This window comes from Bos taurus, chromosome 3 (assembly GCF_002263795.3).
Source record: "Bos taurus isolate L1 Dominette 01449 registration number 42190680 breed Hereford chromosome 3, ARS-UCD2.0, whole genome shotgun sequence".
Lineage (NCBI taxonomy): Eukaryota > Metazoa > Chordata > Mammalia > Artiodactyla > Bovidae > Bos > Bos taurus.
Window position 1 is genome coordinate 19,316,484 of NC_037330.1, and position 72,089 is coordinate 19,388,572.

At 40.8% G+C, this 72,089-nt stretch overlaps 2 protein-coding genes across 8 annotated transcripts; one reads left to right on the forward strand and one right to left on the reverse strand.

The window, feature by feature from the left end:
• Positions 1–6,104: 6,104 nt before the first annotated feature.
• Positions 6,105–53,150, forward strand: POGZ (pogo transposable element derived with ZNF domain). Of its 7 annotated transcripts, none has more exons than XM_059884710.1 (19): positions 6,105–7,629; positions 22,258–22,382; positions 23,357–23,515; positions 31,828–32,003; positions 32,904–33,012; positions 34,169–34,459; positions 34,540–34,758; positions 37,518–37,624; positions 38,306–38,643; positions 39,038–39,192; positions 43,674–43,774; positions 44,457–44,603; positions 47,453–47,587; positions 47,704–47,876; positions 48,033–48,173; positions 48,652–48,708; positions 48,903–49,015; positions 49,266–49,290; positions 49,421–53,150. In XM_059884710.1, the coding sequence occupies exons 2-19, from the start codon at positions 22,259–22,261 to the stop codon at positions 51,090–51,092; spliced, it is 4,242 nt and encodes a 1,413-aa protein (XP_059740693.1). In that variant the 5' UTR covers positions 6,105–7,629; position 22,258; the 3' UTR covers positions 51,093–53,150. The 7 variants fall into 7 exon arrangements, with proteins under 7 accessions (XP_059740693.1, XP_005203970.1, XP_005203975.1 ...); XM_005203913.5 differs by having other exon boundaries at positions 6,105–6,132; XM_005203918.5 differs by lacking the exon at positions 34,540–34,758 and having other exon boundaries at positions 6,105–6,132.
• A 1,394-nt stretch (positions 53,151–54,544) lies between these two features.
• Positions 54,545–56,902, reverse strand: PSMB4 (proteasome 20S subunit beta 4). The gene is given in 7 exon segments (NM_001034266.2): positions 54,545–54,667; positions 54,854–54,942; positions 55,151–55,267; positions 55,638–55,719; positions 55,896–56,042; positions 56,287–56,493; positions 56,738–56,902. Coding segments are annotated over 7 exon segments (795 nt in total). The 5' UTR covers positions 56,878–56,902; the 3' UTR covers positions 54,545–54,654.
• Positions 56,903–72,089: the final 15,187 nt, after the last annotated feature.

A 72,089-nucleotide genomic window follows, 5' to 3' on the forward strand; every position in this document is an offset into this window, starting at 1 on the left:
GTGAATCAGAGATAACCTCCTCAGTTCCAGTGGTATCAAGTTCAGCTGGCTGAGGTAGTTAGACTATCTGATCATCTTTCAGGTTTTAGAGGTGCTTGGACTTTCACAGATACAGAAGAACATTTGGGGCAAAGGTAAAGGAAGACATAAAATCACAGTAACAACAACAATAATAATAAGCCACTTAGAATAAGAAGGAACTCTATAATAGTTCTTTGGGCACACGTGTTCATATAATTATCGAGAGGCTATCATTTCTCTGGGAAGATAGGACGTGAAGCATCTTGTCCAACGAACCCTGGACCTGAGGTGCTTTCCCTGGGGACCATGTACAGACATGGGAATGGGCTTTAAACCTCAAAGTGTTTGCAGAATTTTGTGTATATGCACAAATGTGTGTTTTTCTGGTAGAGATTATCCATAGCTTTCATAGAGATTTTCAATAGTTTCATAATACATAAAACATTAACATTTACTTTTCTAGACTAGGAATAGGATTTCTAAATAGGAGAAGCAGAGATCAGAGGCTGTCAGGAAGCAGGTGCATAGGAAAGAGGAAATTCATATTCCCACCTGACTCATAGTACTAACACACCAATGCATTTACATGCAAACCTAGAAGTGAGAATTATTTCCTGGCTGAATGAAGGTTAAATAATTTTCCTCCTTTAAAATGATTTTAAATTGGTGAATCTTGGCACTTTCACATTTTCAAATTTTATTACCTTTATGTTTCAGGCAATGGGAAAGGCATTAAAAATGCCTCTTTGGCTATCACAGGAGATGGTCTCCTTGCTATCTCTAACTCTTACTGTATATAACCAACAACTAGAAGATACCCAAAAAAATCTGACCACTTATCTACACCAGAAAATTTTTAAACTTAATTCTGGAGGCTACCTCAGTCTCCTCAACTGTAAAACAATGATTTTAATCCTCATGTCAAAAAAAAAAAAAAAAATCCTCATGTCCTTCAAAAGGATGACTCAAGTTTTTTTTTAACATCCACAGTTGTGTCTGGAAATTATTACAACTATAATAAAAAACATACACTGCTAAATTAGAAAAATAATGTATCTTAGACCAAAAACATTTTTAAATTAAATTTTGCTTTGCAACCTTTTATAATGAACAAGCCACATAACAAGTGTGTCCATAAAGTGGAGAAGGAGATGGCAACCCACTCCAGTATTCTTGCCTGGGAAAGTCCACGGACAGAGGAGCCTGGCGGGTTGCAGTCCATGGGGTTACATGACTGAGCATGTGTGCATGAGGGTGGAGGGAGATGGGTTGGTAGCAATAAACTGGTAAAACTAAAAAAACAAACAAAAAAAACCAAGTGTGTCCATAAAGTAATCCAATTCATTTTGCCATGAAGTTTTATAGAATCAGTTTAATTACTCAATTCTTAGACCTGCTCACCTCCATAGCAACAACCTAGATGCAACAAGTATAGGTTTGCTTCTTGGTATCTCTTAACTAATGTTAATTTAATTCTAAATTTAACTAAGTTATTATCTTCCATGAAATCATATAGCAGCTCACAGAGAAGTCTTCATGACTGATGCAGTTACTGCTCATGCATGTCTTGAGAACTATATTTTGAAGACAGAGACATTCCATTGCTTCTTGTTGGAAGAGAATGAGGAATTCTGCTTGGAGAAACCCAATATGAAAACTTCCTCCAGCTATTTCTCACCTCCTGAGAATTTTCTGAGCCCCTAGGAAAGACCTCAGAGCCTATAAACATAAGGAATTACCAAACAATATTCATAAGTACAATCTATAGCAGCCTCCAGGTTCCCCATTTTTTATTTGACACCGGTCAGATATAGCTCTTCACTTGCCCTTTATTTCACGATGATTTCCCTGTCAAGCTAGACATTTCGTGTCTCCTTCTCCTCCTACATGTTGACTTCTTTAGACTTCCAGGTTCAGTGCAATCAGTTGTCAATCTTTTCAAGCTGGGAGATGCTCTGCTGCTGCTGCTAAGTCGCTTCAGTCGTGTCCGATTCTGTGCGACCCCATAGATGGCAGCCTACCAGGCTCCTCCGTCCATGGGATTTTCCAAGCAAGAGTACTGGAGTGGGGTGCCATTGCCTTTTCCGGGAGATGCTCAGATGGTGAAAAATGTTGCTACTGTTTTCCAAAATGAGTCGCTCCCTTTGAGTTCTTGGCTTTGACGACCCTGAGTGTGTTCTATAAGAATGGGATGCTCATTTTTAAGGAAACTAGCATTGGTCCCCACGAAGCTGCTTTCTGCCTGGACTGACCTCACAGTCCTCTCCAATCCCCACCCTGACACGTACCGGTCACCCACACACTGAACCTGAGCAGTCAGTACATTAACAGAATGACAGCAGAGGGGCACCCAAGGCTCACTACTTCTGAAGACATGTTGAAATCATTTGTATCTCTGCCTTGACACGCTCCAAGTTACAGGTGTTTCCAATTTTCAACTCGTGGCAGAAACCATAAGCCAAGGAAGCAAATAAGTGTTTCCAAAAACTGTTGAAAAGAAACACCCTCCTGCTACCTAACTGTGAAATGCCCAACTTGGGACTTCCATTAACTTTTGACCTTCTTTCTTAGAAACCCATATGGAGAGGATTCAATTTTTCTAAGTTGGTTACTGAAGACTGGGATAGCTTTTTAGCAGCAGTATTAGGGTCCCAATTTCTTCAATACAGAAAACTGGGCTGGCTTTCAGACCCATCCCCAATATGTTATAGAGGCCTACGTGAATTCATTCTTAAGGATTTGATCCAGGCTATTTGTTCTGCTGCTTTGGTTTTTCCCGTAATCATCAAGATGGTTCAAATATAGGAGAATGATAAGTATCAATTATATTATTAATATTTCACTCTAGAAACTTGTGTGTTAGCTGATGACACAATGTTCCAAGACTGTCCAAATTAATACAGGTTTTCCCTCTTTAGCTAGGGGAATACATTTCTGGAAATGGAAATGCTAACTATATAGTTTTTTTCGAGATGCTGCTCTGCTGTTGCAAGGTTTAGAGTTTTCTTCAAATGCTCTGAGGTTATAGATGCCTCTACCTCTGATTTCTTCCAACTATAAGTCATTCAACTGTTGATCAATCCCCCCAGGCTGTGGCAGAGCTAGAATATCTTTTCCGGTGTCAAAGAACTTACTCCATCCTGTGATGATCTGTTGATCTTTATCCTTGTTTCCTGAATTCTTTCCTCAAAGGTGTCCCCAGCCCCTGCAAAACTCCCATTTTATCATTCAGCAGAATGTTCTTCCTTTATTTCTTTGTGGCAGGCATAGTACCATCACTCACACACATTTTGTTAGCCATTATGGGTCAAAACTGTCTCCCAGGGCGCAAACTAAATTACAGAAAAATAGGTCACTGAGAAGTAAACAACATACTCCAGAACTTACTCAACTGAAGCACAGCTCCACAGTTCCACCCTGATCCAGGCCACCATCATCTCTTACCTGCAAATTGCAATAGCTCGCTAACCTTGCCCCTACCAGTTATTCTCTCCAAGTGGCCAGAGTGGTCCTTTAAAAATGTTAGTCAGGCCATGTCACTCCTTGGCTCAAAATCCTCCCATGACTTCACTTTCACTAAGAATAAAACCTGAACTTGAATTCACCTTCTTCAGGTCTGTGCTCAAATGTCACTTTAATGACGAAGCCTCCTCCAACCACCCCTACCGTTGCACTACACCCCCAGTTCCTTGTCTTCCTTTTTCCTCACCCCTAGCACTTACACCATATCACTATTATATATTCATTTATTTGTGTGGTAGATTGTATTCTTCAAGATGACCACAACAAGATTTCACATTCCACACACTTTTCTTACAATGTGATGCTTCTACTACTTCCTTTGAGAGATGTTTCCCATCCCTCTTGAACCAAGGTGGGTCTGTAACCGTGATGGAAGTGATGCTAGCCTCAGTGACCTCTGAGGCTAGGTCACAAAAACCCATACACCTTCTGCCTGGTCCTCTTGGGACCCTCAATCTTGGAACTCAGCCATTATGATATGAGGAAGCCTAGGCCACGTGGAGAGGCCAACTGGTGACTGTTCTGACCAACAGCCCTACATGCAGTCCAAGCCAACAGTCATTATCAACTTCTGAACTTTTGAGGAAGCTTTTGGGATGACTTCAGCCTCAGCCACTGCATGAGACTCCAAGTGAGAACTGTTTAGCTTAGTCTAATGACCTCCCAGAACTGTGAGGGATAATAATAAAACTGTTGTGCTAAGCCACCAAGTTTTGCAACCATTTGTTATTCTATAATAGATATTGGAACAATTTACATGTATATTGTATGTCTCTCCTCACTAAAGTTTCATGAATTCAAGGATTTTCTTTGTTATTGCATTCCCAGCACCTAGAACAGTGCCTGGCATATAGCAGGTACTCAATAAATATTTGCTGAATAAATGAATGGATGCATAGATGCATTTTCAGTAAGGTGCTCTAATGGTTACTGATCAGTGGGAGAGGGTACAATCTGCTGGGTTAGACCTCATTGGCATAGATCATAAGTTGGCACTTGAAAGCATGGCAAAATATTTTTCAGCAAGAATATTTCAGAGGCAAATGACATTATAATGAATTATAATAATTTTTGGAGGAAAACATAAAATAGGATTAGAGCTTCATGCAGAATCTCTTTTGACAATTCATTCCATAATCCCACCATGGGCCTTTCCAGATCGGGTCTGGAAAAGCTTCAGAAGCATTTTGAGAAGGCTCAGTGATTCTTACAATTCAAAGAATAAAATTCTTCCTATGAATGACTGGTTGAAATCACTCACATGTTTCTGGTGTGAAATGGGTGATGAAAATGGGTGGTGGTGCACACATGTGCATGGGTGCACAATCTGGGATGCTTCCTTCCACTGCCTATTTTCATAGTCTGGTGGTTTGGAGTGTGTACAAGAGAAGGAATAAATATGGTTCTGCATCCTCCAGTCTTGGACCAAGTACTTTGATTTAGCATTTGGTTTGGAACAAATATTTGTGTATTGCTTAAAGAGCAATAATATCCTCAAATATCCAAGGGAAATACTAAAATCTTATCACCTCAGGAGGTCATAAAGGAAAAAATCTCTTAAGTTACTTGGGAAAGAGGTTAAGTTTTTGTTTGAGCTAGAATAACAGGAGGATAATCTTGAATGGACAAAACAATGTCTTTAGGCCAATCCATCTCAGCCTTGATTGGAGCAAAAAGCTATTGGGGAGTCTACAGTTTCTTTGAAGATCTACGACGAGTCTATTCATCTCAAAGTACTTTCCATACATGAATCACCTTGATAAGCAATCACGTGTGGCTTCCAGAATCTAGAAAGGTTTAGGGTAAAAATAGCTTTTAAAAGCTTTTCACTTAATGCTACTTGACTGAAATGTCTCTTGAGGTACAGTGAGTGCCATTTTGATGCCTTTGTTCCAATGACAGTCGTTGGTGCCATTGGGCCTCACCATCTGGCCTATAGAATGAGGTTATCCTCTTGATTAGGTATAAGCCTTGGGTGCAAAGTGTGGAGACTCTCAAAATTTTCCTAGGAAGTCCAGGGAAGTATTTCCTTTGGAAACCCCATCGTTCTCACCAAAATTTAGAGATTGCTTCTAAAGCTAATTATTTTTCATTTCATTTTTAAAATTATTTATTTATTTGCAGGCCCAGACAAACTTGACTAGAAAAGAAGCCCGGGCAAGAGTTAGGATGAGTCCATGACGTGCCACGCACTCCAACCAATCGAAAAACCACAAAAGGGGGAGGGCGGAAGTGACGAGCCGTATCCCTCCGCGGAGCGAGAGGGTCGGTGGGGGGAGTCGGCGTCTCTCTCCCCCGCGCCAGCTCCCGTACACGGAGCCGCATTCCTTGGCCCCCCCGCCCCCCTCCCTCGGGGCCCCCCCCCGCCCCCCTCGGGAAAAAAATCCACCCCAAATCACTCGAACCCGAGGGAGGTTTCCTTTCACCCTCGCGGAGACGAGATTTCAACGGTTGCCTCTTCTCCGTCTCCCCCCAAGCCCCCGTCCCCTCCCCTGCTCCCACCCCCTTCTCCCGGCGCCGGGTGCAAGGTCCCTTTAAGGCGACGGCGCCTTCCTCGGGTCAGACTACCGGCGGCGACGACCACGGGAGGTGAGTGAGCGAGCGAGCCTTCCCTCTCCCCACCCCCTTCTCCCGGGGGTTCCGTTATCTTTTTGCTCGGCGAGACGTTCCGAGGCGAGACAATGAGAGGGGGATGGGGCGGGAACGCGAGAAGTGGGGGCGGGGGCCCGGTGGCGCGCGCCCCCGCCCCCCTCGAGTGGCGGCGCGGTCCGCGGTGGCAGCCGGCGTGGGGTGCGGCGCGCGGGCGCGTGTGTGAGTGCGTGCGCCCCGGGAGCCGCGGGAGTCGCGCGGCGGGCCGGGCCGGGGAGGCCCCTGTCTGCCTGCCGGCCGCCCCCGCCCCCCGGCGCCCGCCGCGGCGCGCGCGCGCACTCGCGCCCCACGGTCCCGCACACACCCGACGTCCACACGCACACCCGGCGCGAGGCGTCTCGGAGGAGTGGGCGGGCGCGGGCGCGGGCGGCGGCCCGCTGGGGAAGGGGCGGAGGCGCGGGCGGTGGCGAGACGGCGAGGCGCGGCGGGAGGGGCGGGCGAGGGGGCGAGGCCGCGCCGGGGAGGCCGGCGGGCCGACGTCCCCCGGGGGTGGGGGTGGTGCTCGGCCCTCCCGCGCCACCCCCGCCGGGGAACTAGTGGGGCGCTCTTTTTGAGCGCGGGGAGGAAAATGAGTGAGTGCTTAGCCGCTCCCTTGTGTTATGTAATCCCGCCTATAGTACATCCGAAGCCTTAGTGCGCTGCAGTTAGTTTACAAAGTCTCCTCCCCTGGCTCTAAAATTTCTTCGGGATGGCGCCGTGATTTATAAAATGGGATGGGGCGGAAAAAGCTTATTTTCGTATGGTTATATCCTGCCGCGGTGGGCGCCATGTTTATCCCAGGGACTATTTTCTCCAGATTCTTAGCACCTTCTGAAAAGGAGGGATATTGTTGATCCACCTGCTTTTTCTGTTTTCGCAAGTTGTCCTGCTTTCTTTCCCGTCAGACGCCGGATTCCTTCAAACTGTTAATAATACTGAGCGTTTCTTTGCTTGTCTAGGACATTTTCAGCTCAGAAAAAGGTAGAGCTGGAAGGAGTCTTGTTAGACATTTAGTCCAAATTTCTTTTTCGAGATGGAAACTGAGATACAGGTGTCCTGTCTCGGAATAGCCGTCATTCTATTGCAGACTGTGGCCCAGCCCTCTGCACTCCTTTAGACACCTCCCACCTCCGCGCAAAACCCCACAGACGTGCAGTTTGACTTTCAAAGGAATTTTTCCATCTAGATGAAGGGAAACGGCGGGGGCGGAGGGCTGCTGCTTGGCAAACGGCGTTAAATTTTGAGATCCGTTGCTTTTGGCTCTGGGATTTGGATTCTGAGTTTGAACTACTTAGCACAGTCGGTCTCAACTTCAAGATGCATAAAAAGTACCTTGCAGGTCGCTAGAAGTGCTGTTTGCTGGATACCTCAGCTCCAAGCTTATTTGGATGGGATGCTGAGGGGGGTATATCGTCTCTACATTTTTAATCTGCAGTCCTTCAGCTGAGATAGATTAAGGTAACCACCATATTAAGAGTTATGGTTCTAGCATAAAGGTGCTCAAACTATCATCTTCGAACAATTAAGTGGCAATCTATGCTCTTGATTTCCTCCCCTTTCTATATTATGGTTGTAATGTACCAGCTATGCTGAAGTATCTAAAGCTAAAGGAACTGACAGAATAGAGTCTCTTGGGATGAACATGATTTTGTGTTCACCCCACCTTGAACCAGTGGTAAAATCTGGAAAAGCAGTTCGCAAAATGTGGCCTGCTAATTCCTGGGGTTCCCCTCAGGCCCTCTCAGGAGAGCTACGAGGTGGTAACTGTTTTCAAAATAATACTAAGACCCTGGTTAGCTTTTTCACTGGCATTTGCACTGATGGTCCAAAGGCAACACTTGATCAAACTACTGTGGGAAACAACTACCATACTTACTTGAGAATGTCTTTGATGAAGCAATAAATTACATTTCAACCCTTCGGTACATGTATTTTTAACTTGTAAGAATCCGTGACCAAATGGGAGATGTACATAAACCACTGATACTGCCTGCTTAGGTAAATCTTTGTCATAAGGAAAGGCACTTATGAGATTTAGCTGCGAGTTGCTCGTTTCCTGGACCAGCATTTTTACTTGGAAAGAACGACTGACAAACTACAGTTTTTCACACATGAGTTTTCTTGAAAGCAAATGAAGTGAGCTTGTCACTTCAGGGAAAACAATTGACAGTATTTGTTCTCAGTGATAAAAATTTGAGAGTGAAAATTAGAATTTTTAAAAATTTGATATCAGGTTTAACAACTTCTGGTACTTAAAAGACTTTCCTTGCAAGTCATTGTTAATGACTGGTTTTTTAAAATATATTTTATGGTGGAATGTGTCAAGATTTGGCAGGCATAACTCAGTAAATCTGTATTTTCAAATGACTTTTGCATAACTCAAGTCACTGTGAGTAATCTTCAAAATTCAACATACACTGATGGAATTTAACATAACTTTCATCAGTAGGGTTTCAGATTCCAATATCCAACTATTGTTTAAGAGACTGTTATTTGTCTAGTTTTAGTACTGTCTCCATACACACAACTATCTGAAAAGGTTTTTAGAATGCTTTTCCCTTTTTCTGTCTCTGTGACAGCAGATCTTCATTATATACACAACCAAAACAACATAGAACAGCAGGCTGAAGGCAGAAGCAGCTTTGAGAGTCAAACTGCCTTCTATTAACCTAGACGTGAGAGATTTCCAAAAGTAAAACAACATCATTTCACTGTTTTGGGGAAAAATAGTCATTTTTAATTGAAAAAATGTTATATATTTTAATTATGTTATCATGTAATGGGTTTGTTGTTTTTTATTGTACTGATAAATATTTAAACTTTTTACGTTTTAATTTCTAAAGTAAGTATCAAAAGATCTTTTCCACATTAATAAAAGCTCTTTAAGATCTTTAATAATTTTAAGAATGTGAAGGGGTTCTGAGACCAGAAAATGGGTCTGTCCTATCCTGTGCTCCTGAGATCATCCAAATCTGTCTCCCATTTAGAAACTTCTGGAGAATTCAGAAATGTTAGTTGGAGTTAATAGTGGAAGAGGCAGTGAATTGGGAGAGTTGCAGACCAAAAAAGCTTAGTAAATTTACCAGACCAGCTGTAACCTTGGGCAAGTTACTTAAACTCTCTAAACCTCATTTGACCTCATCTATAAAGTGTATTGCTGCTGCTGCTGCTAAGTCGCTTTAGTCGTGTCCGACTCTGTGCGACCCCATAGATGGCAGCCCACCAGGCTCCCCCGTCCCTGGGATTCTCCAGGCAAGAACACTGGAGTAGGTTGCCATTTCCTTCTGCAGTGCGTGAAAGTGAAAAGTGAAAGTGAAGTCGCTCAGTCGGGTCCGACTCCTAGCCACCCCACGGATTGCAGCCTACCAGGCTCCTCCATCCATGGGGTTTGCCAGGCAAGAGTACTGGAGTGCAATCCCAGGGACGGGGGAGCCTGGTGGGCTGCCGTCTATGGGGTCACACAGAGTCAGACACGACTGAAGCAACTTAGCAGCAGCAGCATAAAGTATATTACTTAGGACATAGTTAGGAGAATTCGTTGTGGTAATGAATGTAAAGTGCATAATAATGCCTGGTATTATATGACAGTAAAATAAAATGTATTCCAAATGGTGTTTCGTCTTTTTTCTCCATATATGTCTTTTTGTTGTAAGTGGAGATCTCTGATTTAAATTGCAAATCCTAGAACTGGTGGTGTCTTTGTCATAGTATCAGTATGATAAGACTTTGATAGATTCTTTGGCAGTGTGGTTTGTGATAATAAACCATATCCACAAAAACATTTTTACATGTAACTCGCGAGGAGAGGAGAAGAAAATAACATTTTGCTAGCTTTGGCAGAGTTAAATTGAGTAGAAATGGAATTTAGACAACAGACATGTCAATGAAGAATTTTTCTTGGGAGAGAAACTGAATATTGAACCCTTTAAAAATAGGAAACTTAACTGCTCACTTTAGTTGTTCAGTAGAGAGCTTATAATGAATATATATGGATTCTTCTTGATAGGAAGTTTGCTGCCAGATAAGTGGGAAGTATTTTATGTTTAGGAATATTAGATTATTAAAGAGTATTTAAGAACTCATTGTGAAAGTTATATGTGAGGTTCCACAATAGTTCCTGTGAGGGATGGACTGGGTAGATAAAAGCTGCTTGCTACAAGTTCAACAATAATTTGTTTCGTAGCCATACTAAGTATTCAGCCCTATAGATTTTCTGGAATTAATCCCTTTTAAAGGAAAAAATTGAGGTAACTTGACGTTTTTTGTTTTCAGCCACTAAGTTGTGTCCGTATTCTTTGCAACCCCATAGTGATGGCATCCCACTCCAGTACTCTTGCCTGGAAAATCCCATGGACGGAGGAGCCTGGTGGGCTGCAGTCCATGGGTTCAGTAGGAGTCAGACATGACTGAGTGACTTCACTTTCACTTTCATGCATTGGAGAAGGAAGTGGCAGCCCACTCCAGTGTTCTTGCCTGGAGAATCCCAGGGACTGGGGAGCCTGGTGGGCTGCCATCTATGGGGTCGCACAGAGTCGGACATGACTGAAGCGACTTAGCAGCAGCAGCAGACTGCAGCACGCCAGATTCCCCTGTTCTTCACTGTTTTGTAGAGTTAGCTCAAATTCATGTCCATTAAGTCAATGATGCTATCTAACCACCTCATCCTGTGCTGCCCCCCCTTCTCCTTTTGCCTTCAACTTGAATACAAATGCAAATTGTTTTGAGGATTATGTTTATTTCTCACCCAGGAGCAAGAGAGAGTAGTATTCTAAATTTTTTGTTTTTAAAACATTTTTTTCTGTTCCACATATTCTTTTTATCTTGATTTATGGGTGGGTGGGTATGCACTATCAGTGAATTGAAAATGTTAGGTACTGAATTTTTCATTCCTGGAACTTATTTTAGTGCTATAAAAGAATCAGACATAGGAATCCAGAGCTTCAAAAGCCAAATCTGTCTGGAGAGTTTTGGTAGAAAACAGATGTTTTCTTAATCCTACATGAGATGAAGATAGGTAAACCTTTCTGCCCATTAAATACCTCAGAAGTACACTGACAGTTGTAACTGAGGGATTCTTTTTGCTGCTTGTAAATAAGATTGCATAGTCTCTTTGTATCTTGCTTTTCAGTTATATAGGTTTTTACTCATTAGCGGATTTTATAGGACCATATTTGCCAGCATTTAAGGTAACAGTGCAGTCCTCCCTCGAAAGGTATGTATCTGGTACACCCGTATTATGGTGGAAAGATGAATGTCAAAGACTTTAAATCACTAGTAGTCCTGTGTAAGTTGTAGTGCTGAGTAAAATGTACTGAGTACAGGGAAGTCATGTTACCAGTGAGATAACTACCACAGAACAGAGAAACCACATAGTTACGAAGATGTCACATGATCAAGATGTCTTGATGAATGGAAGATGGCAGCGTTCTCTCATCTTGCAGTACCTCCTTGGTAATCTGTGTACCCCAACTTGGTTTTATTTTTTCTAGTATTACTTAATTATTGTGCAATATATTAAGAAATATGTATATATAATCTATGTGAAAATTACTCCTAGAAATGAAAACAAGTTAACAGAAAATTCAACCCACAAGGCTACCAGTTTAATTAATAGCAAAAAGGAAATGGCAGAATATAGAGGTATACAATGTCACAACCAAAAGATGATTAGGTCGTTTTCCCCGTTTTTTTCTTTCTCTTTTTTTTAAATTGCAGCTTTATTGAGGTGTAACTGACATAAAATTGTAGGATATTAAAGTGTACATCATGGTAATTTCATACATAAATATTGTGAAACTATTCCCCCATTCAGTTAACACACCCATCACCTCACATATTTAGGTTGTGTATGTGTGAACATTTAAGTTCTATTCTCTTAGTGGATCTCAGTTATACAGTGTTACCAACTGTGCCACCATATTTTGCATTAGATTCTCAGACCTTATTCAAGAAAATGTCATGCATGTAAAAAAAGGTGAAAGAATACAAGGAGAATCTACAATGAATCCACCACCTAGACTCAATGATTTTTAACACGCTGGCATATTTGATGTCTATAAGAAAACACCAAAATATATATTTGCTGAACCACCTGAAAGTCATGATACTAACATTGAACATTTCATGCATTTGCTAAGAATAAATACATTCTCCTCCATAACTAATACTGTTATCCTTTCTAAGAAAAGTAAAATTCTCAAATATAATCTTATATGTAGTCTATTTTTAAATGTTCCAGTTGTCCCCAATATGTCATTTATACCTTTTTTATGAACCAGAATCCGGTGAAGTTTCACGTGTTGGATTTTGTTATATCTCTTTAGTTTCTTTCAGTCTGGTTTAGTCTCTGTGTGTGCATGTGTGTAATTGTGTGTGTGCTTGACAGTTTTAGTGTGTTGGCAGTTTTATAAAGTATTCTGTATTCTGCATTTGTCCGATTATTTTGTTTTAAAATGTCCCACTTTCTGGATTTATCTCATTATTTCCCTGTGGTACTACTTATTCTATTGCTATACTTCCTAAAAATTGAAGTTCAATTTAAGTGCTAGATTTGATTTAGGTTACATATTATTGTCAATAGCTTTTATTTGTTTTGTTTTTTTTTTTGTTCTAACAAAAGAACAGCTGATGACAGGTAAAGTTTGGATTATCAGCTCACATTTTTCTATTTAAACTTACTATTGTCATAACCTTTTGCTTTGAGATATAGAGCTACTTTTGTAATTTAAGTTCAAACACAATAAGACTTTGAGAAAGACCATAGTAATAAGTTTGCATCATGTCATTTTGGTTTGCCACCCTCTGAGAAAATGATCTGAAAGTTGAAGAGGCAAGAAGAATTGATATATTTAGCAAAAGCAACCCATAGAGGAATAGAATAAATAGTAAAGAGGTCAAAACCAGAAATTTTCAAAATGGAGATTTGGGGACTTTGGGAAATTATTTTCACAAGGATTATTTACCACAGTTAATTCTGATATTGGGGATTACTGATAGTAACCATAAATTTAGAGAACTAACATCATAGTGCTGTGCTAAAGTTTTCTAAGGAGAAATTATATACTTAGGCGGGAACAAGCTCTTTGATGGGCAGATCATTGTAGGGTGAAACAAAACTAGATCTATATGAGCTTTATAAAAATGTTTTTATTGTGTAAGGTGTAACCATTTGAACAATTCATGGGAATCTTGTGCTCATCTTTTCTGTTGCAGAGAGGATAAGTTATTTTAAAAAGAAATGAGAAAATTAACATAAAGTAAATCAACTATGGGCTGTGGCTCAGCTAGTAAAGAATCTGCTGGGATTCTTTGAAGAAGAATTGCTGGGAAAGATTGAAGGTGGGAGGAGAAGGGGACAACAGAGGATGAAATGGGTGGATGGCATCACTGACTCAGTGGACATGAGTTCAAGTAAGCTCTGGGAGTTGGTGATGGACAGGGAAGCCTGGTGTGCTGAAGTCCACGGAATCTCAAAGAGTTGGACACGACCAAGCGACTGAACTGAATACAACTGTACTTCAGTTTAAAAGAAAAATGAGCGTTCTTTATGCATAGAATGTGAGATGATTTTTTTTTAATTTCTGCTTCAGAACATGGATTGAGTTTGCTCAGGGCTTCTCAGTCTTGGCAGTGTTAACATTTTGGGCCTGGTAAGTCCCTGGCTATCTCGTGCATTGTAGGATGTGCAGTAGCACCCCTGGCCACTTGTCTCCAGATAGATGCCAGCAGCACCCTTCCCCAGCCCCACCCCTAGTGTGAGTACCAAAAGTGTCTCCAGACATTGCCAAATGTCTTCTGGGGGCAGATTATCCCTGTTTGAATGTTACTGAGTTGGATAAAAGCCACGGGCATATGTAGATTCCTTAATGATCTAGATTTCTTTTTATATAATCTATGTGCAGCTGTTGAACATAGTTACCTTCTGTAGATATGCTGCACAGTTTGGATTGTTTTTACTATACGTTGAAGAACACTGGAATATGATGACATTTTTTTAGCTCTATTGGAAATTTTATTGAAAGTAGAAAGCAGCTCTTCATTTGTAAGTCAAGTCTAGGTCTTTACTTTATTTCATCCCCCTCCCACCTCCCAATTTGCTTGAAAAAGAACCTTATTAGCTATGTGTTGTGGATAAAGTTTGTGTTAGGAGTACTTAAAAGTTTTGTTTAAAATTCTCTGGAGTGATCTGTTTATATCTTGGCATTCACGAAAAGACAGTCTTTTAAATAGTTACTGAGAGCTATATTCATTATTTCAGTACCTGTAAGGGAAAAGAATCTGAAAAAGAACATCTGTAGGTATACCTGAATCACTTTGCTGTACACCTGAAACTGACACATCGTAAATCAGTTTTTTTCAGTTTAACAAGAAAGACATGGTTCCTGCCCACTCAGATATTTCTGGTAGTTAAGGGAAGAATGTTAAATTGAATTATCTTATGTTAGTTAAATATGAATGTTCCTATTGTTCCAGCGTATCAGCTAAGAGCCCGAAACTTCAAGGGTCAAAGGAGCTAAGCAACTTCACATTATAAAGTAAGTTGCAGAGACTTCCCTGGTGGTCCATCAGTGAGGAATCTGTGCTCCTAATTCAGGGTTCAATCTCTAGACCCGGAGCTAAGATCCCATATGCCCTGTAGCATGACTATAAATTAAATAAATAACAAGGCCATCTCTGCAGGACTTGTAAAGTGGGAAAGTCAGAAGCTACTTATCCCAGTGTTTGGAAAAGTGGCCAGACATACACTTACCATATGACCCAGAAATTCCTCTCAGGTTACTTATCCAAAAGAATGAAAATGTATGCACATACAGAGACTTGTGCCCAAATGTTCATAGCAGATTTATTCATAATAACCTGAAAAATTGAAAACGACTATCTGCCAACATGTGGATGGATAAACAAATGATGACTTCTCCATAAATGAAGCACTACTCAGTGATAAAAAATAAACTGCTTAAAAATTCCACAAAACCTAGATGATTGTGTTAAGGTAATGAAGGCAGACTCAAAAAAAAAAAGTTACTTGCTAAAGGACTTGATTAAAATCTGTATGTTGTGTCCTCTTTGATTCTTCTTAAAAAAATTTTTTTAACTAGATGTGAATTCTACCAGTAAGGAAAATGATGTCGGCATCTTGTGAAGGGGAAGGGAAAGGTTTGGAAAAGAGTGAAAGTACTGAGAATTAATAAATATAAGTTTAAAAGATTGAAACATCTCAGGAATCTCAGGAGAAGATAGAATTTTAAGGTTCTAAGACAAGGATTATTTGTAGATGTGAAATTTTTTTTTTCCCCCAAATGACACAGAAGCAAATAGAAGGTAGCTGACTAAGAGTTGGGGATTAATGTGGAAATAATTTCATGTTTACAATGAGCAGAGAAACCCCTAGCATCTAGACTGTGATCCTGGAGTATCATTCTGTAACAGAAGGAATCAGGGTTCCTTGGGAAATGGATGATTCTTGATATGGGGCAGGAATGCAGGAGATGAGCCTGGAACTTTTTATTTATCCCAGAGCCAGAATTTTACCAAACACTACTAAGCACGGTGTCACAAGAACTCAGGAGCCGACAGAGAAGTTCCAGTGAGCAAAATGGGACACTTTGAATATCAATAAGGTTAACTGCTGTGGATCAAAGCATATCAAATGATTATACTGTGATATAACGATAGTTTAAGAACAAGCTTATTGGTCACTTTGAAGAAATGCTAGTGAAACAGATTATTATTTTGAAAACTGGTAAATAAAGAGAAGCAAGGTGGAAAGAATCAAGACTTCTATCTGAACTGCACCACTGGGTGACCAGATGGTAGATATGTTTTTGTTTTTTTAAATCAGAGTGTTTCAGTTAACAAATGAAAAGGAAATTATAGATTTAGACTGACTATATCTAGGCATTGAGCCTGGATGGGAGGGTTCCTGATGGAACAAAACCCTGCCCTTAAGAGTAGTCTTGTTGGGGGAGAGGGGAATGTTAAACCTGTATCTAATCATGCCTGTAGATCCAGCTTATCAAGATCTAGAAATTAAGAGACCTAAGAAATCTATCAAATAATCATAATATGTAGACCTTATTTGACTCCAAATCAAAGCAAACTTTAAGAAATATGATGTTTAATGAAGACATGGAAGCAACCTAAATGTCTTACCAACAGAGAAGTAAATAAGATGTGACACATGTATACAATGGAATACTACTCAACCATAAAAAGGAATGAAATAATGCCATTTGCTGCAACATGCATAGACCTGAAGGTTATAATACTGAGTGAAGTCAGACAGAGAAAGACAGATACAGAATATCGCTTATACCTGGAATCTTAAAAAAGCATACAAATGAACTTATTTTACAAAACAGAAACAGGCTCACAGACTTCAAAAACAAATTTTTGAATTTCTTTGGTGGTACAGTGGGTAAGAATCCACCTGCCAATGCAGAGGACACCGGTTTGATCCCTGGTTTGAGAAGATTCCACGTGTCACAGAAAAACTAAGCCTGTGCCCCACAATTACTGAGCCATTGGGTTCCATGAGCCTGTCTTCCGCAACAAGAGAAGCCGCCACAATGAGAAGCCTGCGCACCTAAACCAGAGAGTAGCCCCTCCTCTCCACAGCTAGCAAAGTGAGCACGCAGCAATGAAGGTGCAGAGCAACCAAATAAAGAAAGAGAAAAAAGCAAATTTTTGGTTACCAAAGGGGAAAGGTGGAGGGAGGGATAAATTAGGAGATAAATTGGGGTTAACATATACACATTACTGTGTATAAAATCGATAATCAACAAGGACCTGCTGTTTAGCACAGCAAACTGTACTCAGTATTCTGTAATAACCAATATGGGAAAAGAACCTGAAAAAGAATGGATATAAGAACGTGTGTAACTGAATCCTTTTGCTGTACACTGGAAACTAATACAATATTGTAAATCATACTCCAATAACAGTATTTGAGAGGCTTCCCCAGTGGTCAAGAATCTGCCTGCCAGTTCAGGGGTGTTCGATCCCTGATCCAGGATGATCCCACATGCCAAAGAGCAACTAAACCCATGTAACGCAACTGCTGAGCCCACGCACCGTGGGGCTGTGCTTGTGGACGAGAGAAGCCATCGCAGTGAGAAGCACACACTGCAGCCAAGAGTAGCCCCTGCTCAGCTCAGCTAGAGAAGCCCACGTGCAGGAGTGAAGGCCCGGTGTGGCCAAAAATAAATAAATCTTTAAAAAAAAAAATTACAGTATTTGAGAGGATTTGAGATTTCAGTGTTGCCTGTACATTTGATATTGAGACTATAAATCTTTCAGGCATGTTAATGGTACTATGACTTGTTTATTTGATTAATTTTTAACTTAGCTGAGGGGCTTGCGGGATCTTAGTTCCCCAGCCAAGGATCAAATCCTGCCCTGGTAGTGAAAGCGCCAGATCCTAATCACTGGACTGCCAAGGAATTCTCTGTGATTTTTTTTTTTTTTTAATACATGATCTTTCAAGTCCTTACCTTTTAGAGATACATAATATATTTCAGGTGGCGCAGTGGTAGAGAATCCATGTGCCAGTGCTGGAGACACAGGCTCAATCCTTGGGTCAAGAAGATTCCCTTGAGTAGGAAATGGCAACCCATTCCAGTATTCTTGCCTGGAAAATTCCATGGACAGAGCACGGCTACAGTCAAAAAGAGTTAGACATGACTGAGAGCATACAACACACAAAATATTTAGGAATGGGATATTAGGAATTAGTTTCAAAATAATATGAAGGAAAGAGGGCATGCATGAAATAAGGTTGGTTGATACTTTAAAAAATTATTTTGGGGCTGTGCTGGGTATTCTTTGCTGTGCACAGGTTTTCTGTAGTTGCAGCGAGCAGGGGCTACTCCCTAGTTGCAGTGTGCAGACTTCTCGTTGTGGTAGCTTGTTTTGTTGTGGAGTGTGGGAGCAGCTAGTTATGGCTCATGGGCTTAGTTGCTTCGGGGCATGCAGGATCTTCCTGGACCAGGAATTGAACCAGTGTCCCAGCATAGCAAGGTGGATTCTTAACCACTGGACCACCAGGAAAGCCTGGTTGATAATGTTTAAACCTGGGTTATGGATATATGTCTACGTGTGTGTGTGTGTGTGTGTGTGTGTGTGTGTGCGCAACCTGGGTTATGGATATATGTCTACGTGTGTGTGTGTGTGTGTGTGTGTGTGTGTGTGCGCAACCTGGGTTATGGATATATGTCTACGTGTGTGTGTGTGTGTGTTTGCCCCAATCAAGGATCCAGCCTGGGCCTCCTATAGTCGAAGCAGAGTCCTCACCCAGTGGACTGCCAGTGAGTTCCCTACTTTTGTATATAATTAAAGTTTATATCTTATTTGAAGAACAGCAGAAAAGGAATCCCTAGAGTAGTGATTCAGAGATTCATAGTTGAAATATGATGGGGGTTTGCCCCTTTACTTGGCTACAGTGTGATCCTCAAATTTACTGCCTGTCCAGGTTTTCCTTTTGATGGAGCATGGTGTTCCCTACATGCTGGCCTTTAATTTCCTAAATTCACATTTTTACCTGGCACTTCTTCAGGAGAAATGAAAATGTTTCAACTTGAACATAACTCTGTTTTTTAGTGTGAAATAATGCCAAGCCTATGAGTACATTTATCCTTTATAGCAAAATAATAGGGAAAATTTATAATTTTTTTTTTTCCTTGTGAGAAATTAAGTTGAAGGTTTAGTGTGGAGAGAAGTTAAACACAAGTAGACTGATCGTTTGGAAAGATTTATACATTTTAATACTACATATGTAGTAATTCTTGTCTTCTTTGTTCAAAAATAGTTGAAAGGTAACTTTGTATACCATAGATCACTTGACTGTGTTCTCATGGATCAGAGAATCATCGTGTTTCTTGAGCATCTTGGTGGAGATATTAAATATAGCACTTCATTGTATTAATGAAAATTCCTTTTTGATAGCTGGAAAACTACAGAAGGGTACTAAATTTGCATTTTTCATTTTTAAAATTTACAAGGAATTTAATTCAGGTTGATATCTATTTTGGCATGGCCCATCTTTTCAGCAGAGTTAATTTTTTGACCCTGAGCTATAGATGGTGAAATGAAAGGAATGATCCCATTCTCAGATACAGAGTCTAGATCAGAATTGAGAACTGTTTGAAAAACTTGATTTCAGTGTCTTTCTGAGATGTTTTGGGTGTAAGTCATAAAATATGTTCAGTCAGCAGATTTATTATTTTTCTGAGTTGATACACCTTGTTGGTTAACTCCATCTTTCACATTGTAAAAATCTTGAAAAATATATTCTGAGTTGAACTTTTAATCTTGAACCCTTTAATTTACATTGGTTGTCTTGGCAGAGCATATACCCTGGGGAGTTATTTTTTCTCACTTGGTAAAAAGTAATTAGGATATAAATGTCCTCTTCCCATCTTTCCACAGCTGCCTTTTCCACTCTTTGTTTCTTAGAATACCTTCTTCATGGTGGAAATAACATAATTGGACTGTGAGGTGGAGGAAACTTTCGTTGTTTTTATTAATCTTCATTGTTTGACAAAACCTGAACTCAGTCTCTTAAGATGCTATAAGTAGTTGAGGTAAAAGACTAGCCTTTGAATATAGTATTAAAATGTCCATATTCATGACACTGAAAAGCCACAATTTGCATTCAGATAGTTCTACTTATTCCCATAGAAAGTTTTCTACCGATTCCTCAGCATAAGTATGAAGATTTTGCTTGCAGCTGGTCAGAGCTGAAAGAAAGTCCTTAAAAAACATTTATCTACAGTTTATATTCATTCTGATGGATGCTTTATAGTATGCATGAATTATCTCTTGGCTTTGGACTCTTAAGTTATACAGCAAAGAACAGTAGTGTAAAACTAAGTAGTTAGAAAAAAGTTGTTTAGAATATTATCTCTTTCAGTGGAACTAGACTGGAAAATACAAAAGTGTGTTGTGTAGTCTTAACTCAAAGAACTCCTTTGATACGGATTTGGCTTCTTTTTAATTCAGTTTCTGGCTAGCATTGTCTTTTGTATATGTAAATTAAATGAAAAACTAAGAAAATTTACTGGAGAAGGAAATGGCAACCCCTTCCAGCATTCTTGTCTGGGAAATCCCACAGATAGAGGAGCCTGGTGGGCTGCAGTCCATGGAATCTCAAAAGAGTCAAGACGCGACTTAGCAACTAAATGACAAGGAAGTTAAAGTTGATACCTTAGAGCTTTTTCTTACCTTACTCATAGCATCTCTCCTTTATGGTTTTGATTTGAGGAAACAAATAATTAGAATATTAGAGACCACTTAGAATCAGGTAAAGCACTTTACCTGTTAAAATGGGCCCTTGACTAGCTATGGAATATTTTAAATTTTCAAGTAGACAACGCCATCTGTTGGGCATCTTGCAAACTATCAAATTGTATGGCCCTATAACACAATGGTTAAATTGGTTGTTTTGTTTGTTTTGCCTTAGGGTGTGGTGGAAAAAATTCTGAGATTCGGAGGCACTGAGAGCTCTTGCAGTCAAAGCTTTGTTTGAACATTGGGCAGTGGTGCTACTCCCATTCCAAAGCAAAGAAACTAACCTTTATTCAGCTCATATTGGAGGGCATCATCATAATAATAGCTGTTAATTTGCATTGCAAATAGGTAGGCTTTATTTTTAAAAGAAGAATGTAGTTCAAGCAGTGTTTTCAAATTAAAGGCTGACTCCCAAAATCTTGGTGGAGTTCAAGGTTGGAATTCCCAGGTGGTGCCCAATTCATGGGGTCGCAAAGGGTCAAGTACTGAGCACACACACGTGCACAGAGGTTGAAATTAGAGTATGGCTCTTGAGTACAAAAAGGCTCAGTAATCAAAATAAATAGTATTTTATATATCATTTTTATGCTATTATTTTTATTTTATTTACATTTAAATTTCACCACAGAACTTAAGTATATCCTGGGCCTTTGTTCAGACTTTTGAAATAAAGGTAAATGGGCAGACAACTTTAAGGATGCAGTGTGTTTAAAATTGTACAATATATTAAACAATTAGAGAAAAATCTAGGGAATGGTATAATTATATACCTTTATAGATTTGATATATTTATATTTTATAAATACCTTTAAATATATTTATAGATATTAGATAGATACAGACGCCCCTGGTGGCTCAGTGGTAAAGAATCTGCCTGCTAAATGCAAGAGACTGGGATTCGATCCCTGGGTCAGGAAGATCCCCTGGAGAAGGAAATGGCAACCCACTCCAGTATTCTTGCCTTGGAAATCCCATGGACAGAGGAGCCTGGTGGGCTACAGTCCATGGGGTCGCAAAATTGGACACAGCTTAGTGATTAAACAACCACCACATGGATTTGGTAGCACAAATTCAGGGATCAGCCACGTACTTGGAGGAAGTTCTATTCAGGACTGAGCAGAGAGGTCCTTGGTTGCTGACAGAACCTCCCCTTGACTTCAGACATGTGACAAGCCAAGGAGTCTGTCAGTACGCAAACAGCACTGAATTCAGAGCAGTAGCAACAGGATGATACTAAGGAACTGGCTCTTGCCAGTTAGGATTGTGGGGGCCAGTCTGAAGCAAGCAGAGTTGGCTGGAGGCTGGAAATGTTGTACCTCAAGTCCAGGATTAGTAGAACAGCAGTCTAGACACAGAATGGTTAGTGCTTTCTTCAAAAGTTCTTGGTTTTCCAAACAAGTTCCTAGGATGCTTTCCTCAAATGGCAAATGTATCATTTTTAAAAACTCAGTATTCGTGCAAAAAAATTCATAATGAGCCAAGTAGTAATTGTAAATAAAAAAGGTCTGACTCTCCACTTACAAAGTTCACCTTACCCTAACCCCAGCCCTGAGTATTATAGCTTAAATTTTTTCACCTGTAATTATTAAATAATTTGCTGTGGAGTCTTCCACACTAATTTTTTTTAGGAATAAAAGGTATAATTCTGGAACCTTGGAACTGGAGGAGGTTAGGGGAAATGGTAGAGGAAGCACAATGGTGTAGGTTACCAATAGCTTCAGAGTCTGATTCTATATTTTGTATAAAACTATTTCTCCCATTGTGAGGTCAGTATCTTAATTTAATCTTTTTTTCTTGTAGCATGGCGGACACCGACCTGTTTATGGAATGTGAGGAGGAGGAGTTGGAGCCATGGCAGAAAATCAGTGATGTCATTGAGGATTCTGTAGTTGAGGACTATAATTCAGTGGATAAAACTACTACAGGTAACAAAAACTCTTTGATCTTAGATTGTTGTTATATTGACTGGATTGAATGGCATTTTTGTTAAGAAAGTATGGGGTGCAAGACTTTTAAGAATTCAGGGTTGCTTTTCTGTGGCACTGGTACTACCTTTTCCTATTCTCTGGTCTGTAAGTGCTTTGGTTTTCCTTATACACAAAGCTAGAAACACTATATTTAATAAATTAAAAACATTGAGAGTTGAGTTCACCAATATTTATCAAACACATAAGCAGTTCTCTTACCAAATGATGTGTGAACAAGCGGTGTGTGTTAGTGTTCATTTATATACCCAGTGAAAAACAGGTTCCCGTAGTCTTGAGGGCTTTTTTGTTTGTTTTATTTGAACTTGGTTTCCTTTGTGAGCTGAGCAGAATTTGCTTCGTGTCTGCCTTCAGGGACAGTTTACAAACTTAGGCTTGTAGTTTCTCTTTCAAAAAGGTGCGGTTGCAGGGTCAAATTCTAGATTGCCCTAAATTCATAAAGTGGGTGGTAGTTCTTTTTCCCCTGAATTGTATCTGTTGCTCTTTTTTTTTAATTTTTTTTTTAATCTTTCTTGCCTTGAGAACTGAAGATGGCATTGGTTTGAAACAGGACAGTTCGTGGTCTTGTGGACAGCTTACTCTTGCATGGTTATGAATACCAGTAGTGGTGATAATAAGTCTTTTGAGTTCTAGAGGTTTGCTTGTGCTCTATAAGCAAAATAGTGAAATCTGGTTCGGTGAGCTTGTAATTTAACTTAATTCACCAGGAAATCGGAGACAAAAAAGAAGGCATTGTGTCTAATTTGTGGTGTGAGGGACACACAGGAGGAGAAATCAGATAACCAGTCAGATTTACAAATAAAGCAGGAAACTTTATGGTTATAGAGACCTGCAATAAGATGAAAGATTAGAAGAGTGTCCTTCAGTGTCATCTGTCCCTGTCTCCAAGTGACTGTGCCTCCCCTTCCCCGCAGTTTCTGTGAGCCAGCAGCCTGTCTCGGCTCCAGTGCCCATCGCTGCCCATGCTTCTGTCGCTGGGCATCTCTCTACATCCACCACCGTTAGTAGCAGCGGGGCACAGAACAGCGACAGTACAAAGAAGACTCTTGTCACACTCATTGCCAACAACAATGGTAAGTGGGATTACTGGGAAATTCTTCCTGGGCTAGAGGGTTGAGAGACTAAAAGAGGTCTTAAGATTAGCCGTACCTCTTCAGTTTTAGGTACTGATGTGGTTCTGCTGATGTTGGAGTGAGTTTAGTCCTGATTCTCTGATATGGAAGTAAGTGGTGGTGTTCCTTCTGAGTTAGTGCTGAGTCGATGCTGGTGTTTCAAATCAGAGGGCAGCTGATTTCTTCTTACTGATAATTTCTAGGAAAGAAAATGTAACCTCCAAATTCCTAACTGTTAAGGAGATATGAAGGGGACGGGATTGTTTGTTTGTTTTTAATTAGAAGAGCCCCACTAGTCTGATAAGAATTCTCCCAGGGTAGTTTTGTTCCATATTTTCTTTGACAGCTTCATTTGGTCATTGGTTCTTGGGTGTGGAAAATAGGATAGGGTTGTTGTCTACCTGAAGGAAATGGTGAAAGAGTGGTTTTTTTTTAGTGAGTTGATTGACTAGTGAAGTTACATAGTATTGGCTTCTGTTTCATTTCCTATTTTCTTTTTTTTTTCAATATTCATTCATTTACGTTCAGTTCAGTTCAGTCACTCAGTTGTGTCCGACTCTTTGCGACCCCATGAATTGCAGCACGCCAGGCCTCCCTGTCCATCACCAATTCCCGGAGTTTACTCAAATTCATGTCCATCGAATTGGTGATGCCATCCAGCCATCTCATCCTCTGTCGTCCCCTTCTCCTCCTGCCCCCAATCCCTCCCAGCATCAGAGTCTTTTCCAATGAGTCAACTCTTTGCATGAGGTGGCCAAAGTATTGGAGTTTCAGCTTTAGCATCAGTCCTTCCAATGAACACCCAGGACTGATCTCCCTTAGGATGGACTGGTTGGATCTCCTTGCAGTCCAAGGGACTCTCAAGAGTCTTCTCCAACACCACAGTTCAAAAGCATCAATTCTTGGGTGCTCAGCTTTCTTCACAGTCCAACTCGCACATCCATACATGACCACTGGAAAAACCATAGCCTTGACTAGACGGACCTTTGTTGGCAAAGTAATGTCTCTGCTTTTGAATATGCTATCTACGTTGGTCGTAACGTTCCTTCCAAGGAGTAAGCGTCTTTTAATTTCATGGCTGCAGTCACCATCTGCAGTGATTTTGGAGCCCCCCAAAATAACGTCTGACACTGTTTGCACTGTTTCCCCATCTATTTGCCATGAAGTGATGGGACCGGATGCCATGATCTTCGTTTTCTGAATGTTGAGCTTTAAGCCAACTTTTTCACTCTCCTCTTTCACTTTCATCAAGAGGCTTTTGAGTTCCTCTTCACTTTCTGCCATAAGGGTGGTGTCATCTGCATATCTGAGGTTATTGATACTTCTCCTGGCAATCTTGATTCCAGCTTGTGCTTCTTCCAGCCCAGTGTTTCTCATGATGTACTCTGCATATAAGTTAAATAAGCAGGGTGACAATATACGGCCTTGACATAACTCCTTTTCCTATTTGGAACCAGTCTGTTATTCCATGTCCAGTTTTACCTGTTGCTTCCTGACCTGCATATAGGTTTCTCAAGAGGCAAGTCAGGTGGCCTGGTCTGGTATTCCCACCTCTTTTAGAATTTTCCACAGTTTATTGTGATCCACACAGTCAAAGGCTTTGGCATAGTCAATAAAGCCAGCAACAATTATACAAGCATTAACAATTTATATCAGGGGTCATATAGCATGTAATATTTTTAAAGTTAGATAAATCTTAATAATTTCACAATTAAAATGGCTTTTTTATTCCCCAAAGTAGTAAACCATATACCAAAAAAAGGAAAGAAAAAAAAAACTTGTCTTCAATTGTGAAGATGATAAATATTTTTGAAAAGAGAATTTACCACAAAAATATGTTTCATCCCCACCCAAAAAAAAAAAAACCTGAACTTTACACAAAATTCACATTTTATTTACACTGAAATAAACTATACAAATTGATATTCTTCACCAAAAATAACAGCATTGTTTTCGTAGTATTTCTAGATAAGCCACCAAACACTTACTTTTGCAGGTTTTCTAGATTTTGCTTGTAAATCAGGATGAGGCAGAAGAAAACAGACAAATCAGCTGTAGTATCCATGACCTCGGATCCTTTCTTGACCGTGCAACTGAAGTGTTCACCACGTACCTGCCAAAAAGCTTACGAAGGCTTCCTTCATAGGAATGTAAACAGCAACTACCAGATGTGGGACAACAATGGCAGGCCTTCCATTCAAACTTTAACTGTAGCTTCTTGCTTTAACTTCATTTGATAAAGACAAAATCTACTTTGAAATCCTTGTTTAGTGAGCTCACACATTTCTCTTACAGTCTGATAATTTTCATAACGGCCCCTTTCAAATTTTTAACAGCGTACTTAAAACTACTATTCAAAGGTCAGTCATGAGCTTCATTATAACATTTTTTATTATGTTTCCTTCCTCCCATACCTCCTGCTTCCTTTCTGATGACTATTTCTACATTCTGAAAATGAGTTATTGGCAAGTTATGTCTCAAGATTCATGTCTAGAGTAAACATCTTCATAGAATTACTGCATTGCTATAAAGGACTTATTTTTAATTATTTTATAAGATTAATACGTGCATTGTAGAAAAAGGGGACAGTAAAAGGAATGAAACAATTTTTAACTATAATCCTACTACCTGGAGATAACTGATTATAACTTATTCTGTACTTATATGTATCTTTTTAATTAATTCATTTATTTTCTTATTTTGGGCTGCACGTGGTCTTTGTTGGTTTGTGCGGGCCTTCTCTAGTTACTCTCTAGTTGCAGTGCACAGGCTTCTCATTGCAGCAGTGTGTCTTGTTTCTGACCATGGGCCCTAGGGCTTAGTGGTTGAGGCACGGGCTCGATAGTTGTGGCACACAGGTCTAGTTGCCATGTGGCGTCTTCCCAGACCAGGGATTGAACTTGTGTCTCCTGCATTGGCGCTTTACCACTGGTCAACTAGGGAAGTCCCCATATGTGTACTTTATGGACATCTATATGCTATGTGAAGTGATTCACTCCTTATAAAAATGAGCCCATACAGATTCTAATTGCTTTTTCCCCTTAATATGTAGTGATTTTAATAAATCTTTATGTAACATTTTTGATGATTATTTCCTGTTGTTTGGTTAACAGTCCTTAGCAATAGGTTGTAAAGGGGTGTACTACTACTTTCAAAGAGTTTTTGTAAACATCTGTCTTTTCTCATATCCTTAGTTCTGAGAATATATTTCTAAATGTCAAATTGTTGTATCAGAGGTTATCACAGTTTTTAAGAATTTTGATCAGTATTTTTCCTGAAATGGCCATCTAGACATGTTGTATCTTATGTTTCCAGTAGAAGTGAACCTGGTATTCTTACTTTTGGATATAACCATTTACCTCCCATATTTTTGGACATTTATTACAATCCCATTTTTTGTGATTATAAACAGTGTTACGATGAACATTCTCAGGCATCATATCTGTGCCTACTATGTAAGCATATCTGTCATATAAAGTAAGATTGCTGGGTCAGGCATTTAAAATTTGATAGTATCAAGTTGCCATAAGAGATTGCTGTACATACGGCCTCACCAGTCAATCTTTGGATATCAAAAAAATAATTTTTATTACATGGAAAACCCCTAGAATTCTTTTTCAACATATAATTAGTGACCCTCATATATATATAAAGATGAGGAACCTCTAGAGATTTTTTTCATTTTTTACAGATGTGGAAACCAAGGTGTGGAGAGTCTGAATAATATACTTAAGGTCAAATAGTAAGTGACTAAACTGGATTTGAATTATTTAGACTTCGAAACGTGTGGTCTTCCCACTGCATTATACTGCTTTCCTGTGTTTCTCTTAAAATAATCTTGTCACAGTGCTATGAGCAACCAGTTTTGCTAAATTTCCCTTTGATCACAGCATTCCGAGGCCCAAGATGAGCATCACATGACTTAATTTCTTTGAATGGACCTTTGATTCCTGTGGCCTATGTGCAAAAATTTTTTTGAAATATAAAAATTGATTTTATTTACTTTAGAAAGCTCTAGCATTCAAATTAAAATGTTGACCCGTGTTCATGGTTTAAAAAAAAAAAAAAGGTATAGACTGGTTACTACAGTTACATATGTCTTGTGTGTTCTTCCAAAAATTCTTCAGTTCTGGAAGTTCTCTGGTGGTACAGTAGTCAGGACTCCGAGCTTTTACTGCCAAGGGCCTGAGTTCAATCCCTGGTTGGGAAACTAAGATACCATAAGTCTCACAGCCAAAAAAACAATAAAGGCTTAAAATTTCTTTCATGCATAGATAAGCACACATTAATAGATTGAGTTTGTCTAGCTTTCTTTTTTGTATAAAATATATAGCTGTGTGACTTCTATCAAATACTCTTGAAATGCCAGCATTATTCATTATAGCCCAGAAGTGAAAACTACATAAGATGTTGAATGAATAAGCAAAATGTGGTATATTCATACAACGCAACATTATTGGGCCATAGAAAGAAGTGGAATAGTGATACATGCTGCAGCATGAATGAACCTTGGAAAACATGCTGACTGAAAGAAGTCAAATACAAAAAGGCCGCCATGTATTGTGTGACTCCATTATTATGAAATGCCCACAACTGACGAATCTATAGAAACAGAAAGTAAAACTGTTGGTTGCCAGGGCTGGGGGAAGTAGAATGGGGAATAACTGCTAATGGGTATAAGGTTTCTTTTGGGGATGATGAAATCTGGAATTAAATAGTGGTGATGATTGCACAAAATCTGTGAATATACGTAAGAGCCTTCAAATCATACACTTCAAATGGGTGATACAGTATGTATGGTATGTGAATTACATCTCAGTAAGGCTTTTTTCTTTTTTAAGAAAATGTTAGGAATAAAATTGCAGAAGATGTTTTACTATTGTTTTTGCCATTCTTGAGAATCCATCACTCAGCATTTAGAAATTATTCCTATAGTTCTGGCTGATCGTATATATGCATTGGAAAGGAACATGAAATGAAATGACCTGCTTAATTCTGAGCTGTGAATAATGTGAATTTAATGTTATAAATTTTTTACTGTAATTATGATTTTCAATTCCTGTTTGGTCCATTTCTACTCCATTTAGCCCTCTTATCTCTGAGGTTTAAGGCTATGTAAATAAACTTAATGAAAAAAATCAGGACCTTCAGATTTGTAAAATAAACAGAATGTGTTTTGAGAGAAGCTGTTGGATGTTCTATTATTTAATCTGTTTAAGGCTGTGGTACTTAATTGAGAGCAGACCTACAGGTAGAGAATTGGTTGGATGATTCTTTTAAAGGCTTTTTTAAGCCTCAAGATTCTGACTGACTGACTGGTTTTCTGGAAATAGAACTTTGGAAGACTTCTGAATTGTCAGCATTTCTTTTAGGAAAGAATAAGAATGCAGGAATCATTAAAAACAATTCATTTGTTTGAATTGGAATTATTATATTGGAATGAATTTATAGAATTCATTAAATAAATATTTACTCTGGGTGACTTGCCATATGCTGGTTTTGCTTTCAGTTGAATTGTAAACCTAGTCTATGGTTAGAAGCCTTCTTTGTTTGCACTTTATTTTTGGGAAGGTCCTAACAATTCACCAGAATTCAAACATGACCCTAACATCAGAGAATATTTGCAGAAAATGTGTTAATGTTCTTTATAGTAGTAGACTATGTATAGATTTCCTGGAAACAAGGCCTGTCTTTTGAGACTTTCTAATACTAGTTGATTCCACATAAATGCAAAAAATTTTCCATCCTTCCCTTCCTATATTTAGATGAGATGTTTAGTCATTGATTTTATCTTAAGAATTTTTAGTTTCAGATAATTTATTTTATTTTACTCTAGCAGTTAAAATAGTGACTAGAAAATATGTATTTTTATTTAGTCAATATTTTTCCAACAATAAATTGTGAAAGAATAAAAAGATGGATGGGGAAGCTATAGGTTAAAAGAGATTAAAGATGTCCATCAGTTGTACTTTATGAATGCTTTTGTAACCTAACTCAAACAAAAAAATATAATTGTCAATTTGAATTTTAACTGGATATTTAATATCAAAGAATTGTTTTGTTTATTTATGGCTGCACTGCACAGCATGTGGGATCTTAGTTCCCAGACCAGGGATCCAACCTGTGCACCCTTCTGTGAAAGTGTAGAGTCCTAACCACTGGACCACCAGGAAAGCCCCCAAGAATTATATATTTAACTTTATTGAGGCATAATTGACAAATAAAATTGTAAGATACTTAATGTGTACATTATGGGGATTTGATATATGTATGTGTTGTGAAAGGATTCTCACTGTCTAGTTAATTAACATATCCACCACCTCACATATTTATCATTTTGGGGGGCTGGGATAGGAATAGTGAGAATGTTTAAGTTCTCTCGGCAAACTTTAATTATATCATACAGTGTTATCCACTATAGTCACAGAATTATAATATTTTTTAGGAGTGATAATGATGTTGTATTTCTTCTTTTTTAGGATCTTTACTTTTTAGAGATATATATTGACGTATTTATAGATGATATGATCTGATACTTGTTTCAGCATAATATGGGAACTGGTAAGAGGGTGTGAGGTATAGATGAAAGAAGGTTGGCTTTAAGTTGATAATTATTGAAGCTGGTATAGGTACATGGAGGTTTATTATAGTGTTCTGTTTTTCTATATATTTGAACATTTTCATAATAAAATATTTATGTTGAAATATATAGAGAGAAAAGGACCCATATAATTAGCATAGACAGAACTTGGAATTTTTTTGTCTGTCAGCTTCTATAATTACTTGTTTGCTGGCCCAGTTACCATGAGAATCTAGTCCACTGATGATCTCTCAGTTTCTGGGAGAACATGGGGCAAGTCACTATTGGCCCATTAATAGCCAGCCACCTGTATACCCACTTTGGTGGTCTAGCTTTGTAGCTAACTACTAATGCCATTTGTCACATGTAACTTAAAACTTCATAGGAGTTCATCCCATTCTAGTGAAAAGAGCTGCAGTATTTTGCTTGAATCTTTGATTTAGGCATACTGGCTCTCTGAAATAGAATTTAGAGTAGTCTTTGTAAATCAGGAAACTTAATGTTAATGATTTTTTTAGCCAAACTTAGCAAACAGAGGCTTCCCAGGTGGAGCTAGCGGTAAAGAATCCACCTGCCAATGCAGGAGACTCAAGAGACAAGGGTTCGATCCCTGGGTTGGGAAGATCCCTTGGAATAAGAAATGGCAACCTGCTCCAGGATTCTTGCCTGGGAAGTCCAATGAACAGAGTGGGCTACAGTCCAACGAGCTGCAAAGAGTTGGACATGACTGAGCACTGAGAACATCCAGCAAATATAGGACTTAAACATTTCCAAAGTTACTTTTATCACACAGGAAAAAGAATTTAAAATACTTTAGTTTTCAGATATTTATGATATTGTTACTATTTATTCATGAATGAATCTTCTGAAGTCATATTTATTGGTTTTGGCAGGTGTGTTCTTTATAAGTTCAGATGACATAAAGAAGTCTCTGTTTCCATACCTATACATCCTATACAAGACAGTGGATATTTAGAGAACCTGTTGCATTTCTGAGATTTGGCTCACTGGGAAGCTGAATTACTGTTTGTTGATGAATATTCCTCTTTTTAAAAGTTTAAGGTAGATTAACAACAAATCACATTCCAAAAAATAGGTTTTACATAGTAAAAATATGGAGAAAGAATTTATATGTTACTTGGTTTTGCTGATTTGGTATTGGGAAATTATACGTGGTCACTTAAATCATCAAAGTGATAGCCATGTAAAAGTCTTACCATGTGTGTTAAGACATGCCTTGTTAAGATACGTGGGTTTCCTGATGGCTCAGTGGTAAAGAACCTGCCTGCCACTGCAGGAGACGCAGGTTCGATCCCTGTGTCCGGAAGATGTCCTAGAGAAGGAAATGGCAACCCACTCCAATGGGAAATCGCATGGACAGAGGAGCCTGGCGGGCTACGGTCCATGGGATCACTAAAGAGTTGTTCACAATTTAGCAATTAAATAACAAGTTAAGATATGAGGGAGATTTTGGTGAACTTTCTGTATCTATGTATTTTTCTGTTCATTGTAGCTTTGGGTAAAGCTTAAATATTTGGTAAGTTTGATGACATTAAACCTGAGGTGAGTGACAGTCTTGGATATCTTAATACATGGGGACACCATTTCTTACCTAAGACCATTGTGTTGCTTATAAATTGTGGCTTACAGTGGTTTTTTTTTCCTTCTTCTTTTTCTTCTTTTTACCCTTTAGCTGGCAATTCTTTGGTGCAACAAGGTGGACAGCCACTCATCCTAACCCAGAATCCAGCCCCAGGTCTCGGTACAATGGTTACTCAACCAGTATTGAGGCCTGTGCAGGTCATGCAGAATGCCAACCATGTGACTAGTTCGCCGGTAGCCTCACAGCCAATATTTATCACTACACAGGTAAGTAGGACTCTGAATTCTGGGACCTGGTAGAATTCTGGGACTGTGGGAACTGTGGGAACTGTGGCTCTGACTTGAGTCTCCAGCATAATTAGAAATGGTTCTAGGTTCTGTCCTTTGGTCTGGCTTTCTCATTTACTAGTTTTTATTTGCTGCTGACTTCAGTAGTCAGCCCAACATAGCATATAGCTGGGCAATTTCCTCTTTATGCCCCCAGAGGCTGTTAAGTAATTTGATTGAGGTCTAGGCAGGAGAGAGTGGGAAGCTTGCATGAGGAAGAGGAAGCCTTGGTCCTCAAAAGTTCTCACCCTTTGCTTGGGCTACTTTTCTTAAACTGCGGTGAGTTAGTTGACTTACAGAAATATATGTGCAAAATTGGTGAAGTGCAGGGAGATCTTTGAAAGAGAAGGAAGGTGACTTATTTGATATAAATGAGAATTGGAGTTGAAAACCCAGTGCTGGTGTGGGATAAAAAGGCAGATGCTTTTTCCTGCCTTGTCTTACAGATTTCCCAGAGGTGTATGGCCTTTTGAAGTAGACTTTGGGGACAGTTTCCTACAGTTGTTTATGTGTTGAATCACTCCATTAGTGTCAGTTTTTTCCCCATTCTTAGGGGTCAGTTTGTGGATGAGTTTTTTAAACTGAGGTTCTCTTAAGACAAGAACTAGGTTTTCATTTTTGTTCATATGCACCAAACCTCATTCTCCAGTTTTAATATTTGTCACTCAAAAGTTTGCCAGAAGTCCAGAATTTTCTCCATCTCAGTCATTTAAAAGCTCTAGTTCGAGAGAGAGAATCATTAGGTAAGAGTGTGGGAACTTTTTGGACATAGGTCTGAATACAGTCTCTGCTAGTGTTAGCTGATCTCCATGTTAAAGATCCTTTTGCTTTTTAATGCAGGGATTTCCTGTAAGAAATGTCCGGCCTGTACAAAATGCAATGAATCAGGTTGGGATTGTGTTGAACGTACAGCAAGGCCAAACGGTTAGACCAATTACACTAGTCCCAGGTAAGGAAAAATGTCTACCCATTTGGAATAAACCAGCATCCAAAAGACTTGTTTTTGTTGTTTCTAAGTGTTGAAGGTCATTTAAAAAGTATACTTTCTGAAACTACAAAAATCATATTGAGTTAAGCCCCATTTTTAAAAAACTTCCTAACCTTTGGCCAGGGTGGTAATTTTATTTTTCTTTTTAACTTTTTACCACCTTTCATGAGGTAGTAAAACAGGGTTTTTATAGTTACTTTCCTGTTTCTGCTGTTTTATTCAGCTGTTGTTTGTTATCCTGGAGGACTGTTATTAATGCAAACTCCCAAATTCTGTATTCCTAATAAGTCTACTTACTTACATGGTGGGCTTAAAAACTTATTTTGCTTGCATTTTACAGCATAGATTTGGAATATAAGTTAAACAAATGGCATATTCTTTGAGGATGAATATTGCTAATGACTAGTGGTGGGGTTTTTTTGTTTTTGTTTTTAAGAAATTGAAAGATAATTCTTTAAAATCTTATAATCTTGCCCCCAGTTCTATATTCAGTGTTTACTACATTTTGGGCCAAAAAATACTATATTATTTTAGTTGTGGTAAAGGTAGCTTGTCTTCCTAAGTTTTTGTCATTGTTCTCAGAGCCCATTGGGATTTTGGCCTTCAGGTCTGAGCTTATCCTATCTAGTTCTGATATTTCTTAAATACTTGTAAGTGAATTGTCTAGTTGATCCAGGAGACTCACCTTTGGGACATCCTAGTAGAATGGCATGCATAGTCTGTCTTCTCTGTGAGTTTGTGTAAGAGAATGAAAGACTCTTTAGTATTCTGAGAAAGAAGGATTACTTTTTTCAGAACCAGCTCTGCCTCTTGGCCTATGTATACCCATACTGCTTCCCACTCTATACCCATTATTCTCTTCCAGTACCAAGGTCAGGCTATTCATGATTTACTCTTGGAATAGAAAAGGCAGCGTGCTAAGGTGTTTGGGGAGGAGTTGATGGAAATCTGCTTTCACTGTGATGTTTGTAGGGCTGATTACTGAGGCTAACTGCTTTCATCAGTTTGGGGAAATAATCTTTTCCTATTCTAGTATTTCCAGTAAACACAGAGGGAATGTGTTATAGGAGAGCTCACTAACCAAGATTTGGTGCTTTTCTTTGTCTCTCTTTTGAAGCCCCAGGTACCCAGTTTGTTAAGCCGACAGTTGGCGTCCCACAAGTGTTCTCTCAGATGACCCCTGTGAGGCCAGGCTCCACGATGCCTGTGCGGCCCACCACCAACACCTTCACCACCGTCATCCCAGCCACTCTCACCATTCGAAGCACCGTCCCACAGTCCCAGTCCCAGTCGACCAAGTCCACTCCCAGCACTTCCACCACACCCACTGCCACACAGCCGACCTCACTGGGGCACCTTGCTGTCCAGCCCCCAGGCCAATCCAGCCAGACTCAGAACCCCAAACTAGGTAAGGCTTGGGAAGAGGAGATAGCACAGTTGGGGTGGGTGGTGGCTGGAGAACAGATGATTATCACTTGGTCAAAAAAGCTCCCTCCTTCCCCTCTCCACCTGCAGTGAGCATTGCCAGCTTTGTCACTGTGAAGCGACCTGGTGTTACAGGTGAAAATAGCAATGAAGTGGCCAAACTGGTGAATACCCTTAACACCATCCCTTCCCTGGGCCAGAGTCCTGGGCCAGTGGTGGTATCCAACAACAGCTCCGCACATGGCTCTCAAAGAACCAGCGGGCCTGAGTCTTCAATGAAAGGTACGATAATCAGAAAGACTCTGGGCAGCCAATCATTCAAAAACATTAGCATAACGTATTTATTGTATCAGAAGTCTATACTGTGAAATAGAGAAAATAGGGTATAGTTGCAATAGTCTGTTATCACAGAAACTTTAGTAAAGGGGACTGCCACTTGTGAAGAGTGTAACTGCTGCTGCTGCTAAGTCGCTTCAGTCGTGTCTGACTCTGTGCGACCCCATAGACAGCAGCCCACCAGCCTCCCCTGTCCCTGGGATTCTCCAGGCAAGAACACTGGAGTGGGTTGCCATTTCCTTCTCCAGTGCATGAAAGTGAAAAGTGAAAGTGAAATCGCTCAGTGGTGTCCGACTCTGTGCGACCCTATGGACAGCAGTGCACCAGGCTCCTCCATCCACAGGATTCTCCAGGCAAGAGTACTGGAGTGGGTTGCCATTTCCTTCTCCAGAAAAGTGTAACTAAGTCAGCCCAAAGGAATTTTCTGTTAATTGTGGTTTGGAGACGAATGAAATGGATTGAGTGATCAGAGATGAGTAGGATAATCAAAAGATAGTTCAGGGAGCAGGAGATGTATTTCTAAACTAGATTTTAAAGTTGATATTTGGTAGAGAGGTTTTCAGGTGTAGGATTATGAGCATAACCATATTCAATTTCAGTCCTAGAATAGGACTGGGCAAACCTTTTCTGTAAAGGACCAGATAGTAAATATTTTAGGCTTCATGTACACTATGATTCTGTCACAACTACTTTGTGCCATTTCAGTGCAAAAGTAGCCCTAGACATATGACTGTGTGCCACTAAAGCTATTTATGGGCTCTGAGTTTGGAATTTCATTTTATTTTCATGTGTCAGAAAATCTTATTCTTCTTTTGCTTTTATTTGAACCCTTTACAAATACGAAAACCTTTAACAAATGGTATTGAGAAAACTGGATATTCACATGCAAAAAAATGGAGTTGGGCCATTACCACGCACCATATACAAAAACTAACTCAGTGAATTAAATCCCAAAATAAAAGTCCTAAAACCATAAAACTCTTAGAAGAAAGCATTAGAGGGAGAACTTTATGACATTGGATTTGGCAGTGATTTCTTGCATATGACACCAAAAGCATAGGCAGCAAAAGAAAAAATAGATAAATGAGACTACTCCAAAATTTAAAACTTTAGAGCATCAAAGGGTTAGGGTTATGGAGAGTGGGAAAGCAACTCACTTTTCATGGGAGAAAATATTTGTAACTCATATATCTGATAAGGGCTTAATATACAGAATATATAAACTACTTCTGTATCTCAACCAACAACAGAAGAACAACCCAATTAAAAAATGAGCAAAGGAGCTGAATAGAGAATTCTCAAGGAAGATATACAAATGGCCATTAAACACCAAAAAGAGGCTAAACATCACTGAACATGAAAATGCAAACCACAACTACAGAAAATACTGCTTCACACCGATTAATATAGCTCTTATCCAAAAAAAAAGGGGGTGGGGCAGAAAATAATAACTGTTGGTGAAGGATATAGAGAAAGTAGAACCCCTGTCCATTGCTGATGGGAGTGTAAAATGGGATGATGGTCCCTCAAAAAATGAGATATGAAATTAACCACATGTTGTAATACTTCCATTTGGGGTATATATACCCAGGGACCCAAACAGGTACTTGTACCCCCGTGTTCACAGCAACGTTATTTACAAAAGCCTGTAGATGGAAGGAAGCATCTCAGATGTTCATCAACTGATGAATGGATAACAAAATATGGTGTGTATATATACAGTGGTATATTCAGTCGCTCATTCATGTCCAACTCTTTGTGACCCCGTGAACTGCAGCATGCCAGGATTCCCTGTCCATCACCAACTCCCGAAGCTTGCTCAAACTCCTGTCGTCCCCTTCTCCCGCCTTCAGTCTTTCCCAGCATCAGGGTCTTTTCCAATGAGTATTCAGGACTGATTTCCTTTAGGATGGACTGGTTGGATCTCCTTGCAGTCCAAAGGACTCTCAAGAGTCTTCTCCAACACCACAGTTCAAAAGCATCAATACTTAAATGGTATATTGTTCGGCCTTAAAAAGGAAAGAAATTCTGATACATGATATAATATGGATGAACCTTCAGGACATTATCTTAAGTAAAATAAGCCAGTCACAAGAGGACAAATACTGTGTGAGTCCAGTTACATGAGGTATCTGGAGTAGTCAAACTCACAGAGACAGAAAGTAGAGTGGTGATTGCTAGAGTTCTAGGAGGAATGAACAGTGGGGAATTAATAATGGGTATAGAGTTTCAGTTTTGAGGGATGGAAAGAGTCTTGGAGATTTCTTGCATGAAAATGTGAACATTCTTAACAACTGAACCAAACATTTTTAAATGCTTAAGAGGAAATTTTATGTGAAGTATATTTTACCATGATTTATAACCAGAACAACAGAAAATACATTGGGTTGGCCTAGAAGTTCGTTTGGTTTTCCCCAACAACTTACAGAAAAACTTGTACAAACTTTTTGGCCGACCCAGTAAAAGCCATTCTTAGTTCACACAGAAACTGGCAGCTGGCTGGATCTGGTCTACGAGTTGTGATTTGCTAACCCCTGGCCTAAAGTTAGAAGAATGGTAAAAGGAATGTGCCTCATAGTGACCTCTCATGCTTGCTTACCAACCTTAATTATACCCCTTATGAAGTGTTTAATAATTTTTTTCCAAAAGGCCGATAGTCTTTTTCTGGTATCTTACTAATCTTACCATGTTCTCACTTCTTCCAGTGACCTCGCCCATCCCAGTGTTTGATCTCCAGGATGGTGGACGGAAGATATGTCCACAGTGTAATGCTCACTTCCGTGTTACTGAAGCTCTGAGAGGTCACATGTGTGTAAGTGATGTCACCTGTGATGGGATCCAGCGTAAATGGCTACCGTTCACTGTGTACTTCCTGTAGTCTTGGGAGAGTGTGAGGCAAGGGCTCTGAAATGACTTGGAAGCCTTTTAAAGGGTTATACTCTTGGCCTGTTTTAGAATGAACTCAAAAATATAATAGGAAACATTTAAAGTCCCTCAAATAGATCAGAACATACGTGACCTTAATTCCTTAGTTGGTAGATTTTGAACTGCACAGGAGGACGGGTTTGTTAGATATTCAGAACTTTTTGGCCTCAGTTCATTTTCTATTTATTGTGTCATTGGATAAATCAGGAGCTATTAACCAATTACTAACTCAAGCCTTTCATTTTTTGGTATTAGTCCAGATGCAAAGGTTGGGACTTCTTCCTACCAGGGACCCCAGAACCAGCTTAAACTAGCGAGTGGTTCAAGGATCTAAAACAGGAAGAAGTACAAAGTATGGTGTTTGGAGTGGCATAGATCTATATATAAGTACACACACACAGACACATGAAAAAGAGTGAAACCTGGACATTGTAGAAAACTGCAGGGTGGAAACTAGGTGAGAATACCTAGAACCAAACTGTTACCAAGGAATGTTAGTGGACCTGAGGAGTACATGCATCCAGCCCCCAGGAGAACCAGGATGATCAGATGTCTTCTTTCTTTATAGTACTGTTGCCCAGAAATGGTTGAATACCAGAAGAAAGGAAAATCTCTGGATTCAGAACCCAGTGTCCCATCAGCAGCAAAGCCCCCATCCCCTGAGAAAACAGCTCCTGTTGCTTCCACTCCCTCTTCTACACCTATTCCTGCTCTGTCACCACCTACCAAAGTACCAGAGCCAAATGAGAATGTGGGTGATGCTGTCCAGACCAAGCTCATTATGCTAGTAGATGACTTCTACTATGGACGGGATGGTGGCACAGTAGCCCAGCTCACAAACTTCCCTAAGGTCGCCACATCTTTCCGATGCCCACATTGTACCAAAAGGCTAAAAAACAACATTCGGTGAGTGTTGAAGAGCCTTGGAGCTCACCTTGGACAAGTGAAGGCTGAAAGCTGCTTACATGTTTCAGTTTTTCTGTCTGGAGAATGGCCCTAATTATAGCCTCTCTTGCTCAGGGTTATCAAATCAATAACTAATATTACAGGAGATATTGTGATAATAAATAAAAGATAACTTTGGGTAGAGTGAGACCAGTGCATCTCCTTTCTCAGATAAGTTTCGGGAACCCTCTTAGTTTCTGGGCTGAGCAAAGGACTATCCCAAAAAAGAGGAAGTTGGGTGAGAAGGTGGAAGGGGGGACATATGTAAAGTTTGTTCTGTGATTCCACTGTTGTATTTCTCCAAGGCTTCTGATTTTTTATGTTGTCTGTACTTTTCCTTTGTGCTGTGCTACAGATTTATGAACCATATGAAACATCATGTAGAGCTTGATCAGCAGAATGGTGAGGTGGACGGTCATACTATCTGCCAGCACTGCTATCGTCAGTTTTCCACTCCCTTCCAGCTCCAGTGCCACTTGGAAAATGTTCATAGTCCCTATGAATCAACTAGTAAGTTTGGAAGTTCATAAACTCTAGGGGTGTACTTTGTTCTTCACTCAATGAATGGCACTAGCGGGGAGCCCTTTATATTTCTTCATATGTGGGTAACAGTGTCAGGTAGCTTTTTGCATGTTTATAGTCAGTACTTCACTTACTCTGTTTTCCTACAAGCCTGGCTTCTATTCTGTTCAAGCTTGAGTTGAGTTCAGTGCTTGATTCCAAATATTAGGGGCCTTGGACCACTGTAGAGAGGTATATTTTAAGAGTTTGTTACCTAGATTGTTTTATAGAAGGAGCAAGCATTTGTATTTGGGTCTCCACTTTAGTTAGTAATGTCGTCGTTTTTATGTAGGATAAAAGATAATATTATAAAGTACTTTACCATTAAGACAGTGCTTTCATGAAATATAAGATAAGTTGGAGTGTTAGCTACATCTTAAAGGTGAGAAACAGGCTGAATACAACCCCAGAAATACTTAGTCATTTACTTAAGAGCATACACTTCTTGTAAGGTGACGTGAGGATTTGAATCCAGTCTTCTAGAAATATTTCCTTTATCATATAAGTGATTTCTAGTTTTGTTGAAGAGACAAAAATTGCTTAACTAGGGAAATCTGAGAACAACACTATGTATTTACTATAAATACAGACATTGGATGAAATGAATGATAGGTAGAATAGTTCAGAGAAGGGAAAAGATCCTTGTGGCTGGATTTCACAGAATAGGTAATGTATAAACTTGGTCTTAAATACAAGAAGGATTTAGGTGGATGGAAAATAGAAGAGATTTTATGTGATGGGGAACAGCATGAGCAAACATGTAGAGACAGAAAAATATGCATAATATTGATGCTTTTGCTGCAGATTAAAAATCTTGATTAAAATTGGATTAAACATTAAGGACATCTATTATTAGATCCTTTAACCGAGAAGACTTAAGGTAGAGTAAGCATCACGCCCAGAACTTAAGTCTTTACTTTTCAACAGTTTTCTTGTGTCTGGCTTTCTAGCAGGAAGGCTATGTTAATCTCAGGAATTCATTCAGATGTAAGATTGTGCAGATGAAAAAGAGGCCATGTCTTCCTGTCTTTCCTAAGTCTGTTCCTTCAAGGCAGAATTGTTTTCCCTTTCTCTCTCTTTGGCTGTGGTCATATTGTCAAGGGAAGTAGGATTGTCATGAGTGGCTCAGATGAGTGCTGATCAACAGAAAATATAATGAGCTACGTATGTAATTTTAATTTTTTTAGTAGTCATTTGAAATAAAAATATTTTAAGGTGAAATTAATTTTAATAATATATTTTATTTAATTCAAAATAGCCAAGATAATATTAGCATATAATCAAAATTTTTTAATTAATGAAAAATTAAAAAAAATTTTTTTAATCTAGTGTGTATACCAGAGCAAATAGTCTCAATTTGAGCTCATCCCATTTGATATGTTCACTAGCCATGTGGATACTGGTGGTTACCATAGAAGGCAGTGGAACTTTGGACTAACAGTTTGTGAGTGGAGTAGATATTGGTTTCAACCATCCTAACACCACATGTAGCAGAGTAGCATCTTGGTCTAAGTTAGGTCCCACGTTCTTCACTGTCAGTGATGGGAAGTCCAAATTACTCATCTGAATCTCCCAGTGAAAACATCTGCTTTTATACAGAAATCTGGTGGAGTGTGTTATTCCACTTACATATTGTACTATACATAACAAGATAAGTTCTTCCTAATGGGAAAAAACAAAGTGGGCAATGCAGAACCTCATCAGTCTTTCCCTTTTAGTTTACCACTGTTTTATCCTTGACTTTGAATTTTTTGAGTATCTTATGACTTCAGTTTATACTGATGAAAAACCCAGACATTGTTGATCCAAACAGGTAAATGCCTTTTCTATGCTTTAGTATATATCAATTTTACTCTTGGATTCTTTTATAACTCCCTTTTTTTTTTTTGCATTTGTGGCAGATCCTTCATGAAAGTAGCTTATTTTTTCGTGTTAATATCTTGAGATCCATTGTTTTCTTTTTAGTTTTGAAAAAATTTTTTCTTTTATTTTCTGAAGTGTTTTTAAATTAAATTATAGACATAATGACGTTTCACTTCTAAATACTTCATTATATATCTCTGAAAAATAAGGACATTTAAAATACATAGGTATTCCCATCCTCATCAGAAAAGATGGCCTTTTTCTATCTGTACCTCTCAACGTGGGGCCAAGAGGTGAGAGAGCTGACGTTTACTGAAGAGTTAACACCCGCTGCAGATCTTGTGACTCTACATGGACCACAGTCAGGAGTCTTAGGGAACACTTAGGATGGGTCCCTGAAGAATGTGGGTTCTGAAGGATGATAGGAAGAGACACGCTTGGTTATTCACATGAGCAAATGCATAACTACCCTACTCTGAAACAGTTAGACGGCTCTGCGTATGTAAAATCACTCTTGCACGAGCCATGGAGCAGACGCCATGGGAGACACCCAGGGAGAGTAGGACTTCTGCCACAAGCCGAGGCCAAGTGCGACAGAGTCCAGTGGTCTTCCTGGGGTTCCATGGCCTGAGCAACCAGGTCTGTGTTCAAGCTACGGGTTCTAATGGAAATCACACTTTGTGATAACTGCAAGTTTAAACAAGTATAAACTTGATCAGTCCAGCTGATATAGTTAACACTTTAGTAAACTTTATTTCCAACCTGAAAGAAATAAACAAAATAAAATACATAGCCATAGTATCTTTATCAAGACCTAACAGAATTAATCATAAGTCTTTAATATCATCTATCTTCATTTTCAAGTTTTCCTGAATTGTCTCCAGAACATCAATGGGTTATTGTGTTTAAACTTGTTTAAGAGGTAAGGTTGAGGGATGGATGCATGCTTGTGTTCACGTGTCAGGAGGATCCTTTGTGAAGAAAGACTCGGGAAAGGGAGAACCCCTTGTTTGATAAAGTCATGGTATATATACATGGAGATTGGATGAACCTTAGAAAGGCAAAAAGGATCTGTCCGTCCAAATTTGGAAAGCAGGAAGCAGAATCTATAGTATTTCACCCCTATTTCTCAAAGCAAGAGACCGAGGTAGGTGTTAAGGAGATGAGAGTGACAGGGCTGGGAGGGACAGTGTTAGGATGGCCACTTTGGAAAATCAGTCAATTATCCCTCTTGAATCTTCTTCAGATCAACTCCTTCCCCCTTAGAACAGGTGTGAAAGGTTATTCGAGATCTCTTAAATCCACTGATGGCTTTGGTTCCTTTCTCACTGATTTTCTTTGTATGAGATAATACATATAAATCTTAGGATATTGCTTATGCATTAGAAATTGTTTAATAAATGTTACTATTGATATTTTAAGACAGATATAACAATAGAGCTGATATAGGAAAAGCCTTTAAGGGTGAGTGAGGTTGCCCAGGGAAAACACAGAGACTAGGAAAAGGCTTGGACAGAAGGCTGGGAAATACCAATGCTTTAAAGTGTTCTAGATAAGAAAAAAGAAGCTAAGCGAATTGAATTGAGAAGTAAAGGGCAGGAAAACAGGAGAAAAGATTGTCATGCCACTAGTTACAGTTTCCCAAACATGTCATGTAGTTCCATGCCTTTGCTCAAATTCCTCTCTTGTCTTCTCTGTCTGGCAAATCACTATTCTTTCAAGGTTCAGCTTATGTTATCAACTTTTCTCATTCTAGGCAGAATTTTTTATTTATCTTGTTCTCATACCTGATGTACTTCTGGGAAGTGGTTCTAAATGGGTTGCAGATACCTTTGAAAATCAACACAAAACTTCCCCCCAAAATAAACATTTCACTCTTTGCAGATAATTTCAGGGGATACCTGGGTTCCCTGAGATCTCTTCCTTGGACCCCAGATTTAAAACCCCTGGTTTTTGCTCCTTTGTTTTATTTCAGCGTCACTCATTTGGGAGTGGTGGGCAGGGGTTAGACAGTAAATAAGCGCTTAGAACTTGTAATTTACAATTTTTGTGTTTGCAAACCTTGAAAATAATTTTAGTAATGTTAAGAAAAATACAAATAACTGTCTTTATTTTGCCTGTATAATTCACAATATGTAGCAATTAAAATATTTGCCAAAAATTTAGAATTGCAGGCTTATATAGAAGTTTGATAAAATGGCTAATTTTAAAGTTTAATTATCTCAGTTTGTTAGTAATAACTCATAAGGCAAGAAATTCTGTTCATGTTGTCAGTCTTTTAAGGACAAATCTGTATTTGTAGATGGTGGACTATTCATGTTTAAATGTCCTGTAGAGAGTTCAAAATCTGGAATGGAGCTTTGGTGAAGACGTCTGAGCTAGAGACAGAAGGATACTTTTTATCAGCGACACAACTGTTGACAACCATTTTAAAGAAAAGAAGAGACCCCATAAGTTACTGATACTATTGCAAATGAAGATACAGGAGTCAGAAAGTAAAGATTATGAATCAGCAGGATTTTGGTCATATTTTCAGGTGTATTTACCAATTATTTTTCTTCTTACAGCCAAGTGCAAGATCTGTGAGTGGGCATTTGAGAGTGAGCCCCTGTTTCTCCAGCATATGAAGGATACTCACAAGCCTGGAGAGATGCCTTATGTTTGCCAGGTATTGCCTTTTCCTTAGGAAGCTTTATTTAGTCTTTTGCTCTCAGGCTGAATATGAAGAATCCACTAATGAACATTTCCCAGTATCTATTGCACAAACTCAGTTTAAGGAACACTGAGGAAATACAAAAGAAGTACTGAACCCAGGTTCTATTTTCAGGGTTCATCATGCAGGAGAAAAACAGAAAGGATATATGCATGTACCCAGCCGAGGAACCCAGTCTTGGAACACAATGCCTGTAGTAAGGGAGTGTCTGGGACTTCCCCGTTGGCCCAGTGGCTAGGATTCTGCACTCCCAGTGGAGGGGGCGTGGGTTTGATTCCTGGTCAGGGAACTAGATCCCACATGCAGTTCTAGACCCAGTGCAGCCAAATAAATAAATATTTTTTAAAAAGTGAGGGAGTGTCTGTCTCCTGAATGTTCCCTGTGGAGATAGGAAAAAAAACTGCTCCTCTTAGCCAGAATTTGGACTTTTCAGACTTTGCTGTCCTTCCCATTTTTACTATATTTCACGGCTGAATTCATGATCACAAACATAACCCTGCATTACAAAATCAGAAAAATAACTTGATTTCTGTACATTTAGGAAAATTTTTTTTTGTGTTAACATTGTTGTTGCTACCCCTTTCCTAAGGCCTCAGTTGTTCACTTCACTTCAGCTTATTTTCCTTACGTGATGCAGGTGTGTCAGTACCGCTCCTCACTCTACTCTGAGGTAGACGTCCACTTCCGGATGATCCATGAGGATACTCGGCACCTGCTCTGCCCTTATTGCTTGAAGGTCTTCAAAAATGGCAGTGCGTTCCAACAGCATTACATGAGGCACCAGGTACCAGACACCAAGCGATTGCTCTGTTTAATTATGGATGCTGGGGCCAGGTCTGAGCGAGGCAAATAATTTTGGTTGAGAAGATTATATGTGTGAGTTTGAAAAATGTATTGAATTCCAGTAATATGTACCAGGCACTGGGCTAGATGCTAGAGATTTAGTGGTTAAACAGGAGAGTTAAACAGTACAATAAAGCAGGAACAGTGTTGTGTTAGGGGAAATACAGAATATAAAAAAGAACATAACCTACTCTGGGAACCTAGTAAGTCTTACAGGAAAAGGGTTGTTCAAGACCCGAAGGATAAGTAAGGATGAGCCAGGTGAAGTGGACTAGAAGGACAGCATGCCCAGGGGCACAGCGAGGCTCAAGGAATTGAAAGTTCAGTGTGGTTGGAGTGTGTAGGGTATGGGGGAGGTTGGAGGTTAGAGAATCTTAGAGCTGTAAAAAGGAGTCTCCAGAACTTCCCTGGTGCTTCAGTGTTTAAGACTGCACTCTCAAATGCAGGGGGCCCAGGTTCAGTTCTCAGTCAGGGAACTAAGATCCCCCATGCCTCACAGCACAACCAGTAAATAAACAAACCTGTGGCTTTAACTGACCAAAAACTAAAATAGTTTAAAAAATAAAAAGGAGCTTCAACTTTTACTATAAAAAGTTGTTGGGAGAAGCCTGAGGAAAACTGCCAAGAGGAACTTTGAGACATGACTAGTAAAATACCAGGTGGTATCCTGGATGGGAACCTAGAACCAAAAAAAAAGTGTATGTGAAAACTAAGCAAATCAACATAAAACACAGACTTCTGTTCATTAAAAAAGAAGTTGATGTTGGGAAGCCGTTGAAGAGATTTTCAAATCCTGGACTGTGTTCACATTTGCTTTTACTTATGATTATACTGGCTGCTCCAAGAGTTAGGGAGGCAAGCCAAAGGCTTTTTCAGTAGTTTACCTGAGAGATGATAGTGGCTATTGGCTTTTGAAATGAAGATGAAGAGGATTAGAGTTGCAAAATACTGAGAAGATAAATGCTATCTGTAATTTAGAGATGGATTAGGTGAAGGTAGTGAGGGAGTAGTTAAGAATAGTGCCCAGGATTCTGTCTTGGGTAATTGGATGAATGCGGAGACTATATTGAGATAGGAACACTGGAGAAAGTAACTTTTGAGGGGAGGATTCTAAGTTCGGATGGATATTCTGAGTTGGCACTATCTGTGGACATCAAGTGTAATTGAATGCTAAATAGTTGGATATATAGGTCTGAGGCCTGAATTGTGAAAGATACTTAGAAATCATCATTATATAAATCCAGTAGATTTAAATTTGTAAGTGCTAAGCTTCACCCCCACCCCCAAACCCCCAAATTGAGAATAAGGTGAAGGACCATTGAGTTCTCTCTCCACAAAGCCAGGGCCATAGTCCTGGAATGAAAATCCGAAGAGTCACGATGTCGAGGAAGAGGCTGGGACAAAAGCATTTTGAAGGAAAGTGTGTGGTCAAGTGTTACAAGAAGGTATCAGCAAGATAGAAACGTGAGAGTCCAGCCTTTAATTTAGCCATTTTGTTGGTCAGCAGAGTAGAAGCCAGATTTTAATGGGACAGATGAATGAGAGGTAAGGAAATGGAGAGAACTTACTTAAAGAAATTTATGAAGGGCAGGACCAGGGGTGGCAGACGCAGGGAAGGAGGGATCAAGGGAGAAGTTGTTGTTGCTGCTGTGTTTTGGTTTGAAGATAGAATATATAAGCCTTTGTTTTAAAATGTTGCAGGAAAGGAGCCACTAGTGGAGGAGAGTGAAGGTACATAGAGAGGGAACAAATTAGAGAACAAGATGGGTGCACCGGTGGGTGACATCCACGTGTGTGCACACGTGCCCTGGCTTCTCGCTTGTAAGCACCTTCTTAGGTTCACACATGGTGCCTGCTGTAATCCACCGCTGGTGTATTTCCATACAGTAGCATAGGAACTGTCACCTGTAGCTGAGGTTATAGAGCCTTTGCTATCCTAGGAAGGAATCATAGACAGGTCTCCTGTTTCAATACTGGGCAGACTGAATCCTCAAAATGGCCTTTCAGGGAGGCATATCTGTATGTGTTGATATGTTAAAAGGGAAAAAACAGCACTGTGTAGGAAAGTACTATTGTTTTTTGTTAAAAGAGAGAAAGGAAAACGGGTGGTGAATGGAGACATTTGAGTTTGCTGTATGGTTATCTGCACAGACTATCTGTGAAAGAACACCCAGGAAGCTGGTAGCAAGTTGTTTCTGTGGAAGGGGACTGAGGAGTGCAGTTGAAGGTAAACTTACACATGAAGGAGTACAAAAGTATGATTTTTTTTCACCATATACATTTTATTATATTTTTAAAAAATAATATCCAGAAGTAGTAGCAATGTCCATCCACACTGTAAAAATAAAGTAATAAGACAATCTCAAGCTTATAGTTTATCAAGGATGAAATGAACATTTACAGTAATTCAAATAAAAACAATAACTAAACTAAAAAAAAAAGTAGTAGGGCAAGTAAAGCTGAAGCCGCTCAGCCAAACTGTCAAAGCAAGTCAGGCGTGATGCTCTGAGGACCTGGTTAACCTGGCTTTCCGTGCACCTTTCTCTGGGAGCATGGGACGTGATGATTCTCACCACCTAATAATAAGGCTTGTAACTGTATTGCAAAATATATAAAGTTAAAGATTGAAAAATTAGGTTTGGTGTTATATTGTCTGTTTCATTTTAACTCTGTTAAATTATCAACAGAAAGATGGAAAGAATGCTATGATTGGCGATGATCTACCTTCTCCTCAGGAAGAAAATTCATTGGGAACCTTTAAAGGATTCTGTCTCTTTTTTTCCCCTTCAGAAGAGGAATGTTTATCACTGCAACAAATGCCGGCTGCAGTTTCTCTTTGCCAAGGACAAAATTGAACACAAGCTGCAGCACCATAAAACCTTCCGTAAACCCAAGCAGCTGGAAGGTTTGAAACCAGGCACCAAGGTAAAGGGTTTGTTGACATTGCCTTCGTGGATCCAAGAAGGGGAGGAATAGAGCTTTTCAGTGTTCTGCGGTTCTTTCATAGGTAGCGTCTAATTATTCCTTCCCTTGACTCCCAGGTGACAATCCGGGCTTCCCGAGGGCAGCCACGAACTGCTCCTGTACCCTCCAGTGATGGACCTCCTGGCAGCTTGCAGGAAGCAGCACCACTGGCCTCCTCAGCAGACCCTCTGCCCGTCTTCCTTTACCCCCCTGTGCAGCGCAACGTCCAGAAGAGAGCTGTTAGGAAAATGTCAGTGCCTTCTGTTGGAGGCTGGGGGCCGGGCGGGCACAGCTATTCCTGAGAGCCAGTGTCATCTGGTAGCCTTTTAAGCAGAGTCTGTTGCCTGAATCTGTACAGTTTGGGGACCCCTGAGGCAGTAATATGATTTTCTTTGTTTCTCAACAGGAGTGTCATGGGCCGGCAGACGTGTCTGGAGTGCAGCTTTGAGATCCCAGACTTCCCCAATCATTTCCCTACTTACGTTCATTGCTCTCTGTGTCGCTATAGTACCTGCTGTTCTCGAGCTTACGCCAACCATATGATCAAGTGAGTCAGGATTAAACCAATGTTCTTCTCTGGGATTTCAGATTCTTCAGAACTCATTTCATTCCCTTCCCTGCTTCTGGTGATTCCCCCTTCAACTTTTAGAGCTGTTTGTGCACCTTTGCTAGCAGAGTCAGAGGCCAGACCTGGCTTTATTTGGCTTTCATTGGTCTGTAATCGTTTTGTACAACCTTGCTACTCAGAATGTGGTCCAAGGGCCAGGGTGCTTCTTAGAAATATGGCCTCTGACCCTGGTCACCACCCCTCTACCCTCAACCACAATATGCCTTTTAATAGATTTCCCCCCACCTCCAGGATCTATTTGCATATTAATAGGAAATATTAATGTGATAGGCTTGGGTTGAGGTTAGGATTGATTAAAGAGGCATTTCTTTTGTTCAGGCCTTGTCAATGGCTGGTGATCTCTAGTTTAGTGAGCTGAACCATGTAACTCATACAACTTTCTCTTTGTCTTTCTCAGCAATCATGTTCCACGGAAGAGCCCCAAGTATTTGGCTTTGTTTAAAAATTCTGTGAGGTAATGACAAACTTACTGATGGACTGTTAATTGTTCAAGCTTTTACATTAAATCCCTTATATTTGGGGTATAGACATATGCATTAACTTGAGAGGAGAAAAGAGGGACCTCTTTTTCTTTATTAAAGCCTTGAAGCTTAACTCTCAGTAGTCATTGCTGCATTTGTCTGACATACTCTTGACTCTCTTTCTCAGTGGAAGCAAGCTGGCCTGCACTTCATGTACCTTTGTTACCTCTGTGGGAGATGCCATGGCTAAGCATTTGGTATTCAACCCTTCTCATAGATCCAGTAGCATCCTGCCACGGGGTGAGTAAGAGCGATGGGGTTGGAGGTGGGACTAAGGATGCAGGTCATGGTGAGCCAGGTGCATCTGCTCCTGGCCTAACCCGTCCGCTGCTGAGACACACCTCACCAAGTTGGAAGCGTTCTAACCTGAGATTTATAGAAGGCTGGGAAAGCAGTAGATTTACTTTTTTGGTTAAAATCTCAAGAACTGTCTCAGGAGGGTTTGTTTCTTCACCAAGCTAACATTTTTTTATTGTGTTATTTCCCATAGGACTCACTTGGATATCTCACTCAAGGTAACAGAAACTCGTTTGATGGTTTAATTTTTATTTTATAGTATGTTTGTTCTTTATTACTACTACAAATATTATTATTTTGTTTTCCTAATTTAACTGAGCTTTTTCTTCCGTTTTGCTAACCCTTTAGGCATGGCCAGACTCGTGACCGAGCGCACGACCGGAACTTGAAAAACTTGTACCCTCCTCCTTCCTTCTCCTCTAATAAAGCTGCCACTGTGAAGTCTGCTGGAGTCACCCCAGCTGAGCCTGAAGAGCTGCCAGCTCCCGTGGCCCAGGCACTCCCGTCACCGGCCTCAACTGCAACCCCACCACCCACCCCCACGCATCTCCAGACTTTAGCCCTTCCACCCTTGGCTGCAGAGGAGGCCGAATGTCTGAATGTTGATGACCAGGATGAAGGGAGCCCAGTCACCCAGGAGCCTGAGCCAGCATCAGGGGGTGGTAGTAGCAGTGGGATTGGCAAGAAAGAGCAGCTTTCTGTGAAGAAGCTTCGAGTGGTCCTGTTTGCCCTATGCTGCAACACAGAACAGGCAGCTGAACACTTCCGAAACCCCCAGCGACGCATCCGGCGTTGGCTTCGGCGCTTCCAGGCCTCTCAGGGGGAGAGTCTAGAGGGCAAGTATCTGAGCTTAGAGGCAGAAGAGAAACTGGCTGAGTGGGTGCTGACCCAGCGAGAGCAACAGCTACCTGTAAATGAGGAGACCTTGTTCCAGAAAGCCACCAAAATAGGACGTTCCTTGGAGGGGGGATTTAAGATCTCATACGAGTGGGCTGTGCGTTTCATGCTACGGCACCACCTGACTCCCCACGCACGGCGCGCTGTGGCCCACACTCTACCTAAGGATGTGGCAGAGAATGCAGGACTCTTCATTGAATTTGTACAACGGCAAATTCACAACCAGGACTTGTCCTTGTCTATGATTGTGGCTATTGATGAGGTCTCCTTGTTCCTTGATACGGAGGTACTGAGCAGTGAAGACCGAAAGGAGAATGCTCTGCAGACAGTGGGCACAGGGGAGCCTTGGTGTGACGTGGTGCTGGCCATTCTGGCAGATGGCACTGTCCTCCCTACCCTGGTTTTCTACCGAGGACAGGTGGATCAGCCTGCTAACGTGCCAGACTCTATCTTGCTAGAGGCGAAGGAGAGTGGCTACAGTGACGATGAGATCATGGAGCTGTGGTCAACCCGAGTGTGGCAAAAACATACGGCTTGCCAGCGCAGCAAAGGCATGCTGGTGATGGACTGCCACCGCACTCACTTATCAGAAGAGGTGCTGGCCATGCTTAGTGCCTCTAGCACTTTGCCTGCGGTCATCCCCGCAGGCTGCAGCTCCAAAATCCAGCCATTAGATGTATGCATCAAGCGGACTGTCAAGAACTTCCTGCACAAAAAGTGGAAGGAGCAGGCTCGGGAAATGGCAGATACTGCGTGTGATTCTGATGTCCTGCTTCAGCTAGTTCTGGTCTGGCTGGCTGAGGTGCTTGGTGTTATCGGGGACTGTCCAGAGCTAGTTCAGCGGTCCTTCCTGGTGGCTAGCGTTCTGCCTGGCCCTGATGGCAACATGAACTCACCCACACGAAACGCTGACATGCAGGAGGAGCTAATTGCCTCCCTAGAGGAGCAGCTAAAGCTGAGTGGGGAACAGTCCGAGGAACCCTCAGCTTCCACTCCTCGACCCAGGTCATCTCCTGAAGAGACAATTGAGCCTGAAAGCCTTCACCAGCTCTTTGAGGGTGAAAGCGAGACCGAGTCTTTCTATGGCTTTGAAGAAGCTGACCTAGATCTGATGGAGATTTGAGTGTTGGGGTCACAAAGGGGTGTGGAGTAGGGGTGGGGAAGCGTGAGGGGGGTAGAGGCTAAAGGGGCATACCAAGTGGGGGTATTGGGTTTATATTTTTTAATTTTATGCCACCACTCCCCCCTGATGGTGACTTATATACATCCCTGTGGATTTGTGGATTATTAGGAAAACCTATAGCGATCATGTCTGAGCCGATAAACTGGCCTGTTGGTCATTCACTTCTGCTAAAAACAGGTTTTTGTGACTTTTTTTTAAATTTAAATCACTGTGTTTGGTATTTTTCTGACAAAAATCAAGAAAAAGAAAAAAAAATCCTTTGTGGGCGAATGTTAAATTTTTTGTTTCCCCTTTTACCTCAACTGTATCATAGTACATCTGGATTTTGTTTGTTTTACTGTGTGGCCAATGTCTTTGGGCATGATGCTATCCAACCATTGTCAATGTGAGAACATTTCTGAAGATGGGAAAGACAAACGTTGTAGCTCACAAACTGGTTTATTATATATGGATAAAGTTTTTTCATTGTGGTCTTAACACTTTTATATAAAAATGAAAATGGAAAAAGAATCCCACTGAACTCTCTCTTCCTTCTCCTTTCTTTCCTTCCCTCTCCAGAGATGTTGGTTTCCACAGCAACTCTAGATATAAAATTGTGGCTTTAAAAATGCATGAAACCACCTTTAATCATCCAAGATGATGAGGTTTTTTTTCCTCACCACCCTCCCTCCAACAAAAACACAATAAAACCAATATTCTTTGCACTCGTGATCCTTGGCCCCCTTCCCCATTCTTATACCATCCCTCTGGACAAAGGATCATACATGGGTCATTAGCAAGCAGGAGGTACTGAGGTGATCACACAGAATTAGGGTGGAAGCCATTCCCAGTGTATGGGTCTTCATCCTGCAATCCACAGGGCAGTCCCTGCTTTGTCGAACTTCCTATTAAGTGGACAGCATACTTGTTCAAGGGATCACATGTCCTCCAGCCAGCAGCTAACTGCAAGAAGTTGTATTGAACTTTAAAAAGACCACTTGTTGAAATCCTGCTTACCCTGTGGCTTTCCCCTATTTCTCTTAATGCTTAGAGAAGAATCTGACCTGAAGAAGAAACATAGGGGTGTGCACAAAGAAAAAGACATGAATCTTTATTTTTCACTGCCAGCTTCAAGGAAAGAAAATTTTTTCTACAATTTGCATGAGGGATTTTTTTTTAATCATACGTACTCATGGCTATAGACTGAAATGTACTGAAACAGAGAAAAGGAGCAAAAGAAATCCAGGTCTACCTTTCCCACAACTATCCTGTCTTTCTATCCATCCTGAGGCTTTCTGCAACGTTTCCCTTCTGTGAGCCAAGGAGGCAACCCGCGTAGGCTTGTAAATGGTTCAACTTTAAAATGTACATAAGTGGAACATTTAATAAATTGAGGGGAAATGGATTTATAAGCAATGTGGTTTTTTTCCTAGGTGACCCTATTTGAACAGGCTTTCACGGACTGGGAGGTGCTCAAAATGTGATGGGCCTGGTAGTACACCACCTGTTTCTCCTCATCTGTTTTTCTTTCTGTGTTTTTTAACTCCCAGCACACTATAATATAGTGAACTGGAGTGATCCCTTCCGTAAACAGCTTGGCCAGCTTTGTGAACCCATGGCATAGGAAAACTGAATGGAGGAACCACCTGGGCTTCTCTTCCCCAGCTTTTTGCCTGATGCCATTTTGACAGAATATGGACTTTTGAGTCAAAACTTTGCCTTTCAGAAAGTTCAAGAACTATGGTCAACTCTTATGTACAATGACTAATCTTTCTCTTTGGTAGTCTCCGCAGCAGCCCCAGACTTAGCAGAGCTGGGTTCCTGGCCTCTGCACACTGTATGACTTTCCTGATGGGTAATTTTTCTAAGGCCATAATACCAACAGTGGATCGACTGGGTTTTGGCCAGGAAGTTATTACTTTTGTGGATTCTGCCTGCATGGCTTAGTAGTAGAAGGAAGTTTTTTTTGTTTTGTTTTTTATAATTCAGTTTAATCAATAAACAAGTATTTATTGACTACTTTGTGTTGAGACTGTGTGAAATCCAGATTGAAAGCTGATGGTTTTCTTTTGCTTAAATTTTGCTAACTGTAATCATGATGACACAAGTGAAAGGGTTTTGATTTCTCCCTCAGCACTCACCTCACTGAATTTCAGGCATACCTTGGAGATACTGCAGGTTGGGATGCAGATCACCGCAATAAAGCAACTATCACAACAAAGCGAGTCACACATTTTTTGTGTTATGATTATACTACAGTATATTAAATATGCAATAGCACTATGTCTAAAAAAATTAGATACCTTAAAAAATACTGCCAAATAGTGCTTATCACCAGGTGAGCCTTCAGCAGGTTGTATCTTTCTTGCAGTAGTAACATTAAAGACCACTGATCGTATGACCCAGAGGGATGGTATGGGGAGGGAGGAGGGAGGAGGGTTCAGGATGGGGAACACATGTATACCTGTGGCGGATTCATTTTGATATTTGGCAAAACGAATACAATTTTGTAAAGTTTAAAAAAAAGACCACTGATCACGGTAACAAATAATGAGAGTTTGAGATACTCCAAGAATCACCAAATGTAATACAAAGTAAGCAAATACTGTTGGAAAAATGACACCAAAACTTCCTCAATGCAGAGTAGCCAGAGACCTTCAATTTGTAAAACACACTGCAGTATCTGCAAAGCATAAAAAACAAGGTATGCCTGGAATAGTTCTGGGGTTTCCTGCCTATACTAGTTTCTCAAAAAGAGGTTTAGAAAAGAAACACCAGCAGTATTACCCAGGGTGTTTTTTAAAATTCGAGTTTAACACCATCCTGGCAAAAGAACTGGCTAATAACTCCCAACTGATTTGACTCACACTACAGGACTTCTAGTCAACACACAATATTTCTAAGGGGTTGTCTTACAGTGCTAGAAATCAGTAGTAGATTTGGAAATAAACATTTAGGTTATATGTCAAAATTAGGTTTCCCCATGAAGGGTGAGGATGTTGGATGGGTGCAGGATTAAGGCTATTACTTCTGGTTTGGGAGTAACCTACAGGTCGACTAGATGTTACATTTCCATCTTTGAAATGACATTTTAACAAATTTTAACATATGCAGTCGACATTAACCAGAAAATCTGTATTTTAGAGTCCAGTGCATGGGTGAGAATGTTGAAGAAAAATGTTAAAACACAAAAACTAATTGTATTATCACACAAAGATCAAGTCTGACTTTTACAGAAAGCAGCCTTCAGTACAGACCCAAATGAAGACAGTAGTGGATCTAATGTACTATGCAGAGAAGTCTATATGTGCTACAAGAACCAGAGTTCTCTGACCAGGCAGGGAGATGGCATATAGCAGTACTTAGCAGTTTCATTCTTGGTGTGACTTAGTCAAATGATACAACCACTCAGCCAGCATTTCAAAGGATTTATTTATTTTACAAAAGAATAGTACCTTTGAACCAACCAAGTTCAAAGTTAGAAGAAGGGTACAACTTCAGTTCTGGATAATGCATCTGTATTTCATTCAAAGCCACTAAAAAAAAAAGATGATAAAATCATGAAGCCATAGAGTGAGAAGTCAGTTCCCCAAAATAGCTCTATCTTCAACCCAAACCCTTGCCACCCAGAGAATTTTTGGTTAAGACCTCCAGAAAAACCAACCTTACTACAACCAGGGATCTCCCAACAATTATTCCACTGTAATTTTAATTTCAGTCACCTGATCATGTGGGCAATATCCCAGTTGGTCTCCGCAGACAGGGGTCCCTCTATTTCAACACCTTTTTCAGTTACAGTGGCGATTTGAAACTGAAAAAAAAGCAGAGCTCTCAATGAAAATACCAACCCTGTCATCAAAGGAGTCTGGGGCCTGGTCAAAGGTCAAGTGGAGGGTTTTTGTGAAATGTGTAAAATAGACAAAGAAATGGCCTTCAAAGTATAGGTTCTTCAAAGTATAGAGACTCAGGAATTGTACAGCCTGCCAATTAGATCCCCATTTACTATTCACACTTCTCACCCGGTTATAAGAACGGGCATCTCGATAGTACAGCACTCGCATGCAGCGTTCCACTAGTTCTCGAGCCTCCGTCTGGCTCAGCACTGGCTGCTTCTCCAGAACTTCTCGCAGCAGAGGCTAGGGAGATTGGAGGAAAAAACAGGAGATACCATGGGCTGAATACCAGATGATCTGTTGCAAATCCACGATGTAAAAAGAATCATAAATGAGTGAAAAGCTGACATTCCACCTACTGCCTCAGCAGAATGAATTCTGCTTGCTTGTGCTAAGACCCACTTGAAGGGGAAATTCACGGGTGTCCTCACTTTTCGTACATATACTGACTCACTCCAAGACACACCCCACCTTGTCATTACAGCCTCTGGACCAAAAATAAACCCAGCAGTAGGGGACACAGTCTGTTTCTCATGTCAGAATTTAAAGGGTAAAACAAGCAGACAGCCACTAATCTTACCTTCTGTCTTCTACCCCTCAACTGACTACTTACCTGAGCCAAGTATGCACCGTAACCAGTGGCCAGCGAAGGGGCTTCATAGGCCACACCAAGCATGTCCACATAACCCAGGAAGCTAAAAAGACACAATAGGTCATCTTAGGTTTCTGTATCTTAGCTGAAGAATGGATGAAGGACTATAGGGTCTGAAGCAGAAGTGGGATTCATTCACTCAGGGAGAAGAGACAGACACTAAACAGGCACTAGAGGTTGGGTGGTCAAGGAAATAAAGTTATTTGTATTAAAATCAACCTCTCTCCATCAGCATAACCTCCAATGACCATGGTGTTCCACAGGGGGTTCATCTTGGAGCGCCGACTGTACATGGCCCTGGTCAGCCATGAATGAATAGCTTTAGGACTATAGCTGTGTCCGTCCCCCAACAGCTCCTCATCAATCCTTATAAGAATCGGTTGTGAGAAAAGGGAGAGAACAGAAGTCAGGATTTTCATCCACCCCCAAAAGACGTTACCACACTCTTCCCCATTTAAACCCACTGAAATAAACTATTTGCAAAAATTCTCACATCTTCCACCCCCAGTACGTCTCCCTGTTCTCTACCCGCAGAAATTTTTGAAGGGATTAAAAAACAGTGGGTTCCCCTCCCAACTTGGCAACTACTTCTATTCTCTAGATGACTTACACCATTTGCCCGAGAACTTGCTTCAAATACTGGAAATCAGCATAGTCTCCGGAAGCACCCAGCATGGTGCTGTTGTTGACTCGCATTATGCGAGAGATGTTGCGGAAACGAGCCAAGGAGCCGTAGGAACCCAGCATGTCTGCTGCGATCACCACTCCGCCCTCAAACTTGAGCCCCAGGACAGAGGTCCCGGTCACCATGGGGTTCCTAGAGAGAGAGGGAGGTCTGGCGAGGGGCGGCGCGGCGAAAAGCACGAGCCCGCTTCCCGAGCTGTGGGTTCCGTTTCTGACTTTCCACGGCTCCTTTCATTCTCCGAGACCCTCCTCCCGAGCTCCCCCACTGTCGCGCGCCCCGGGGTCCTCGCCTCGACTTCCCCGGCTCCCAGAACCGGCCGGCAGCCCCAGGCCCCACTGTCCCTCCCCCTGCGCAGGTTAAGGCCCCGAGAGCTTACTGGGTGCGCGTAATCGGACTCCCGTACAGCGCGGACACCGGGTCCACAGAGGAACCGGGAGTGGGCGGAATGCGGTAAAACTGCCCGGGGGCCGGACCCCCGGCCCAAAGTCCGGACCGCGACTCCAGTAGTGCTTCCATCTTAGTCACGGTAGCACCAGAAGTGAAAGCTTTTGCACCAACGGAAACGGAAGTGATCCTTCAGTGCCGTACCTTTCTTCTTCCTACAAGCCACTTCCAGCAGCCATGTTGATAAGGTCGGGGCCGACCGTACCCGTGTCCCGGGCAGCGACCGAGACCCTGAAAACTGGAAGTGCCTGACCTCGTGTCACAACGCGGTAGAGTCTGGACTAGAACTGTGTTCAGACACACGAATTCAAGGAAGGGGTGGGTGGTGTAGGAGATGGGTGTGGGGCGCGGGTGGGGCACTTCAAGACGCTGAAGCTGCGCGAGGAAGCAGCTCTTTTTTTAGATTGGAAAAGAAAACCCCATACGAAACTAACAGTGAACTCAGAGTCTGTTAAATTTGTATTTCTCAAAGCAGCTTCATGTGGCACATTCGACCCATTTTACAGATAAGAAACCGAGACTTGTGTAGTGATTAACCCGTTCACAGGGCAAGGAATGGTAGGTCTGAGTTTTCAAACTCAGAATTTAAAAAAGGAAACAAACAGTTGCGAGTACCTTGGGATATGTGCTATCTCAGGTGGATCACTCACTCTGTAGGACCTTGGACAAATCTCTGAAAGTTTTCTGTCAGATGCTCTTGCTGCTGCTACGTCGCTTTAGTCGTGTCCGACTCTGTGCGACCCCATAGACGGCAGCCCACCAGGCTTCCCGTCCCTGGGATTCTCCAGGCAAGAACACTGGAGTGGGTTGCCATTTCCTTCTCCAATGCATGAAAGTGAAAAGTGAAAGTGAAGTCGCTCAGTCGTGTCCGACTCTAGCGACCCCATGGACTGCAGCCTACCAGGCTCCTCCGTCCGTGGGATTTTCTAGGCAAAAGTACTGGAGTGGGGTGCCATTGCCTTCTCCGGTCAGATGCTCTTGCCTTCCTCTTAAACAGCAGAAAAACTCCATCGACTGTGGGAGCGTAACTAAATTCCAAGCGTTCCCGTCTCATTGTGATTTTGTAGCAGTGCCTGAAAGCAGTGTCTAGAATCAAACAATAATCCTCAAACTACTCGTTTGCCACTCCTCCCTTCACAACTAGATTCAAAATTTTTTACTCAGCAGGAAACCAAATCAAATCAGTTTTGTTTTTTAAATTCCCTGAGTTAATTTGAACCAAATAATGCATGAAATTTTAGCTTAATTGAAATGAAGTTATTTCATTAGGTCTTGAAACCCTGGAAAGGGAAGGGCCAAGATCTTGCATTGCTGCTGCTTCTGCTGCTAAGTCGCTTCAGTCAGTCGTGTCCAACTCTGCGACCCCAGAGACGGCAGCCCACCAGGCTCCCCTGTCCCTGGGATTCTCCAGGCAAGAACACTGGAGTGGGTTGCCATTTCCTTCTCCAATGCATGAAAGTGAAAAGTGAAAGTGAAGTCGCTCAGTCGTGTCCAACTCTTAGCGACCCCATGGACTGCAGCCCACCAGGCTCCTCCATCCATGGGATTTTCCAGGCAACAGTACTGGAGTGGGGTGCCATTGCCTTCTCTGAAGATCTTGCATTAGAGGCACCCAAATGATGCTCTTTGTGTCAATTTTTGGACTTGAAAACCAGGTAGTCTATTTTTTTCTTCTAATTAATAGCCATCTTCTCCCAACCCCCATATTCCAGGTGATTCTTGGGCCTCTCAGAGGCTTACTTGGATACATAGCAGGTGATAACAAAAGGCTTACTGGGATTCCTCCAAAACTGCTAGAATCCTTGACTTTCATAGCTAGGAGAGCCCTCATCACATGAACTTTAAAGCAATTTAGCCATCAGTTAACTGACTATATCCTTGTTTGGAAATGGCCTGAGGCGGCTTGCTGGTTTCTGGTCTCACTCCATTTTAGATCCCTAGATTAAGGCTCTGGTAGGGCCAGTACCAGTTCCAGAGATCAGGCAGGCAATCAAATTCCACAGGGTCGAAAAGAAGAAAAGTGAAAGAATCTAGATTCATCGAGCCTGAGAGTAGGATGACAGGGAAAGCAAACCACTCATGTTTGATGATGCAGTATTCAGAAGACGACTAGCATGACTTTTGTGCTAAGATGAAAACATCAAGTCGTAAGTTAAACTGAAACAAGACAAGTTAAGAAGTTTCTTCTCTTTTTAAATCAGGTCTGGTATTATCTGGAAAGTCAAATCAGGTCTGGTATTATCTGGAAAGTCATTTTTAAGTTTGCCCAGTTTTCTGTGTTGGCTTTGAGTTTAATTAGTATTTAGCTCTCACCAGTGTTCAAGCTTTTAAATCAGTAGTCATCAGACTGGTTCTGTAACATGTCAGGATATCCCTGGTTATAGGGAATGTCTTGAAATGCTCAGAAAAGAAATAAAACACTAGACTAAATTGAAATTAATCATCACCATCACCACCACCTCATTAAGATTTTATACTCCCACAGTGAAAGTGCTAATGCTCCATATTTTAGAAGTGGAATTTGAAACTTCAACTACAAAAGAGTTAAGGATCATTTCTTGACCTGCTCAGGGCCAGGCCCTGGGGGCTATAACAGAAAGATGAAAAAGAAAATGGGTCCAGCTTATTCATGGATGCACTTCCCTGTGGGTATGCCCTAGGGATTTTTGCAATTTTATATCCTCTATAATTCAGTTCTGCAATACCTTTCTCACAGCATGTGTTACACTCATCTAAAAACTGGCTGCTGTGCTAAACCAAAAGTTCCACAAAAGCAGAAACAGATTGTTTTTCAACAGTGTCCTTTGAGGCACAGAAGTTTCAGATTTTGATGTAGTCCTGTTGATCTTTTTTTCTTGCCCATACTTTTGATAGCGTATCCATACTTGTGATGTCATATCCAAAGAATCATTACCAAATGCACTTTTAAGAAGCGTTTCCATTATGTTTTCTTCTAGCAGCTTAATACTTAGAGCCCTTATGTTTTGATTTCTTATCCATTTTGAGTTAAATTTTGCCTATGGTGTAAGGTAAGGGTCTAACTTCATTATTACAAATGTAGATAACCAGTTTTCTCAACATCATTTGTGGAAAGACTGTTTTTCTCACTGAATGGGCTTGGAACCCTTGTTGAAATCACTGATCATATGTGTGAGGAGCCTGGCAGGCTACAGTCCATGGGGTTACCAAGAGTCGGACCTGACTTAGCGACTGCACGCCACACGTACATACTAACTCTGGTATCTGGGTCCTCTGTGAGTCTTTTTCTATTATCTCTTTTTTTCTTTTCATTTTGGTCATATTTCTTCTCTCTTTACAAGTCCCATGCTTTTTTGCTGTTTTCCAGAAACTGAATAACTACAGAGGCTCCATACCATGTTCCCTTCCCCCAGAAAGTTCTCCCTTTTTCCCATTAGGCAGATAAAATGAGGGATTGAGCAGTCTATCCTGTCAAAGATTAGGCTATGTCAAGGTCGGGTTGCTGTTTCAGCCCGATTCACCCATATTCTTCAGGCATGTTTCTCACAATCTTTTAACTGAAAGCTGGGCAGGTATTGGTCTCCTTAGCTCTGAAATACTGAAGAAGATTGAGCTAGCTCTCCAGGCTCCTGTTCCAGAGAGTCTCAAAATCTGGCAAGTATCTTGAGGAGGAGACCAGTTGAGTTGAGGCTCTTCTTTCCCTGCCTCAGAAAGTCTTCGTTTCCTAATCAGTAATGCCAGACTATGGGAGATTTGGGTTTCCCTGTAGTTCAGCTGGTAAGGAATCTGCCTTCAATGAAGGAGACTTTGATTCGATTCCTGGGTTGGGAAGGTCCCCTGGAGAAGAGATAGGCTATCCACCAGTATTCTTGGGCTTTGCTGGTGGCTCAGATGATAAAGAATCTGCCAGTAATGCGGAGGACCTGGGTTGGGAAGATCCCCAAGAGGAGGACATGACAACGCACTCCAGTATTCTTGTCTGGAGAATCCCCATGGACAGAGGAGCCTGGTGGGCTACCGTCCACAGGGTCACAAAGAGCTGGACACAACTGAGTGAATAAGCACACACACACATGGGAGATTCACTGTGCCTTTTAGAAGCTTTTAGCCCAACTCTCCAGTCTCATGAACATTCCCAGAGTCCAGCAAATTTTCCATATATAACTCTAGCCATCATTTGAGGCACCTTAAGTTTTAACTTGGCACTCCAATGTTGCATGACCATCAAGATCTTCAGTGATGTCTCTTCCCCAAGCAGGCCTACCTAAGTTAGGCCTTATCTCTAGCCTGTGCTCAGCTCACTTCAGAAAGATTCTCCTGTCCTTGGAATTTAACTTGGTTTAGTCTTCATTCCTTTGACATGTCCTTGTTTCCTTCAAAAAATATGGTTTTTATAACTTTTCTAGCTTCTTTTAGGAGGAATACTGACCAGCCATGCCCTACAACTTACTTGATGTATTGGTTTTCTGTGGATGCTTTAGCAAGTAATTACAACCTTAGTGGCTTAGAAAAACAGATTTTTTTCTCTCACAGTTCTAGAGGCCAGAGTCTGAAAGCCAAGCAACATCAAGGCAACAGTCCCTCTGGAGGATTTGGAGGAGAATTCATTCCTTGCCTTTTCTAGCCTCTGGTGGCTGCTGGCATTACTTACTTGGCGTTCCTTGTCCTGTACATCACTCTAATCTCTCTCCATCTTCCTCTTACTTCCTCTGCTCAGGAACCTCCTCTATCAGATCCCCCTCTGCTCTGCTCTTATAAGGACATTTGTGATTACCTGTAGGAGCCACCCAGATAATCCATTATAGTCTCTTCATTTAAAGGTCCTTAGTTTAATCACATTTGCAGGGAAAATCCGTTTTTCCACATAAAAGTTCTTTTTCCTTATTTTGCAGAAAAGGAAGTATTCACAGGTTCCAGAGATTAGACTGTGGATATATCTTGGGAAACCGTTATTAGCCTACCACATCTGTAATCAGAAGGTCATGATGTGTTGATTTTTTTTACTTTTATAAAACTGAAAAATAAAATACACATAAATAAGTATATGACTTAATGAATTATTTTAAGGCCAGCACCCTTAAAACTACCATCTAAATCAAGAAATGGAGTTTCTCCAGCTAGCCCAGTTCTGATCGCAGTTGTCTCCCTCTCCTGAAAATAGCCATTCTCCTGAATTTTGTGATAATTATCCCCTTGGATTTCTTTATACTTTCATCATCCAAGTGTGCTTCCCTGGACACTATACTTTGGATTTCCTGTTTATTTGACTTATATGTGTTTTGAGTTTCTTAACCTACATACTTCCTCCTCCAGCCCTTTTTTTTCATGACAGTGTATCTGCTGAAGACCTCAGGATGTTTGAGCTGCGTACCCTCCTTTGTGCGCACAGCCTGGGTTTTACTGATTGCACACTAATGGAGTATTTTGACATGTTCTTCAGTCCTCTTCAGTCCCTGCACATAAACAGCGCAATCTAGAGGTCTCTTTACACTCATATTTGATGCCTTTGGCAAGACTGTAAGTGGTGGTGTGTTTTTTAATCAGGAAGCCCACTGTGTCTAGTTGTCTCTCTTTATTGTGATATTATCAATTGCTCCTTTTCAGTTAATTTATTCTGTGTTGCACAATAATGATATTCTAATTCTATAACTTTGTTTTAATTCATTAGCTTGAATGTTTCCATAAAGAGACATTTCTCATCTACTTTTTAGTTAACCGGTGTTAAACTCATCTTCCGACAACACAAGAGAAAACTCTATATTTGGACATCACCAGATGGTCAACACCGAAATCAGATTGATTATATTCTTTGCAGCCAAAGATGGAGAAGCTCTATACAGTCAGCAAAAACAAGACCAGGAGCTGACTGTGGCTCAGACCATGAACTCCTTATTGCCAAATTCAGACTTAAATTGAAGAAAGTAGGGAAAACCACTAGACCATTCAGGTATGACCTATATCAAATCCCTTATGATTATACAGTGGAAGTGAGAAATAGATTTAAGGGCCTAGATCTTATAGATAGAGTGTCTGATGAACTATGGAATGAGGTTCTTGACACTGTACAGGAGACAGGGATCAAGACCATTCCCATAGAAAAGAAATGCAAAAAAGCAAAATGGCTATCTGGGGAGGCCTTACAAATAGCTGTGAAAAGAAGAGAAGCGAAAAGCAAAGGAGAGAAGGAAAGATATAAACATCTGAATGCAGAGTTCCAAAGAACAGCAAGAAGAGATAAAAAAGCCTTCTTCAGCGATCAATGCAAAGAAATAGAGGAAAACAACAGAATGGGAAAGACTAGGGATCTCTTCAAGAAAATCAGAGATACCAAAGGAATATTTCATGCAAAGATGAGCTCAATAAAGGACAGAAATGGTATGGACCTAACAGAAGCAGAAGATATTAAGAAGAGGTGGCAAGAATACACAGAAGAACTGTACAAAAAAGATGTTCACGATCAAGATAATCACGATGGTGTGATCACTCACCTAGAGCCAGACATCCTTGAATGTGAAGTCAAGTGGGCCTTAGAAAGCATCACTACGAACAAAGCTAGTGGAGGTGATGGAATTCCAGTTGAGCTATTCCAAATCCTGAAAGATGATGCTGTGAAAGTGCTGCACTCAATATGCCAGTAAATTTGGAAAACTCAGCAGTGGCCACAGGACTGGAAAAGGTCTGTTTTCATTCCATTCCCAAAGAAAGGCAATGCCAAAGAATGCTCAAACTACCACACAATTGCACTCATCTCACACGCTAGTAAAGTAATGCTCAAAATTCTCCAAGCCAGGCTTCAGCAATATGTGAACCGTGAACTTCCAGATGTTCAAGCTGGTTTTAGAAAAGGCAGAGGAACCAGAGATCACATTGCCAACATCCGCTGGATCATAGAAAAAGCAAGAGAGTTCCAGAAAAACATCTATTTCTGCTTTATTGACTATGCCAAAGCCTTGGACTGTGTGGATCACAATAAACTGTGGAAAATCTGAAAGAGATGGGAATACCAGACCACCTGATCTGCCTCTTGAGAAATTTGTATGCAGGTCAGGAAGCAACAGTTAGAACTGGACATGGAACAACAGACTGGTTCCAAATAGGAAAAGGAGTATGTCAAGGCCGTATATTGTCACCCTGTTTATTTAACTTATATGCTGAGTACATCATGAGAAACGCTGGACTGGAAGAAACACAAGCTGAAATCAAGACTGCTGGGAGAAATATCAATAACCCCAGATATGCAGATGACACCACCCTTATGGCAGAAAGTGAAGAGGAACTCAAAAGCCTCTTGATGAAAGTGAAAGTGGAGAGTGAAAAAGTTGGCTTGAAGCTCAACATTCAGAAAACGAAGATCATGGCATCCGGTCCCACCACTTCATGGGAAATAGATGGGGAAACAGTGGAAACAGTGTCAGACTTTATTTTTCGGGGCTCCAAAATGACTGCAGATGGTGACTGCAGCCATGAAATTAAAAGGCGCTTACTCCTTGGAAGGAAAGTTATGACCAACCTAGATAGCATATTCCAAAGCAGACACATTACTTTGCCAACAAAGGTTCATCTAGTCAAGGCTGTGGTTTTTCCTGTGGTCATGTATGGATGTGAGAGTTGGACTGTGAAGAAGGCTGAGCGCCGAAGAATTGATGCTTTTGAACTGTGGTGTTGGAGAAGATTATTGAGAGTCCCTTGGACTGCAAAGAGATCCAACCAATCCATTCTGAAGGAGATCAGCCCTGAGATTTCTTTGGAAGGAATGATGCTAAAGCTGAAACTCCAGTACTTTGGCCACCTCATGTGAAGAGTTGACTCATTGGAAAAGACTCTGATGCTGGGAGGGATTGGGGGCAGGAGGAGAAGGGGACGACAGAGGATGAGATGGCTGGATGGCATCACTGACTCGATGGATGTGAGTCTGAGTGAACTCCAGGAGTTGGTGATGGACAGGGAGGCCTGGCGTGCTGCGATTCATGGGGTCGCAAAGAGTCAGACACGACTGAGCGACTGATCTGATCTGATCTGAAACTCATCTAAGAAAGGTCAGATAAATGCTTTATTCTTTCTCTTTAATGACTTTTTAAATGATTTACCCCTATCATTATCTAAATGTGACCAGTTAGCTTTTTTAATATATTTTTATGAACTCATAGATTTAAACATTCATTCTGATGCTCAAATTATTCCATATTTGTCCAGCAAGAGCCTTTTAATTTAAAAATACTAGCCTCTGGATCCTTTTAACATATCGTATCATTATTTGGACTTCCCTGGAGGCTCAGATGGTAAACAATCTGCCTCAATGTGGGAGACTGGGTTCAATCTCTTAGTCGAGAAGATGCCTTGGAAAAAGAAAGGGCTACCCACTCCAATATTTTTGGAGGCTCCACTGTCCATGGGGTCACAAAGAGTCAGACATGACTGAGCAACCAACACACACATCATTATTTGATCACATCCTTACTTTTTGGCAAAACAAGATGTTCCAGGCTCATACTTTCTCTGCACCAGCCCTGGATCAGTCATTTTTCCAAAGGACCTTGATTCCTTTTAGTGGAGACAGATATTTATTCCTCTTTTTGTTTGTTTGTTTGTTTTTTGGCTACACAGTTTGTGGGATTTTAGTTCCCCTACGAGGAATAGAACCTGGGCCCTTGGCAGTGAGAGCAGAGAGTTCTAACCACTGGACCACCACTGAAATTCTTGACCTTGGTATTTAGAGGCCAAATTTGGTTTCTAATGAGCTCATTACTGAGATTTTGCTGTCCCCAAGACTACTTAGTGGATAGAGCTGTGCACGTACATTTACATCATATTTATTTCTGTATCTATCTATCTATCAATGTATATACTGAAAACTATATATAAACTTCAAGAAAATTAGAGATACCAAGGAAACATTTCATGCAAAGATGGGCACAATAAAAAACAGCAATGGTATGGACCTAACAGAAGCAGAAGATACTAAGAAGAGGTGGCAACAATACACAGAAGAGCTATACAAAAAAGATCTTCATGACCCAGTTAACCACGATGGTGTGATCACTCACCTAGAACCAGACATCCAGGAATGCAAAGTCAAGTGGGCCTTAGGAAGCATCACTACAAACAAAGCTAGTGGAGGTGATGGAATTCCTGTTGCTGCTGCTGCTGCTGCTAAGTCGCTTCAGTCAGGTCCGACTCTGTGCGATCCCGTAGACAGCAGCCCACCAGGCTCCACTGTCCCTGGGATTCTCCAGGCAAGAACACTGGAGTGGGTTGCCATTTCCTTCTCCAGTGATGAAAGTGAAAGTGAAGTCGCTCAGTCATGTCCAACTCTTAGCGACCCCATGGACTGCAGGCTACCAGACTCCTCCGTCCATGGGATTTTCCAGGCAAGAGTACTGGAGTGGGGTGCCATTGCCTTCTCCGGAATTCCCGTTGAGCTATTTCAAATCCTGAAAGATGATGCTGTTGAAGTGCTGCACTCACTATGCCAACAAATTTGGAAAACTCAGCAGTGGCCACAGGACTGGAAAAGGATCAGTTTTCATTCCAATCCCAAAGAAGGGCAATGCCAAAGAATGTTCAGCCTACTGCACAATTGCACTCATCTCACATGATAGCAAAGTAATGCTCAAAATTCTCCAAGCCAGGCTTCAACAGTACATGAACCGTGAACTTCCAGATGTTCAAGCTGGATTTAGAAAAGGCAGATGAACCAGAGATCAAATTGCCAACATCAGTTGGATCATCAAAAAAGCAAGAGAGTTCCAGAAAAACCTCTACTTCTTTATTGAGTACGCCAAAGCCTTTGACTGTGTGGATCACAGCAAATTGTAGAAAATTCTTCAATAGATGGGAATACCAGACCACCTGACCTGCCTCCTGAGAAATCTGTGTGCAGGTCAAGAAGCAACAGTTAGAACTGGACCTTGAACAACTGACTGGTTCCAAATCAGGAAAGGAGTACATCAAGGCTGTATATTGTCACCCTGATTATTTAACTTATATGCAGAATATGTCATGCAAAATGCCAGGCTGGATGAAGCACAAGCTGGAATCAAGATTGCCAGAAGAAATATCCATAATCTCAGATATGCAGATGATACCACCTGTATAGCAGAAAGCGAAGAACTAAAGAGCCTCTTGAAGAAAGTGAAAGAGGAGAGTGAAAAAGTTGCTTAAAGTTCAACATTCAGAAAACTAAGATCATAGCATCTGGTCCCATCACTTCATGGCAAATAGATGGGGAAACAGTGACAGACTTTATTTTTGGGGGCTCCAAAATCAATGCAGATGGTGACTGCAGCCATGAAATTAAATGACACTTGCTCCTTGGAGGAAAAGCTATTACTAACCTAGACAGCCTATTAAAAAGCAGAGACATTACTTTGCCAACAAAGGTCCATCTAGTCAAAGCTATGGTTTTTCCAGTAGTCATGTATGGATGTGAGAGTTGGACTATAAAGAAGGCTGAGCACTGAAGAATTGATGCTTTTGAACTGTGGTGTTGGAGAAGACTCTTGAGAGTCCCTTGGACTGCAAGGAGATCCAACCAGTCCCTCCTAAAGGAAATCAATTCTGAATGTTCATTGGAAGGACTGATGCTGAAGCTGAAACTCCAATACTTCGGCCACCTGATGCGAAGAACTGACTCATTTGTAAAGACCCTGATGCTGGGAAAGATTGAAGGTGGGAGAAGAAGGGGATGACAGAGGATGAGATGATTGGATGGCATCACCAACTCGATGTACATGAATTTGAGTAAGCTTTGGGAGTTGGTGATGGACAGGGAAGCCTGGCCTGCTGCAGTCCATGGGGTCACAAAGAGTCGGACACAACTAAGCAACTGAACTGAACTGAACTGAAAACTATCTGTACAGGTTTATACCAGTATCTCCAATTTCAATCCACTATTTGGCATATTCTAATCTCCTTCCTTTTCATATTTGTAATTTCCTTTTCTGAAAATGAGAAATCTAGCTCCAATTATCCTCTCTCTATATGTAAATCAATTCTTTTATGCATAACCAATCTTCCATCACTGTCAACATCTGCATCCCTTCACCATTCCCTCTTCACTCTGCTCTGGCTCCAACAGCCTACTGGACCATCCATTCATGAAGGTTTTCTCTGGACCCCATTCAGGCTACCATACTGGGTCATGTCTCCAAGTGCATGCCCTCTATCCTACTGTGGCTCCAACAGCCTATGTCAGTTCCCTATCACTGCCCCCTACCTCCATGCTTAGATGTCCTCCTCACATCTCATGCTGTGCCGCGGTGGCTCTGCACCATTCTCTACTTCATACACAGTTGCCCACATTGCTTGGTCCCACCTAATGGCTTTGGACTGAATTGTTCACAAAAGGAAAGGTTTGGGGAAAAGAAAATAAACATATTTATTCCTGGTTCTATAAGTTATAGATATACACACAGGGAGCCTGGTGGGCTGCCGTCTATGAGGTCACACAGAGTCGGACACGACTGAAGCGACTTAGCAGCAGAATATGTCTTACCACCAGTCCTTCTGTTGATGTTGTTGTAATCATTTTGTTTGTAAAGCTTTTTTCTGGATCCTTCAGGGAGGGCTCATGGAATATACATTCTCTTAGTTATCACTAGTAACAATTGTGTGTGCGCTTCAAACTTCCAAGTCAGTTTTGCTGGATATAAAACCCTTAGCCCACATTTTTCCCCCTGAAGTATATCTCAGTTGTCATTGTTTAGTTGATAAGTCTTTTTGCAACCCCATGGACTATAGCCCACTAGGCTCCTCTGTCCATGGGACTTTCCAGGCAAGAATACTGGAGTAGGTAGCCACTTCCTTCTCTAAGGAACCTTCCTAACCCAGGGATTGACCTGAATCTCCTGCGTTGGCTGTCATATTCTTTACTACTGAGCCACCAGGGAATTCTTCTGACATAATTTGTTCCTGTCAAACAGTCTAATGACAATATAATTTTCCCCCTTATGTAAATAGCTTGGATAATGAAATACTTTTTTCCTTCAGTTCAGTTCAGTCGCTCAGTCATGTCCAACTCTTTGCGACCCCATGAATCACAGCACACCAGGCCTCCCTGTCCATCACCAACTCCCAGAGTTCACCCAGACTCACGTCCATCGAGTCAGTGATGCCATCCAGCCATCTCATCCTCTGTCGTCCCCTTCTCCTCCTGCCCCCAATCCCTCCCAGCATCAGAGTCTTTTCCAATGAGTCAACTCTCCACATGAGGTGGCCAAAGTACTGGAGTTTCAGCTTTAACATTATTCCTTCCAAAGAAATCCCAGGGCTGATCTCCTTCAGAATGGACTGGTTGGATCTCCTTGCAGTCCAAGGGACTCTCAAGAGTCTTCTCCAACACCACAGTTCAAAAGCATCAATTCTTCGGCGCTCAGCCTTCTTCACAGTCCAACTCTCACATCCATACATGACCACAGGAAAAATCATAGCCTTGACTAGATGAACCTTTGTTGGCAAAGTAATGTGTCTGCTTTGGAATATGCTATCTAGATTGGTCATAACTTTCCTTCCAAGGAGTAAGAGCCTTTTAATTTCATGGCTGCAGTCACCATCTGCAGTGGTTTTGGAGCCCCCCAAAAAAAGTCTGACACTGTTTCCACTGTTTCCCCATCTATTTGCCATGAAGTGATGGGACCGGATGCCATGATCTTCCTTTTCTGAATGTTGAGCTTTAAGCCAACTTTTTCACTCTCCACTTTCACTTTCATCAAGAGGCTTTTTAGTTCCTCTTCACTTTCTGCCATACGGGTGGTGTCATCTGCATATCTGGGGTTATTGATATTTCTCCCGGCAATCTTGATTCCAGCTTCTGCTTCTTCCAGCCCAGCATTTCTCATGATGTACTCTGCATATAAGTTAAATAAACAGGGTGACAATATACAGCCTTGACGGACTCCTTTTCCTATTTGGAACCAGTCTGTTGTTCCATGTCCAGTTCTAACTGTTGCTTCCTGACCTGCATACAAATTTCTCAAGAGGCAGACCAGGTGGTCTGGTATTCCCATCTCTTTCAGAATTTTCCACAGTTTATTGTGATCCACACAGTCAAAGGCTTTGGCATAGTCAATAAAGCAGAAATAGATGTTTTTCTGGAACTCTCTTGCTTTTTCTATGATCCAGCGGATATTGGCAATTTGATCTCTGGTTCCTCTGCCTTTTCTAAAACCAGCTTGAACATCAGGAAGTTCACGGTTCATGTATTGCTGAAGGCTGGCTTGGAGAATTTTGAGCATTACTTTACTAGTGTGTGAGTTGAGTGCAATTGTGCGGTAGTTTGAGCATTCTTAGGCATTAAATCTTTAGCATTAATGTTTTCCTTAAATCTCAGTAATTTTACCAGAACATGACAACAGTGGTTATTCTGAATTGATAATCTTATATATGTGGTATGTTAGTTCAATATGTAGTTGTTTAATTTTTTTCTTGATTTTTAACTTTTAGTATGTATTCCCTGTATCTCATTTATTTTAATTAAAAAAATTTTACCTTCTATTTCTCTTAAGACACTACCTATTATATATACTTAGTCTTATATTCCTTCTAATTTAGTCTTCATTTCTGAAAAGATTTTTTCTTTTATTTTCAGTTCTTTCCTATGTTTAGTCACCTAATAGCTGCATTTTTCAAATTCTCATTATGGACTCTGTTGCAGAGGGCGAGGATGGGAAGATTTGGGAGAATGGCATTGAAACATGTATAATATCATGTATGAAACGAGTTGCCAGTCCAGGTTCGATGCACGATACTGGATGCTTGGGGCTGGTGCACTGGGACGACCCAGAGGGATGGTATGGGGAGGGAGGAGGGAGGAGGGTTCAGGATGGGGAACACATGTATACCTGTGGTGGATTCATTTTGATATTTGGCAAAACTAATACAATTTGTAAAGTTTAAAAATAAAATAAAATTTAAAAAAAATCTCATTTCTGTTGGTCTTTCATTTCTACATTATTTTCACAGTATCTTTCAGCTCATTTTGAAATAGCGTATTATAGTTTGTTCTTGTGGATATGTCTGCCTGGTGTACTTTCATTGTCAGTAAGGATGTTATTCTGCTTCTTATTCTCTTTATTTTCATAATAACTTTGTGTAGGAATTGCCCTCTACCCTTTCTTGTTTCTCTTTTCTTTTGGAAATATTTCTTTCTTTTTTTTAATTTATTTTTTTAAATTTTATTTTATTTTTAAACTTTACAATATTGTATTAGTTTTGCCAAATATCAAAATGAATCTGCCACAGGTATACCTGTGTTCCCCATGCTGAACCCTCCTCCCTCCTCCCTCCCCATACCCTCCCTCCCTCTGGGTCGTCCCAGTGCACCAGCCCCAAGCATCCAGTATCGTGCATCGAACCTGGACTGGCGACTCATTTCATACTTGATATTACACATGTTTCAATGCCATTCTCCCAAATCTCCCCACCCTCTCCCTCTCCCACAGAGTGCATAAGACTGATCTATACATCAGTGTCTCTTTTGCTGTCTCGTACACCGGGTTATTGTTACCATCTTTCTAAATTCCATATATATGTGTTAGTATACTGTATTGGTGTTTTTCTTTCTGGCTTACTTCACTCTGTATAATAGGTTCCAGTTTCATCCAGCTCATTAGAACTGATTCAAATGTATTCTTTTTAATGGCTGAGTAATACTCCATTGTGTATAGGTACCACAGCTTTCTTATCCATTCATCTGCTGATGGGCATCTAGGTTGCTTCCATGTCCTGGCTATTATAAACAGTGCTGCGATGAACATTGGGGTACACGTGTCTCTTTCCCTTCTGGTTTCCTCAGTGTGTATGCCCAGTAGTGGGATTGCTGGATCATAAGGCAGTTCTATTTCCAGTTTTTAAAGGAATCTCCACACTGTTCTCCATAGTGGCTGTACTAGTTTGCATTCCCACCAACAGTGTTAGAGGGTTCCCTTTTCTCCACATCCTCTCCAGCATTTATTGCTTGTAGACTTTTGGATCGCAGCCATTCTGACTGGGGTGAAATGGTACCTCATAGTGGTTTTGATTTGCATTTCTCTGATAATGAGTGATGTTGAGCATCTTTTCATGTGTTTGTTAGCCATCTGTATGTCTTCTTTGGAGAAATGTCTATTTAGTTCTTTGGCCCATTTTTTGATTGGGTCATTTATTTTTCTGGAGTTGAGCTGTAGGAGTTACTTGTATATTTTTGAGGTTAGTTGTTTGTCAGTTGCTTCATTTGCTATGATTTTTTCCCATTCTGAAGGCTGTCTTTTCACCTTGCTAATAGTTTCCTTTTTTGTGCAGAAGCTTTTAAGTTTAATTAGGTCCCATTT

Bases quoted from the DNA above. Each gene is read 5' to 3' on its own strand.
- POGZ (XM_059884710.1), top strand. From the start codon at position 22,259: ATGGCGGACACCGACCTGTTTATGGAATGTGAGGAGGAGGAGTTGGAG. The intron at 37,625-38,305 runs GTAAGTGATGTC...CTTTCTTTATAG, and splicing joins CTCTGAGAGGTCACATGTGT to TACTGTTGCCCAGAAATGGT. The intron at 49,291-49,420 runs GTAACAGAAACT...CTAACCCTTTAG, and splicing joins ACTTGGATATCTCACTCAAG to GCATGGCCAGACTCGTGACC.